The sequence below is a fragment of the Sinohyriopsis cumingii genome, chromosome 10, assembly GCF_028554795.1.
Source record: "Sinohyriopsis cumingii isolate HCF-2022 chromosome 10, ASM2855479v2, whole genome shotgun sequence".
NCBI lineage: Eukaryota > Metazoa > Mollusca > Bivalvia > Unionida > Unionidae > Sinohyriopsis > Sinohyriopsis cumingii.
The window spans coordinates 49,377,221-49,449,309 of NC_142970.1; the positions used below are offsets into that span (position 1 = coordinate 49,377,221).

General features: G+C 35.9%; 1 protein-coding gene across 2 annotated transcripts; it reads right to left on the minus strand.

Annotated features, from left to right (window-relative positions):
* Positions 1 to 11,957: 11,957 nt before the first annotated feature.
* On the minus strand, positions 11,958 to 22,342 carry LOC149790118 (uncharacterized). Of its 2 annotated transcripts, none has more exons than XM_089972110.1 (2): positions 22,276 to 22,342; positions 11,958 to 16,453 (listed from the first exon to the last, which is right to left on the minus strand). In XM_089972110.1, exon 2 carries the CDS (start codon positions 16,427 to 16,429, stop codon positions 14,411 to 14,413), a length of 2,019 nt encoding a protein of 672 aa, XP_089828236.1. In that variant the 5' UTR covers positions 16,430 to 16,453; positions 22,276 to 22,342; the 3' UTR covers positions 11,958 to 14,410. The 2 variants fall into 2 exon arrangements, with proteins under 2 accessions (XP_089828236.1, XP_089828237.1); XM_089972111.1 differs by lacking the exon at positions 22,276 to 22,342 and adding an exon at positions 18,920 to 19,076.
* Positions 22,343 to 72,089: the final 49,747 nt, after the last annotated feature.

Here is a 72,089-nt window from a genome sequence, read left to right on the forward strand (position 1 = left end):
TGAGTGCTCTGTTATTGAAATGAGGCGTATTCTCATGCATGTAGTCAGAAAGGTGAATGTCTAAGATGGGAAAGTTTTAAAAATGTATATGTGAGTATTTTGTACCAAATATACATGAAAAAGGACGGGACAAGACATCGGCCCATTCAATCACACTCCTACCTCTACTCCGTATGAGGATAAGCTCGTGACCAAGTGGTTTGTACTGCTGGTGAATATGAGTTTTGCGGTCAGTGACTTTGCTCGCTGCGTGTCTCGATTCGGTATTTTAATATTGGACCTTTCCAACAATGGGTAGGAGGAGATTACTTCCTTCGCAACAGTGAACCCATCACGGCTATTGTTCAATTATTTCCTGTATCGCAAGACATTTCGATATGTGATTCAGAGGCTTGCATGTTTACATTTGCTTCTCGAAACTGATTCATATTCAGTTCTGAAAATATTTTCAATGGAATGCTTAATCTATTTCATTACATAAATTATTTCAATTATTCCAACGCGATCTTGTTAGTTTTGGGGTTTTAAATTATGGGAAAACCTGATAAAACAAATAGGTGCTTCACAGTTTAGTTTTTTGTTTTGTAACTTCATCGTGATTAGACCGGATATTACTTTATATTCTTGGTAATATTGACATCGGTGGCAGTACAATCTTCCGGTATTCATGGAAACGAATAGCACTTGCATGGAAAATATATTATGGTATCCTTTTTACAACGTTTCTCTTTAGCAAAGCAGTATGTTTTGACCTGAACTAACACTATTAGGCTGTGTGCATGACATGTCTTTCTTTACCTACAATATGGTGTTTCATTTCTGGTTAACTTTGGCTGATTAGTGTGCATAATGATGTTGGTTTCCATAATCATGTTCTTGGATGAACTATACTATTATTTGATGTTGCGAAAGAGTTAGCTGAGTGGCAGACACTTAATTCAAGGGTCACGGGTTCGATATCCGAACACGTCAAACAGGTCGGCTGAAACGGTGTGTCACTGAGAAATGTACTTGTCTCCCATTGGCAAAATATTGCTAATAATGTATTAAAAGTGCCTTTGAAACGAACAAAACATATCAGTAACAACACATGTTTGAATACTGTCGAAACCGTCGTTGATCCTGCTATCGGAGATCTATAGAGATAACTTTCCCACAAACAACATTGCTGTGAAATTTAACCTAACTTGAAAGTTAAAAATTGTAACCATCACATGTCAATACTCTCTCTCTCTCCCTTTCTCTCCCTTTATATATATATATATATATATATATATATATATATATATATATATATATATATATATATAGAGAGAGAGAGAGAGAGAGAGAGAGAGAGAGAGAGAGAGATAGATAGATAGATAGATAGATCTATATATATATATATAGATGTAAAACTATCTATCTATCTATCTATCTATCTATCTGTCTATCTATCTATCTATCTATATATGTGCAAACTGATGTTGGTTTTCTTAATGATGTTCTTGGATTAACTTTAATATTTAATAATTCATTTATCTTTCATTCTTTGTTTGATTTTTTTTATATGGTTTGTGATCCAAATGACTTGGACGCTGTATTAAGGTCACATACAAAAGACAACTACGCCTTAAATTGGTTGAGGTGAGATTTTGCTTGGGGCATGGGGTTACACCGAGGGAAAACGAGTTTCGAATTGCTTCATCTTATTCACGTTTCCAGAACGTGCATAAAATATTTCAATGGTATCGTTTCAAAGTTGCAGGCAGAAATGTTGCAAGCAGCGTTTTACTTCACTACGCTTTTATTTACTAGAATATAGGTATTATCATAACATGTACAATGCATGTTCAATAGCACAGTCATTGGTTCACTTTCAAAACTTTAGATTTTAATTAAAAGCTACCTTTAATCTTTGCGTTCTTTAACAATTTTATAAAAATCGATTGTTATCTCTTTTCAATGAATGATGTGTGAATGATAGGTTCTACTGAGAATTAAAACTTAAAATAGTAAACTAATCAGTCGATATATGGATAGAAAACATTAATTTAAAAAACTGATGGACTAAGAGAGAGAGAAAGGAGGATTAATGAAACAAGAATTATGGCAAACTATGAGAGCTGATTTTTTAAGGAAATATTATTTGGATCATAAAACATCAGAAGGCACATTGTTTTATGATAAAGTATATTAGAATATTAGCGGCCTGTTTTTGCATAAATTTAGATCGCATAAACTGACATTTGTTTTCTTTTCGTGGCTAACAAGGATGTTTTACTGTCGATGTATTTTTTATCGACCACCTACATTTTGTTTGTGTATGTTTGTGACTCTGTTTTTAACGTGGTGGTAACAATGTGAGTCTTATCGAAAAAATGTCTGCAGTGTGGAAGTTTATGGAGATATCTAGAACTATGGCATCATGTTGCAGACATGCTGAATTATGCCCCACCCAGTCACATTACCGTGACACCAGGCCGACCAGTCCTAACATTAACATCTTAATGCTGTGTCCAAAGCGTGGCAGCTGCAAGTACCAGTACCATTATCACTCATAACGAAGTCGGAACAAATCCTGATAGACCGCCTGCTTTAATAATTGTTCTGGAAAATATCATTTTATGGCATCTGTTTCAAATAGACCACAGCTTCCGTAAATATTATATCCTGGTAAATGTCACTTTGGACGCTCTAACACTATGACCTCAAGTTAAAAATGCCCCCCCCCCCCCCCCCGTCTTTTCGAATTATTGCCAAGCGGGTCCTTTCTAAACCCCAAGTTATACCCGAAAAAGAACAGATTCTATCTCTCTCAGTCAACCCTTTATTGCAGGACTAGCCAATAAATCAGTCTTCAAGGGGACGCGTTACCCTGTCCTGATCCCAACAAAATGCATTACAAAAGTACGAACTGTGAAATTTATATTACAGACAAGTTACTCTGTAGTCAGAAATATTTCTTCAAAATTTTGCACAATCAAAGATGTAATTTACTCTAATATTGTCAATCTTTCATTCGTTTTGTATCATAATATTTTAAGGGTATCCTAATCACTTACAGATCATAATCAAGGATTGTGCAAGCTTTGTCGGCCTCAAACATCTTGCTGTTGTCATTTATGACCAAACGAGGATTGGCATAAAACAAATATAACCAACACATATGTAAAATTACATACTCGTAATACTTTTCTATAAAGGTTTAATTAGAAGGAGCAAGGTAAGTTTAAGAAGCTGAATTTTCAAGCGAAAGTAATATTTTAACGTTACACATAAAGTTTCCAGATTACCTTGCTAAACATGTCATGACATAAAATCTGTATGCAAATTTAATTCCACAACAGTCCAAATTGACGCTGAAAGGGATTACATGTGTACACTTTAGAAGGGATCATACATATGTACATGTTGAAAGGAATTTAATATATGTACAAGCTGGATGTGATTAGACATGTTTAGACGTTGGAATGAATTGGAGAAATTTCTTCGTTGGGAGGATATATCCTCACCCTCCTTGATTTGTCTACAGCTGTTGACACAATTATATTACCTCATCCTCTCCAGCATGAATGTTGCATTCATGATATAGCCTGACTGCGGTTCAAGTCTTACTTAGTCAATAAGACACATTCGCAACTATATAGCAGTTGCTGCCACGAAACACTTGTGTGATCATTAGTACTTTCAAGACTGGGCTATTGTAATTCCATTCTGTCTGGTTCACCAGAATATCCAGAAACCTCAAAAAGCTCAAAAGCACAGCTGCTTGGATCACCCTTAGTGTACCACGATCAGAGCACACCTCCCTGATGTTCGGTACCCTACACAGGCTAACAATTCGATCCAGAATCAAACACAACATTTGTTTATCTGTGCTACGTTACACTGACGGATTCCAGTCCAACATACCTATCCGACATCACTCATGTGTACACACCAGCAAGATACTTAAGCTCTTATTCTGACAATCGTATACTCATTATCCCCACTATGAAAACAAAGTCATATGGACATCGTTCCTTTGCAAACCAGTGCCCAGCAACATGGAATGAATTGCCCACTGAACTTGGACACAAGGACACTGTGATCCCATTCAAGATTTCTCTTAAACTCACATATTTCGACTGCGAGAGCAAACTTAAAGACATAATAATGTTTATTACCTTAAATATTTTCAGCATTATTTTTAATGTTTTCTAGTTTCAATGAATGGATTAGACCTACACAAGTTAGAAAGGATTATACATATATACACATGTGTGTATTACAAAAGATCATCTAAGATTTAAACTGATTTACAATACATTTTTGTAACTCTACGGTCTCCAGTCAGCCCTTTTTGGCGGTCAGTTATTTTTCTGTACAAGAGAACCTCACTGACAAGGCCATTAGTTATTCATAAGAAAAGCAATTGTATTTCTGGAATGGCCTTAATTTCAGACTTCCAGCTGGTAATGACATGTAAGTATGAATGGATATACAAATACATTAATTGATTAATGTATATCTTGTTATAATTCTAAGTCTTAAGCTAGTAAAGAAGTAAAATCAACAATTTAAATAATATTCAGCAAATATTTATATTTTGCTAAGTTACAAAGTAACAATATACAATTAACTTACAGTATTAAGAAATACATACCAACAATTTTGACTATACCACAGTGATGTATTCCAGTATGTCTTTGAACGAATTTCCAATCATTCGAACATAGTGGTTTAGTCCAAAATGGCAATGAGCACATTATAACTCCATGGAATAATTTAAATAAATAATTTCTCTCAAATTACATCTGAACGCAACCATAAATGGCTACAAAGACTGATATTAAAGCAGTAGTGAATAATTTGTTTTTAAAAAATCCCCTTTCATAAATAAAATGTAGCCTGTTCTGGAAAAATGCACTAACTCTTAAACAAGGTAGGTCTTGAAGTTAAATATTGATAACGATCTTGTTACGTATTAGAATCATGAAAGCTAAGATAGGCTCTGAACCATGATGCAATTCGGGTACACAAAAACAAATAAATATACATGGCAATACAGATATATAACATGTTTGAATGATGGCCAGGCATAAGGACACCAACAGAGATTGTTTACTATATCGAGAATGATAATGGCAACTGCTGTTTGGTTACGTTTGAAGTAGTATAACTGTTAAGGTGATTTACTCTGACCGTGTCTTGAGACACCACCAGTCTAAGTAATTTGTTATAGAAGCGTTGGGCTTTTTAATATTATCGTTCAGGCCTATTTCACTGGTCTTTCATGTGAAGGTATTTTGAATTTCCATTTGTGTTTCTGTTTTGTCTTTATTTGCAATGTCTTCTTCCACAAGTTATATTTCGTCTAGTAGACCAACTGTTGCCATAATATTAATGGTTAACATTTCCCTCCTATTTATTCTATAAATATTGAGTATCGTTAAGACAAGAGACATGGGTGTATATGGTAGTTTTAGTTTAAAGATTTTAGGCACTCAGATACGGTGAAGTTGGAAACACATACTACCTAGTTCACATCCGATACTGATACAGATTCTGACCGATATGAGTTGAAGTGTGTATTTTGTCATCACTGATGTTTCATAAACTATTTACCTGGTTTAAAACTATCAAATTGTTCTTTGTAAAGAGCAGTCGTTTTGAGCCCTAGCTTGTGTGAACATTAAAAATTGGCCTATTTAGTCGGGTTGGTATACTTAAGAGTATCCTTTGAGACCGAGTGACCAACTTCACAAGTACTCTTCTAAAAGAACTCTACAACATGTTGACCATCAAGGGATAACAACATATCCTTATGGGCCACAATCCAACAGAAAGATCGAAATATTGATTGGCACACTCAGTGCTCTGTTGAATAAACTGTGTTCCACGAACGGTGAAGAGTTGGTTGTGATGCTGCCTTACGCACTGTTTTGCTATAGGGAGGTACCACATGAAGCAACTGGGTTTTCGAAGTTTGAGCTGCTGTATAGTTGGCCAGTAGGAGGGCCGATGGAGATTCTTAAGGATATATTAACTGGTGAGGGTGAGACACAGAAGTTAATTGTAAAACATGTACCTTCGATTCGCCAACGATTGGCTGATGTGAGTTAGTGAAACAAAATCTGTCAGAGTGTCACAAAGTTAAATTATGGTAGGACAAAAATGTTACCAAAACGGAATTTAGACCTGGAGATGAGGTCCTAGTTTTGTTGCCATCCGATGCATTGACAATGAGGGCTCACTGAAAAGGGACCTTATCGTGTCACGTGTAAGGTCAATGACGTTAATTACAAGATTAACATAGGTGCTAGGCGAGGACAAGTAACATACCACAGTAACCTATTACGTTAGTACGAGAAAGCTGTACTGTTTTCAGCAGCTGTTTGTGATGATTTGCATGGAGGAAGATGGATTGACTTCCTACTGGCCGATATGGAGAGTTTACACAAAATCGGTCTTAATAGGAGACTGACGAAACAACAGTGATAACAGTTTGAAGACGTGCTAACGTTAAAACCAGACAAAAACTAGTTCACTATCAACATTCGAACAACAACAGACTTTGCGATCACACAGACACAGTATTCCACATGCAAAAAGGGCTGAAGTCAGAGCTATAGTGGACGAAATGTTACATCGAGAATTGAAAAGACCACATACGAGCACATATAGTTCACCGGTTGTACTTGTTCAAAAAAATGATGTAGGTCTGCGAATTTCTTTTGATTACAGATTATTGAACAACATCACACTATTTGATACCTATCCTACGCCAAGGCCAGAGAAACTTTCTGAAAAGCTGGGAAATGCAAAATATATTAGCAAACTCGACATGACCAAAGGTTATGGGCACATACCTCTGTCTAAAGAAACGCAGGAGAAATCTGCTTTTGTGACACCCTGTGGACTTTAAAACTTCACTTGGTACATTTTCGCGCACGGTGGACCTGTTGCTGTATAAATTTCGTAATGTTGCATCTTACGTTAATGACATCATTATTTATAGTGAGACCTGGGATGACCACCTTCAGGATCTACGAGCAGCCTTGGAGAGATTGCTAGTAAACAATCTAGCAGTTAAACCTTCCAAGTGTGACATTGCGAGTGAGGCGAGCATTGGTGCTGTTTTGAGTCAGTAAAGTGACAATAAGGAAGAACATTCTACAGCGTATTGTAACCGGAAAATATTGCCCAGGGAGCAACATTATTCTACAATTGAGAAATAATGTCTTGGATAGTACAGGCGATATATTCTCTTCACTACTAATTGTGTGGTGCTCCATTCAGTGTCGAACCTGACCATAACCCGCTAATCTGGATAAGCTAAAACAGAGGACAAAACTAACGGTCTCTGAGATGGTCCCTGTGTCTGCAACCATACAAGTTCACAATCAGACACTGTCAGGGAGCAGAAAATGCAAATCCTGATGGATTGTCACCTGCTGGAGTCTAAGACTACGTGTGTTAGTGTTCATTCTTGTTGGACTAATCTGAATTAAGACCCATGCGATGATGTGTATTATAGCTTGTGTACTAATTAAGTACTTTCGCAATGCAGATCAGTTCGATTTTAAGTGAATCCAAAATGTTTGCTTCAGGTGTTGTGCTAGCTGTTGTATTAATGTGGAAATATGTAAGGTAATTGCACTGAACAGTATACAGCCAAATAGTTTATCCATCCTTTATAATTTTGTTCGAAAACTGAATTTTTTTCTTAACGGGGAAGGTGTTGCCATCATATTAATGCTTAACATTTCCCTCCAATGTATTGCATACATATTGATTAACTTTACGAGAAGAGACGTGTGTATATGGTAGTTTTAGTTTAAAGGATTTTAAGCATTTAAGATAAGGCAATGTTAGAAACAAATGCTAGTTCACTTCTGACAATGATAAAGATTGTGACCCATAGGACCTGCAGTCTTATTATGTCATCACTGTTGTTTTGATAAAATATTGCTCTGGTGTAAAACTACCAAATTGTTCTCTGTAAAGTGACGTCGTCTTGAGCCCTAGCATCGGTGAACATAAACATTTGGCTGGGAATATACTTTGTGTTGGATTTTATTGTTTACAACTTTTGTACCACGTAATACCAACATTGTAATATTTATAAAGCAGCTCACAATGTGATGATTGGTCTTTTTGACGCGGTAAAGATTGCGTGGAATTTTTCTCGCGCTTGCACAAGGTGCATTTTCAAGTTTTGTTTGATACTGTGCTTAAAGTAAAGTGAAGAATAAATCATTTGAGTATTTATCCACCAGGTTTCTCATAGACTTTATCGTTTGACATTAATAACTATGATCTCACAGGTTGCTATAAAGGTGGAAGCCGCTTTCTTACTGGATGTGTATAGTTACGAATATTGTTCACTATTAGGAATGTGTTCATTCAAAATAGACGAAATAAATCAAATATCAAAATGAACACATATCATACTCTTCTGGACTGAATTTTTAACTCTGACAATTTAATTGTGGAGATGGCATGTGTTGTCCCCTGTGAAACTGGGGTAATTACGTGATACTCCCAATTGGCGAGTCTAAATTCATAAAGTTTACAATCTTTATATTAGGAAACAATAAGATAATCAGGTGTGCACCACAAGGAAAAAACGAAAACATAAATTTACATGGACATGTATCGGCTGTGTTTAGGGAAATCTGGCAGTTGTTAAATGGGAATGGCGTCATTTAATGAGTACAAATATTAATATCCTTGAAATAAGAGAGTACTTAATGCAATGTGCCCTAACGTTTTTGTTGAGGTTCCTTTCTTTGGAGCGAAGTTGTCTGCGGCTGTGACTTGGGCAACCCAATGTTTAGGCAGCAAAAGCGAACGAGTTAAACGAAAATGAAATGATTTTGTAGTTCCGCTATTTACATATTTATCCACCAGAGTAGTCTTACTTTTCAAATTGACTCTATTATTTGTCAGAGGCTATTCGTATCATAATTTCACTGACAGGTTGTCAGAAAGCAGGTAAATGTTGTTTTCTTGGATGTATGTAGAATTGCGAATATTACGTGCTATTAGGAAAGATGTTCATGCAGAGAAAAAAGTTTCCCAAATACACACACACGTAAGTACGTACGTACGTGCGTACGTACATGCATGCATGCATGCATGCATGCATACATACATACATACATACATACATACATACCCACATGCATACATACTGTGCTCAACATTAAAATGTATAAGCTATAACCTTTGGTCTTAAATAAAGAACAGAAAAAAGTAAAAATCAGAAAACTCAATAAACTTCAGCCAATAATATTTTTTCATTACAACACAATTTACCAATTTTAAAAGGATCTTACGCTATTGTGAATGGAATCCCAAGCAATCCCAAAAGTTATATCACCAGTCCAAAAATATAGATTTCTGGATGAATTCCACTATTCATCCAAGTAGCTAATGTTATAGTAACCTCGATATATCAAATTGATATAATTACGATTGTTACTAAAGAAAGTCACAATACTCCCAAAAATGGCTTAGTCTAAAATGTCAATAAGCAATTTGTGGTTGCAAATACTATTTTATAAATAAATGCATTATCTCAAACTATATATGAACTCACATAAAACTGATTCCACAATGGCTGATATGAAGATGGTAAAACTAATTATGTTGAGTAAAACCCTTCTATACAAACTTTAAACAATAAGAGGCACAGGATTTGGGTCATTGTCCAATGAAATTCGTAAACAAGTCAGGTCTGCATACTTAAATTTTAATAAACTGCTTACAGAGATCAGGCAGGCCATAGTTTATTCAAGGGAACACCCAATGTTCTGAAATCAGATTCAAATAAACACGTTGTTCACAAATGACCAATAACTTTAAGCATGGTCTCCAATCATGGACAAACGTTAACTATGTAAGATACTGCTTCAAACATTACCATTAAGATATACAATAACGGACAATCCATATACACAATATAGATAAAAGTAACCCCTCCTTTCATAAAGAAAAAAAAACAATTTTTGGGTGGAAATTTCTTTTACTCTTAGTCGAGTATAAAACGTATTAAAATTGCATAGAAACATGCCTCATGAATGATATAAAATTAGTTCTAAGTAAAACAATATATTACATCACTGAACGTGGGAGTGCCTCTGCAATCAGATTATTTCTAACCATTATGTTCCTAATATCAACGTTGTGTTGCCGCCACATCAATTTACACATTGGCAATCTCTGACTTTTATTATTTCACTTTGTTTTGAAATTATGAGGATTGTGATCAATAAATAAAATAATCGGTTAAAAAGCTGAACTAAATATACTCTTAAAATTGTTAAACTGCTTTGCTTAGAAAATAGCACATATGATGATCCAAACCAATGTTTTGTTCTCGAACCAATACTCCACCAGACCAAACATCACCAGCATCAACAGACATTTTAAATCATTGACTGAAATATGAATCTGAAAGAATTGCTGTGGCCATTTATTGATCCAAAGCCTTTTGATATTTTTGAGACAAATAATGCTTTGATTTATTAATCAACACATTTTCACTGTATATATATATATATATATATATATATATATATATATATATATATATATATATATATATATATATATATATTGTGTGTGTGTTGGTGAATCTGTTAGTTTGTAGTCATGGATACAGATACCTCTCTCTCACTCTCTCTTGGCTGATGACGACCAAGCTGAGAACTAAACCAATCTTACGGTAAATGATATCATTCTCTTTTAATTTAATTTATTTAACACGATATGCATATTAAATAGGAATCATTTTAACTTTCTCAATTTGATAGTAAATCGGTATATTCTCGATATTAGTTCCAAGGAAATATAAATTATACGTTTTAATCAAAAGCCACAATTGATTAGCAACAGTATCAGGCACACCTTCCACGCGGTGGTTTCACTTTCAGTCATATATCGGGATGCCAAGTGACCGAGTGGTCCAACGCGCTCACCGTTCAGTGTCATTGGCATCTCACCTCTGTCTGCGTGGGTTTGAGTCTCAGGCTTGGCTAACGTGAGTACGTGAAAAATCTAGTCAGTAGCTTTTCGTACGTCGGTGGTTCGTCCTCCACCATTTATACTGTCCGCTATTAATAACATATTTTGCGCTGAAAATGGCGTTAAATCATACAAGAAGAACAAAATTTATATATGACGGCCTTTGTAGATATGCACAATATGTGGCTCAATTGTATTGGAGAACCATACTATAATGGACCTAGTTTTAATTACTTCATATGGTATTGTAGCTATAGGTCTTAAATGAGAAAATACCTTTTCTGGATAAACTTAATTATTTTCATTTATGACAGAGGGTTAGATATGCATTTCCTACTACATTCAGCTGTTGTACTGCCCATTAAAAATATATTAACTAAGTTATTATACCCAGCAGGGGATGTTCCATTCATGCTATCCGGCATGAGACATAAAGAAACCCATTATTGACCGTAAGGTGTGTTTGTTGAGTTACAATACATCACAGATTGTACGTCTCCGTTCATAGCCAAATATTTATGATTTGTAGTCATTTTTTTTCAATATTTGTTGGACTTTTAAGCATGTGTAAAGTACATAAAATAGGAAGTGACTGTTTAATTTGGTAATAATTAGCTCATAACTAAATATTTTACAAGTAATTTCTCAATAAATAAAAGAATTTCCATTACATTAAATCTGTTTAAGGAACATGACAGGAGAGTGGATACATGGCTATAATTTGGCAATGGAATTTAGGTTTTGTGCATTTTGTTTTGTATGCCAGATTTAGATGGTTGTTCACAGTTAACACATCCATAACATACATTAGCTCAGCATTAGTCTTGACAAGTATTCAAGGAATACATTCTCTGATTCACTCTATGATCATTGATAAACTAGTGTACTGTTTTCACTATCCATGGTGGGGCTCATCTGAGAAAAAAGAAAAAAAACACACCTCTTGCGGGGAGGACACGATGGACTATGAAATGTAATTTTTATTTTAAAAAATATCTCCACAACATAGAATCTGCTGAATGCTACCTGGACATTGGTAATGATTCCAGAAAGTTGGAAACAACCAATTGTAATCCCTAACCAAAACCCCGAAAATATCCGGCTGATGGAAACTCGTAGAGACCAATATCCATTACTAAAAACATATATACCATCATGGAGACAATAATAAATAGCAGACCGAAGCACCGACCAAGAATGTAAATATTTGCTAGTATAAATCAAAAGGAGATTCTCCACAGAATATCACCTAAAAGTTAAATTGTACACTTGTACATAAACTGCCTATCAACGCAAAACGAAAATATGATATGACCAAAATCTAATCGCAGTTTTCTCAATTCTGAAAACCCTACGATCTAATTTGGACAAAAGGACTGTCACGGAATAAGGCAAGAAAATAGTTCGGTTTTGCATTAAACGATGACAATGTATACTTGACTTTGTCGACACGTACAGCATAAACTAGAATAGCTTGTTTTTGTCACCTTGAATTATAGTTGCTGAATGAGTACATCTTGCTGTAGGTCGCTCATAACGAGATGCCCATGTTTCCTGACATGCACGGGTATGTTACCCTTGGTTTTTGAACGTCTTCTGTTTATCATATAGTATAAATAATAAGGTTTTACTACAAGCGGTACATTATCGCTTTAATCTTGTCACGGGGTGTCAGTTTGGAACCAAAACACTATACCCATAAGGGTAAGTGACAGCTGTTAAACTAATTTTGATTCCCATGTACATTTATGCTTTTCATTGACTTGTTGTTGTTGTTGTAGGGTTTAACGCGAATTTTCAGCACACGATAAGCTATACATGGCGGCCAGTATTAAAGGTAGAGGAAGAACCAGGGAAAATCACGGAAAGAACCACCGACCCACGAGAAGCTACTGCAAGCTTTTTCACACACCCACATTGGCCGAATCGGACACTCGAACCCACGCAGTCAGAGGTGAGATCGCAGTGATCCGTACCGTACAGCGCTTTAGACCACTCGGCCAGTTGGGGCCCATTTTCGCTGAGTGGATATTGATTCATTTCGCATACATATATTTGGGTATTTTGAGTATTTTGTGTGATAGCGTCTTTCGTATTATGCGCTATCATTTTCATCTATTTGTAACTGAAACTGGTGGAGGGGTAGGTGAACCAGCCTGTAACTGTTAGGAGGCGTTGATGCATCAAACTGAATGTGGTGGGAGGTGATATTGCCCCAGACAGAAACTGGTGGAGGGTGAATTTGAGCCATTATCAATCTGGGAAATTGTGCCAAAGTGGAACTGATATTTTGTGGGCTTTTTTCCCTTCAAAGTGGGAAGTTGAACCTAAGTGAACCTGGCATGGTCCGGATCTTGATATTTTGTGAATATGTGTAGGGTGTGTGCGAGAGTCAGGTATTGTATATATTGTTTCATTTATTATCTTGTACCATCATCGTATCGTACATAACACAAGTCTCGTTATTCACACACATTGCGTTTGTGTCATTCATTTAGTCTAAATTCCACTTGGTTTCAATTATGTTACTAGGATTAATTGCAAAGTTAAACCACTACAGTTTTCAGCAGGTTGCATACATAAATGGATAACACATTTCCTAAATGGTCGTCAAATGAAAACAAAGTTGGCAACCAACTTTCCGAAGTTCACGAGCTATAAAATGGAACTCTACAGGGCAGTGTACGGTGCCCAACTGTTTAACATCATGACATGTTAAAGCAAGTGGACCAGTTCACCTACGACCACAGAATTTCGAATGCGCGAAACACATCTTAAGTGCTCAGATTGTTTAAACTGTAAATCTTGTTTATTTGAAAATACGTCATTCGTCCTTTAAGATCTGAGCAGGATTAATTGTATTAATGTCGTGTCCATTAGAAAATTTCGGCAGGAATTTGATTTATAAAAAATGATTTATTAGAGGAAATGAAAATTTCTCACCACACAAACGTTGTTGGAAACAGGGGCTTCAATTTATATTGAAATGTCAAGTAAGGATATTGTATTAGTGTGATCCAACAAAATACTTTTGGCACATCACCACTACATGGGCCACCAAAGGCACATCCAATCAATCAGCCTTGGGCTTAATTTGGACGTCCACTAGAAGTTGAATCAACACTTTAATAATTAGGACTTGTTTCTATAATTCAGTGGTTATTTGAGATTTGAATTCGCAATAGTAAAGTTTTATCATTTTGACTTTTGTATCCAAGGAAAATTTTATTTTAATTTTACAAAGCTTATTGCTTCTTACTCTTTTATATTACTTATTTTATGACCACATAGTCGTAATAGTTCTAAGATTGCAATTAGAAAGATACAAACATTATAAAATGTCATTAAGTACATTTAGCACGGAATTGTATCTTTGTTTAATGTTTTCTTTCTCCTGGAACGTCCCTTTCGTTCATTATCTCTGGCGCAGCAACCTAAAAGTATCATTAATTAGGAAAGCTATCTGCCACATTGCAGCATTGTGTTCATTATTTAACTTCATCGATATGCAGAGTACTTTGCATGCGTCCATATACATCCCCTCCTGCTTTAAGCAACATGCCAGCAGGTTTAGAGCAGAGACCCTGTACTCTAGATCATTGTAAAATACGACGCACAGCATGTTGTCCAAGGCGGCCATCTTGTGTGAAGTTTTGCCCTGTCGGAAGTAACACTGGTACTCAAGGTAGTGCAAGAAAAATTTTGGATCAACAGAAGCGCACTGGGAAGGACGGCTGTAAGGTATGCATGACCTAGATAGGAGCATCTCCAGAATTAATGGTTTAGGCATGCAATGAATCTCTGATTGAAAATATGATACTGGAAAGGCAACATATTGTCTCACCAACTCATCCGCTGAGAGATTGCCGTCCAATATTTTACAGACAGCATTTTCTGTGGGAACAGTAAAGGCATCCGTGACAAGGTATGTGTAATTCTCTTGAATGTGATGAAGAACATTCTCTGCCATGATGAAATTATCCTGCATCAAATAAAAAGCAGCCAGTTTTAGTCTTCCAGAGGCCACATCAGACGAGCAGCCCAACACGAGAAGCTCCTGAGCGATATCAAGACTTTCCTGGTCAATTACTTCCAGTGCTAAACACTGGGAGGCCAGATCTGATCCAAGACTAGAGGAACAAAACATCTTAAGTACTGCCCGTATTGTTGTATGTGTGCAACATATTTTCTTCACAAAAGCAATTTTGTTAACCAGATCTTGGCAAGCAAAGTACATCCTAGTATCTTGTATTCTAGTAATTAAAAAACAATTTGATACCACCATAGATCCCACGCCATCTTCCGCCTGATTCAATAACTCGATTAAAGATGTCTGACAAAGACGAATCAGTCTCTGACCTATATCATCACATGACAGCCTGATGAGATATTTTCCCTCCTGTCTCACGAGATCCTGTAGAACAGGCTGCAACTGAATTTGAATATGGCCATACACTTTACCATGGAACATGTTCTCTCCTGGTATAAAGTAATTTGGGCAGTAACCATTTTTAACCCATTGGCACAGTGTTCTCAAACATAGATCAACACACAATAACAGATTTTCGGGTTGCCACACGGAAGACGGTGTACATTCTAACATATAGAACACACACGTCTTGCAGTGATAACTGCTCATCGCTTTTTCTCCACAAATTGGTTGCACGAAATTTTTCTTGATCATTTTCAGCAAAACATAGCATTTGTATTGAGTTGAGTTGAATTGCCAGACAAGAATTTTTTCTCCATATGAAATGGATAATCTCCACTCCAGATGATTCTCTGGACTGAGTGGATGACCAACTGGAACCAGCAGAGCACCAGTCTGCTTGATAAGATCTATATTTGCTTGAGATGGGTAGTTGTTGATTCTGTTTTCCCACTGATAGACCTGACTAGGCCAAAATCTGACTCTCAATGCCACCACAGTATCCACTGAAAGTCTTCCACTCTGTGTCATATATGCTGGACCATGCAGCTCCACATCACTCATGTACAGAAAATTACGACTTTTTAAAACAGAACGACCGAATGAATCCAATAAGTGATATTTATTGTGCGCATTAAACACTGGTAATGATGAATCGCTGTCCAATCTCTGTAATTTCACATACCCTGGTGGAGTGCTCGCATCACTAACTATGAGGTATTTATGTTTAAAAGCTTCCAAGGACGGGAGACTCTGAAGCACGCCGATGTCGGAAACATACTTAAGGACATCAATGTCTGACTGTAGTCCTTGGGTGGTGGTAGCCTCAGCCTGACTCCCGAAGGTCTGATGAGCAACTTCAGAAACAATAGACTCAATCTCATCTGCCTGAAACATCGTGTTTATCCTCTTCCAACGTATATCCTCCCTCAGTCCCACTTTGTCCAGGACATTGAATAATCTAAGAGATACATCGCTATAATACACGGGAATGATTCCTTCCATTATTCTCTGCGTGCATTTGGATACCTGCAAAATAATAATAATAATAATAATAATAATAATAGCAATAATGTCAAAAAAATAATTCGTTTCACATATTCAATCCTCTATATTATTTCATCTTAAAAGTCTCCAAAACGCTTTCCATACTTATGGCTATAGATATTGCAACATCCCATTTATTAAACATTCAATCCAAATATCGGAAAATAATTTATCGTCGCTTGAAATAACGTACTGTTATATTTACTTCGACGTGTAGCACGGGGTGTAGTTACAATGTATGATTCTGCAACGTATCCAACGATTAATACTTAAAATGCTCTCCTTTTCGCACCAATGTGTTCAGACGGCACGTTTTAAATCTCTTTGCACCATACTGACATGAAAATAAATCATTTGTCCAACCCATTTTCAACACCTGCAATAGCACTACGTCTCACAAAATTTGCAGGGAATCTTGTGCAAGAAACGATGTGTGTTTCAACAGTAAAAGAAAGCCTTTAATTATTGAACAGTACGTCAATGAATCCTATTAATGGCCTTTCCACACACCTCTACACACTTTCTTCTTCTGGTTATACAATTTTTAAAGGCCAATTTCTATTAACTTCTCAATATGGTATTCATGCAGTGAACAAATTCACTTCTAACCGCATGGCGTCTTTCAACATCGTATGTCCCTCAGGATGGCTTCTTAGTGTCACATAACTTTTAGCAACACCTTGGATGAATAAACATGTCCAGTGACACAAGCCGAGTCATTTATGTTACTTGGACGGCAGCGTACTTTGCAGGTAAAACTCGTGAATACTAAACACTTTTGTCAGTATGACTACGTCTTGCGGTCTCTGTTCATTTTCTTCGATCCAGACTTTATTTTGAAAATATGATTCAAACGTTTTTCGTCACTTTTTATATTTGGCGAGTAGCTGTGGGGTAATTTAAACCCGGCTCTGTTTTGATCAGCCTTGAACGAATGCGAGATCCATCTTACTCAAACGTTTCTGAGCTGAAAATGTTTTTTCAGTTTATTGACACAAACTCACGAATTAATGTTCGAGATGATATAAATATCTTTCAATATGTATCGAGGATCCTCATGAACTGTTCCCTTCACACATCTCCCACTTAACACTCACCAGTCGTACACTGCAGTCTTCTAGAAGGTGGGTCATCATCAGAGATTCGCGAATATCCATAAAACGACGAAAACATATTTAAATTGTGGAATATGACAAAGTAGTATATCCGTAAACTTTATCTAAGTTAGTCGTAGTATCCCTCGGAAATTATCCCGACAGCAACCGGATTGAATAGTGTGCTATTTGCAGAGTAGCAGAATTGTTCTCCTTCTCCGGGTGCCCCGAGCGGCCGAGTGGTCTAAAGCACTCACCGTTACGGATCATTGCCATCTCACCTCCGTCTGAGTGGGTTCGAGTCTCGGATTCAGCCAATATGGGTATGTGAGAAAGCTTGCCAGTAGCCTCTCGCGGGTAAGTGGTATTTTCTGGGGTTTTCGTGGATTCTTCCTCCCTCATTTATACTAGCTGCCATGTATAGCCTATCATGTGCTGAAAAATGACGTTAAACAACAACAGCTGCTCCGACATTTATTGGTAATTTTCATTTACCTGTGTCAAGAAATACACTTATATATGCATGTGTCCTGCGTACCAAAACAGAAGATCATTAAATAGCCGGTTCTTTTGTCTATGTATCGGCATTCATTTTTCACAAGTTCAAGGAAACAAATGTTATAATTAAATAATCAAATATTTCAACTGCTCGTCCCATCGTAAATTGCCAGCTCAGATAACACCATATGTGTTTACGCTGACAAAGAGACAGTGTGTGTCTAATTGCACCCACCCACCCCCGGTATCATGATAAATTACCATGTTCAATTAAAATTCAGTAAACCAAACAACTGAATTCCATAGTAACAAAACGTTGGACAGCTTATCGAAGAAAAATTTAAATAACTTCGCGGATGGAAGTGGTCGCGATGGCACCCAGTGCCTAGGGAAGAAAACTGACAAACGCCTGATTAATCAGCAATGGATTACTAAAGTCAAGCCTTGGTGCGGAAGATTATTTCCACTGCTAATAAACCACACAGTAGCTCATGTATGTATGTATGTATGTATGTATGTTTGGAGGTATGCACATATACTGTCCATATATGACAAAATATGATTTCTCTCGTACATGATGTACCTATTATCTTGGATGGATGGATGTGGTTCATACATTAGATATTATAGAAGTTTGTCGGCCACTTTACAGTACTATCTCTTTTGTTTACCTGTCATCGTGCGACTTATTTAAACATATCGCTTGTTGGTCAAATGATCAAGTTCAGCGCACATGAATAATTGTTAACATAAATAATTGTTTCCACATATGCTAGATATACCAATATACCAATTATATTTACAGAATGTTTCTCGTTACTTAGTAAATTGCTTTACTATATCATCAACATCATACCTTATTCCCTCTTGGTTAGTATCCAAAGGCAGTCTATTATGTATTCGGTTGTCGGCTTGTAGGTACCATTGCTGAAGTGGTCACATGATAATGTATATGTCGCTTGCAAGGAGTATGAATCGGTAACGACCGCGTACTTTGCAGGTAAAACTCGTGAATACTAAACACTTTTGTCAGTATGACAGTCTGCTTGATAAGAGCTATATTTGCTTGAGATGGGTAGTTGTTGATTATGTATTTCCCACTGAGAGGCATGACATGGCCAAGTTCTGACTCTAAATGCCGTCACAATATCCACCGAAAGGCTTCTGTTTATGATTTCCTTAACGGCTTGAACATGCCGATCCATATCACCTATGTAAAGGTAATGACGACTGCATGCACAAGAACAACCGAATGAATTCAATAAGTGTAATTCATCTTGCGCATTGAACACTGGTAATGATGAATCTCTATCCAACGCTTGTAATTTCACATACCTTGGTGGAGTGCTCGCATCACTGACCATGATGTATGTACCTTTAGAAGTTTCCAAGCACGAGAGACTCTGCAGCACGCCGATGTCGGAATGACAATAAATGATATCAAGGTGTGACTGTAGTCCTTAGGTGGTGGCAGCCTTAGCCTGACTCCCGAAGATATGATGAGGACCTCTATAAACCATAGATGAAATCTAATCTGCCTGAAACATAATGTTTATCTTCTTCCAACGTATATCCTCCCTCAGTCCCACTTAGTCCAGGACATGGAATAATCTAAGAGATATATCGCTATAATACACGGGAATACTTCCTTCCATTATTCTCTACGTTCATTGCAATGCCTGAATAATAATAATAACAATAATAATAATGATAATAATAATAACAGCAATGAAAAGAATAGCATTTGTCTCCTATTGTCAATCCTCTATATTCTTTCATCTTAAAATGTTTCCAAAACGCTTTCTTTACTTATTTCGATAAATATTGCATCATCCCATATTTGAAAAAATCCAATCGAAATATTGGAAATTAATTTATCGTCGCCTGAAATAACGTACTGCTCTATTTACTCTGACGTGTAGCACGGGGTATAGTTAAAATGTATAATTCTGAAACGTATCCAACTATTAATATTTCAAATGTTCTCCTTTTCGCACCAGTGTGATTAGACAGCACTTTGTAAATCTCTTTGCACCATACCGGCATGAAAAAGAAATAATTTTTCCGACCCAATTCCAACATCTACATTAGCACTACATCTCACAACACTTGTAGGGAATCTTGTGCAAGATACGATTGGTGTTTCAACAGTAAAACAAAGTCTTTAATTAGTGGACAGTAAGTCAATGAATCATATCAATGCCCTTCCCATACACCTCTACACGCTTTCTTTTTTTTGATTATCCAATTTTTTAAGGCCAATTTGCATTAACTTCTCGGTATGGTGTTCATACAGTGAACAACTTCACTTCCAACGGCATGGCGGCTTTGGACATCGAATGAACCTCAGGGTGGTTCGGTAGTGTCACCTAACTTTTAGCAAGACCTTGGAGATATAAACATATCCAGTGACACAAGCCGACAATTTTATGTTACTAGGACGACCGCGTATTTTGCAGGTAAAACTCATGAAAATAAAACTCTTTTGTTTTTATGACTACGTCTTGCGATTTGCGGTCGCTGTTCTTTTTCTCCGATTCAGACTTTAATTTGAAAATCAGATTCAAACGTTTCTTTTCACTTCTTTAAAATTTAACGAGTAGATGTTTCGTAATTTCAACCCGGCTGTTTTTATCAGCCTTCAACGAATGCGAGATCCATCTAGCCCAAATGTTTCAGAGCATAAAGTATCTTTTCAGTTTATTGACACAAACTGACGAATTAATGTTCGAGTTGATAGGAATATCTTCCAATGTGTATCGAGCATCTTCATGAATTGTTCCCTTCACACATCTCCGACTTAACACTCGTCAGTCGTACACAGCGGTATGCTAGAAAGTGGGTCATCATCAGTGATTTGCGAATATCTATAAACGACGAAAACATATCTAAGTTGTGGAATATGACGAATTGGTATATCCGTAAACTTCATCCAAGTTAGTCTTGTTATCCGTCGGAAAATATCCCGAGAGTAACCGGTTTTTACATTGTGTTCTTGCACAGTAGCAGCTTTGTTCTCCTTTTCCGGGTTATCCGAGTGGCCGAGTGGTCTAAAGCGCTCACCGTTACGGATCACTGCCTTCTCATCTCTGTCTGCGTGGGTTCCAGTATCGGATTCAGCAAATGTGGGTATGTGAGAAAGCTTCCCAGTAACTTCTCGTTGGTCTGTGGTTCTTTCCCGGGTTTTAATGGGTTCTTTCTCTATCATTTATACTAGCCGCCATGTATAGCTTATCTTCTGCTGAAAAATGGCGTTAAGCAGCAACAAGAACTTCTCCGACATTTCTTGGTACTTTTCATTTACCTGTTTTACGACATACACTTATATCTGCAGGTGTCCAGCGTACCGAAACAGACGATCATTTAATAGCCGGTTCTTTTCTCTTTATCAATCAGCATCCATTTTTCACAGGTTCAAAGAAACAAAAATGTTATAATTAAATATTCAAATATTTCTACTACTCGTTCCCTCGAAGATTGCCAGCTAAAATAATACCATATTTGTTTACGCTGAAAATGAGAACAGTGTGTCGGTAATTGCACCTCCTGTCTCACGATAAATTACGATGTTCAATTAAAACGATGTAAACGAAACAACTGAATTCTATAGCAAAAAAAAATACGTTGGACAGCTTATGGAATAAAGATTTAAATAATTTCGCGGATGGAGGTGGTTGGGCTGATATTTCAATGTTTTAGTCTCTTTCTAAATCAAAACAATACTTGATAATGTAACTGAAATATTACTAATTGCTTGGTCATTTCCGGTGATGTACGGAATAATCCAACCGTTTTAAACCCTATATACACTATGTGCCTAGGGAAGAAAACTGCCAAACGACTAATTGATCAGCAATGCAAAACTAAATTCAAGCGTTTGTGGGGGAGATTATTTCCACTGCTAATAAACCACACAGTAGGTCACTCATATATATATTATTATTATATTATTATACGTGTGTGTGAGTGTGTGGTTCATTCATTTTGATATTACAGAAGGTTTTCCGCCATTTTACTGCACTATGTCTTTTGTTTACCTGTCAACGTGCGACTTATTTACACATCGCTTGTAGGTCAAATGATCATGTTCAGCGCAATGGAATAATTGTTAACATAAATAATTGTTTCCATATATGTTTGCTATACCAATCATATTTACTGAATGATGCTCATTATTTATTAAATAGCTTGAATATATCATCTACATCTTACCTTATTCCCTCTTGGTTAATATCCAAACACAGTGTATTATGTATTCGGTTGTCGGCTTGTAGGTAAAATTGCTGAATTAGTGGTCACGTGACAATGTTTATGTAGCTTGAAAGAAGCATGTAACTATAACAAGGACGTCAGCAGAGAATGTAATAAGAGAAACAGAAAGTAGTTTGATTTGGGGTTGTAAGAAGGATAATAAGAGAAAGATAATGTTTTTCATTGAATTTGTAAAGAACAAGATAGAAGACGAAATAGTAGAATTTTTGTTGGTATATATATATATATATATATATATATAGAGAGAGAGAGAGAGAGAGAGAGAGAGAGAGAGAGAGATGATGATGATGATGATGATATTCTTTTATTCCTCCATTTTCTGAAGATTTTAAGACAAAAAAAATGCATTTAAATACATAGAATCACAAAAATAGTAGATTCGTTACTTATTGAATTATTTCCAATAGCAAACGAATAAATAAATTAAAATCATTACTAATCTAGATAGAGATATATATACGATAGAACATTTAAAAATGTATCCTCACAACAAAAATAGTTTCCTACTCGCTTTGCAATCCAGTACAAGTATTTCTTTCCTTATATTTTAAGTGAGTTCTCTATTGAATCGAATATATAATATCCTTTATCTTAATGAAATACTTGGTAGATAGTCTGATCATATTTATCCATGCCTCAAATTCTAAACGTTCTGATATATCATTTAAACCACCAAGTAGTATAATCAGTATAACATCATCGATCTGATCACAGAAATCACGGTAAATCACTGGAGGCATATACGAAAATAGACTTTCCATCAAGTGGTTTCTGTCGTCTGAGGTTAAGGCACAATTCATCGAAATGTGCAAAATACGGTCATGACTCATTTTGCCACATAGGGGACACAGTCCAGGTCTTGCTTGCATTCCTCCAATACGAATTAATGTCCCATATTCCATTTTTCTGCTTGACTCAGTGTAAGCTATTTTCCATAGATGATGCATTTTTAATCCTGGATTAATTTTTAAAAATCTACCAAATCCCTCTGATGGATTTCTGATACTCATTTCATGTTTTCTCTCCTCTAATATCTGTATTCTTGTCCCAATTAATTTTTTCCATGTTATTTTGTCTGGAAATTTTCCAGTGAAAATAAAGTCGTTGAGATAGTCTTCTAAATCATACTTTTTAGTACAGTATTTACATCATATATAAAAGAGTTGTAGCTATGTTGGGGGTCAAAAATAAAATTTCCAACAGCCCAGAGGAAAACCTTTTTAGCCGTTAAATTTGCTGATGTTCTACACATGCGACCAAGGAATACGAGTTTTTGCTTATCTATGCGAGCTTCCATTGATATCATCCCCAAGCACGATGTCGTAGATCCAATAGGCGATCTTTGAGGGAAACCTTGTACTCTCCGGGCGAAATATCGTTGTATTTTCTCCATTGATTCAATGCCGTGATATGACATATTAAACCAGAGTTCTGAGCCATACAAAGCAGATGGCAATATAACTCTTTCCCAGACTTTCACAGAGACTATATGATTCATTCCATTTGCATTTAATCCAATTGAGTATAGTGAGTTTGTTACACGTTTAGATTTATCGTAGGAATAGATTATGCGATCATTAGTTTTCATTGATTGCGAAAAGGTAACTCCTGCATATTTCACTTTTTTTGCTCTAGGAATATTCTGTGATCCCAGAGTAATTCCATTTGATGAGTACACTTCCTTTCTTTTACTAAATATCATCCAATTACTCTTGTTAGAGTTATATTTGAATTTCCACTTCTGTGCATACTGATAAGCTGTATTCACGAGTATTTGCAATCCATTCAGCGTAGAGCTTAGTAGAGTAGTGTCGTCTGCCAAAAGCATGCCAGGTATGTTCATCTGGTTCACTGTTATCCCGCAATTAGTCATTACTAGTTCATTCAATAGGTCATTTATGTACACGAGAAATAAAAAGCCGACATTACACGCCCTTGACCAACGCCTCTCCGTAATGGAAATGTGTTAGATATACATCCTCTACACGCTACACAGGCACTTGACTGTGTGTAGGAATGGGCGATTATTCTCCATATTTTTGCATTAATTCCTAATATTTTTAGTTTTTTTAATAGTCCACAATGCCACAGTCTATCGAATGCCTTTTCGTTATCCAGAAAAAGAGTTATGATTATTAAAGTACATCAAACATTCTTGAAGAGCAAAAGCAGCGGAGATAGATCCAGCCTCCTTACGAAATCCAAATTGATAAGGATGTGGAAAGCTTATTTTGTCTAAATACTTTTGAATTCTAGTCATCATATTTTTTCAAACAATTTTCCCAGACAAGATGTCAATGTTATACCACGATAATTCACTGGATCCTTTTTATCTTTACCATTTTGTTTGTATATCGGTATAATCATCCCACATTTATATACATTAGGTAAATACTCATACTGGATCATGTAATTAAAAAGGGCAGTTAAATGTCTGATTAAATATTTTCCACCATACTTTAAGTGTTCATTTGATATGCAATCAATGCCTGGTGATTTTTTTGTTTTTAGAGACTTGATATGCTGCAACACTTCTTCCTCTGTAATATTATTACATTTTATGTTATCAGTCTCTAGTTGCTTTCTTCGTACATATTCTTCATTTTGACACAATCATTATGTTCCTCATCTGTTGTACCACTTAATTCAGAAAAATATAGTTTCCATAGATTGACACATTCATCCAAAGTATTAGATTCTACTCCTCGAAATGCAATATTACCAATGTCCGATTTATCTTTTCTATTTTCCCGTATGACTGCATAGCATTCGTCTATTCCCATTTCTGCACTCTTTTCTATCTCTTCAAATATGCACTCTTTATATACCTTTTTCTCTTGCCTATGTTTCTTTCTAAACTTTCTTTTCACGTCCTTGTATCTTATTTTGATGCTACACTCTGTGCTTCTATTTTTTTCTGCTTTGATCCATTCTCCGCGCGCTTTTCTCATATTCTGATGTAAATTTTCAAGCCCACTTTTCTTCCAATATGGTTTCAAGTGCGATTTGAATTCGGACTTTGGAATATATCGGTCTGATGCAGTTATTACACTCTTAGTTATCAATTCATTATGCTTCTCTATATCTTCTACCTTTTTACACTCATAGGTGAAATTCAAGAATGCACTAACATCAGATTTATACATGCTCATTTCTGATGGATTTGCCAAGTTCCATTTCATTCTTGGAGATACACATGTCTTTTTATTTTCCTTCAGTATATCTTTTGCAAGTGCCGCTGTAATAGGTAGGTGATCCGATATTGAGAAATCAATTTTGTCATTTACTATGTGTCTTTTTACAGCACCTCTAATTATTTCAGGTATTAATATATAATCAAGTGTGGACGTTCGTGACATGTCTTTTGATCTATACGTGATGTAATGTTCATGTGGTTTTATCACCAGCGTAGCAACTATGTTTCTCTGTTCTATTCTTTTTTTGAGAGCAAGATCTCTTCTTGATGGATTTTTACACACAAGATCTGCATTCATGTCGCCTATAATTATGCATATATTTTCAGCAGAATACCTATCATACACATCAAAAACATTTTCACAAAATTTGTCATATGCATCATCAGTTCTAGTTGTCGAGGGAAAGTAGGTTGCAATCAAAATTATAGGTTCCAAGTCTCTCACTAAGATTTTCACCGCCATAATATTTGGGAACTCATTTTGTAAGGTGCTTACTTTGCATAGTGATGATCTATAAAATACGGCAACCCCGCCACTACCTCTATAGCATTGTTGTATCTCTTCAGTAGGTAGCGCAACTACTTTGAAATCATCATGTAATTTATCTAAATACGTTAGATTCTTTGTACAAAGTCAATGTTCAGTGATAACAAATATATCTGTGTCTGGTAATAATTCAATTAGTTTCTGCGTGCTAGACATTATACAACGTACATTCCATGTTGAAATAATGATCATAATTATAATTAAGAAGCAATTACTAGTCATATGGCTATGCTCATTAGGAATATATTTTGTAATTCTCATGCGTTTCATCAAGTAAGTAGCCTTCTCTCCATTTTCTGTTTGTTATCCATTCCCTACATTTTATTCCAGAACTCCAAAATGATTCATTATTCATCATCAGTTCAAAATCTTTATCCAGTACATTTAGTCGAAATGTATATATATTTGATCCATCCCAATGGGGTCGTTCCTTTATGAGGCGGACAAATGTTACTGTCACACCTTCCTCCTTGCACTGAGTTGCGATAGCTGTCTTTACTACATCTATATTTTTTCTCGATTTGACATTTGATAGCAGAATGCGTCTTATTTTGTTTCTTACGACTGGTTCAAACACATCCGGTTCTATATTCCTTTGATTGGGTCTGGTAATAATTGTCTCAATATGTCTATACGATGTATCTTCCTTTTTTTGTCTCTCCTCGTCATTCGGAAGCATTCTTTGATCATTTGGTGATTTGTTGTGCCCTATTTGATCTTTATTTATGTTTTCATTTATATTTATGTTAGCTCTATCTTCATATCTTAATTTCTTTTGCTGATTGTAGGTTGATGTACTTGCATTGTGAGATGTTATTTATGTGCGCTGATTATGATTCACATTTTCCGTTATGTTAGTCCGATCATTCCGTGAAAGTGGCGGGAAATCTTTCAATGTAAACATAGCAGGACCATTGCTAGGCAAATTTGCTGGAAGAGCTCTAGCAGGCTCTTTATGTATTTCTTTTTGTCCATGTACTACATTTTCTTGATCAATAGATGGAGAGATAACATGTCTACTCTCCTTGTATGCTGATAGTTCATGATTTCCATGATTTTCTTTCATTTGCAAGTCTACGTTTCTATCACTTCCTTTGTTAGACTGATTGAATAAAAGTTTGTGTCTTGTACAAATTGTGTCTAACTTTCCCTCAATACAGTTAATCTTTTTCATGATCACATCTAGATGTTGATGTACATGAGAAGATAATTCTTTAATCTCATTTTCCCGGGTTGCCATTGATGACATCTGGAAATACATTCCTCTATTATCATTGATTAGTTTTTCTTCCTTTAATTTCAGTTGTTCTATATAAGAGTTCGCCTCTTTGAGTTTCTTCGTAGTTTCCACTAAGTCTGACTTTAAGTTTAGGATCTCATTTTCTGTCCGTGTGATAATATCACCCAACTGGTTTTCCAATCTGGAGAATTTTTCTTCAAACTTATCATTCATTATCGCTATCTGCGCAAATATTGTGCTCATTCTATCAGCATCTTCATCAGTTCTTTGTAAGGCGCTATCACTGACCGGAGCTTTCGGACTTTGTGATATACAATCACTGCGAATGGAGTTTATACGCTGGGATGATCTTGTTTCAGAATTATGTTTCAATGCCCATTTAGATATACATGCTTTCATGTCACTGTAATTACTTTCTCCTTCAATGAAATTGAATATAATATAAATATCTTCCGATAACGTATCCTCCACAGGAGCACTATTTGTTCGAGGTAAACGTTCTACTAATCGACCATCAGGACAATCATATCTCTTCCTTTCTGCTAGATCAAAGAGAGCTTGTCTAGAATCCCTGAGACCTTTGACATCAAGTGTTGATTTCAATCTTTTTTTGAAGGCACTTCTATTAAGAGTTCCAAATTTGGTTTTGATTTGCATGTATATGCCTTCATTAATTTCGTCTACATCTGAATCTTGTTCTGCTTGCGATGTCTGTGAAACAAATAGAGCATCATCATTAGTATCATCTTTGGTATCAGCATCAGTGACACTTTCAATGTTTCTCAGCTTTCCCTTCGGTTTCCCCATATCATCCATCTCTGATAAGTTTAAATCCGGCCTTGAATTGGTGTTGTCCTCATTTTCATTATCTAACATGTCTTGAGCAACATCAAAACTATTTTGAGACTTTCTCTCAATGTCCACATCATCTATAATATCCTGCTGAGAGAGCATTTTTGTTGTTTTCTAATGAAAATCTCCCAAAACATTCAAGTATTTATTTATTTATTTATTTTGTTTTTATTTATTGTAGGTAGTATATTTTCATTTCAGCCATATTGTCAACTTTTATCTAACTTTCTCATGCAATATAGATTCTGAAAGAGCTCACACTCTTTAGATGAACATGAGTTAGCAGTTATCAAGAGAGCCTATACCAAGTCATGTGCTTAGCCCAGATTAGCTCTTACTTGCACTCACTAAATCCATTAAGGCTTAAACAAACCAAATATAGAACTGAACTATACGTGAGCTATAAGTGAGTTATAATTGTCCGTACTCCTGGTACACGTGGTCCAAATGGGTTCAATGAATATATGACTAAGAAATATTAAAAACACAAAATTAATACTTGAAAGAAAACTTCCAAAAATAGTAATTACACCACACCACGACTGATCACTTCAAGAATATATCCACAACATGTATCAATGAATACAATCACATTTTACCATCCAATTTGATGAAAAACTGGGAGCTCCAAAACACATGACTTAAACCCATGACGGTCCACTATGAAGGTAAAATTGCTGAATTAGTGGTCACGTGATAATGTTTATGTAGCTTGAAAGAAGCATGTAACTATAACAAGGACGTCAGCAGAGAATGTAATAAGAGAAACAGAAAGTAGTTTGATTTGGGGTTGTAAGAAGGATAATAAGAGAAAGATAATGTTTTTCATTGAATTTCTAAAGAACAAGATAGAAGACGAAATAGTAGAATTTTTGTTGGTATATATATATATATAGAGAGAGAGAGAGAGAGAGAGAGAGAGAAGTAACACACACGTTTAACTTGTATTGGAACGAACATAAATATATATTATGGTTGATTTCTTGTACATCTATGACAAACTAAAGTATCTCTCGTACATGAAGTAACTATTATCTTGTTCTTTTACATTAATTTATTTAGCACGAGAACAATGTCAAACAGCAATCGTTCTATCTTAATATGATAGTACAACGATAAATTCTCAACAGTAGTTCTAGCAAAGATTATTTGATTTCATAATCATTGGCCACAGTTGCATGGCAACACAATAACGCGCTAAACGATTCCAGCCACGCGGTGGCCTCACCTGTAGCGTGAAATTGCGGTCATTCCAGAGGTGCACAAAATGAGGCTCAGTCATATCCTAATTTGTCAAACTCGAGTTCCTATTGCAAAGGTCTTGATATTTTATTTTCTCCAAAACAAATATGATACAGGAGGTTCGTATATTTTTAAAGCTGATTGACACACATGGCAAGCCCTAGCTATCAACATTGGTATTCTGTAGGGTTGTAGATTTTCTGTAAATTGGGATAAATCCGTTATTATAGGGTTTTAGCAGGACTGATGTGGACATTTCATTTTGATTCAATTTGACTCAGGATAAAATTAAATTAACATGTAGGAAATTTCCGTTAAATCCCGTTAAAACAGGATATAAATAAATTTACATATTTCCTGATGCTAAAAAAGGAAGTCACCCCATATTATTTACAAAACTGAAAATAACATTGTTGTTCTTTCCCCTGTTCATTGAGAGCTATAAACAGATAGGATAGGTCGCCTAAATTCCGTGTTTGACATGCAAGCATGTCGTTGAAAACGTTTCATGGAAATTAAATTTTTGCACAGAGTTGGTTGTGCCACGTAACTCAGTTGTAAGCTTCTTCAATGATGAAAAACCTTAGCAAATGGGTGTAAATAAATAAAGCTTCCTAAGCCCCGGAATGGTAAAAGTAATCACTATTTCGTCAAGATTTAGCCTCTTTGCAAACAGATTATCTGCAGATTTGAAGGAACACCTTTCATGTGTTACCTTTGTTGTTATTGTTGTTGTTATTGTGGGGTTTAACGCAATTTTTCAGCACAAGATAGGCTATACATGGCGCCCAGTATTAATGGTGGAGGAAGAACCCGGGAAATCCAAATGCATTTGGATATTTACACAACATCGCCAGGATTTGCTGACGTTGACCCTCATGTGTCTCTGAGCAGACGTTGACTTTGTGTACTCCCTTTCTTCCATACAATATTGGGCACTCAGGAGGAATTTCTGTACTGAGTTCTAATCAAGGTTCGCCGTAAATGACCATGGTTACGCAGAAGAATGTATCAAACTCTTGCTCTTGTTGGAGCAAAAATTAATCGCATGAGATAGTAGTAACGACTTTAGGAACCTTCAACTTACACAACCGATGTTTCCCCCTTCAATGTTCGAGCGCATGCATAATATGAAACCTAAAATTCGACACGGTTAGAAATCAAGAGCCTTCGACATTTCCAATCGCTAAATTGTGAAGGGGATTGTCCATGCACACGTTTCAACGGTTCCGGTCAGGAAAAACGTCTCGATTTGTATCCTCGTGACGGGAACGGGATCAATCATTTGATCCAACAACATGCACGGGGATTTCCAACCAAGTATTTGATCATCCGTACCTAGACGTCTCTTTATCACGACGCATGTGCAACGGATGATGCGTAAGACCGGGAATTCTTGCCCTTGACCGTTGGCGGTATCACTAGCTTTCTTACCATCGTCTCGGAGAAAGAGTCAAGTTCCGATCGTCTGAACAGCATTACGACTTACATCATGTATTATATGATACATTCATTAAATTGTGTTGGTACAGTAACAAGTTACAAAATGTCACCCGCTAGAGATAAACTTAACAATAGTCGATGTGGGCATACATACAGTGTTTTTCATGGGACTTGCTTGCGTTGTGATAATTAAGTGTTACACGTCTAACATACGTTTCATTTATAAAACATTTGACCAAGGAGTGGGGAATTAGCAATGTCAATATTCATGTGACTATTAAAACTACAATCATTTTCATTTCGCAAAGGATATATATATATATATATATATATATATATATATATATATATATATATATATATATATATATATATATATATATATATATATATATTTAAATATCTTTTCTGCGAAAATCTACAGCTGGAGATCATTTCAGACAGATAAATTCTACATGGAATCTAATCACTATGTCGTTGATAACATTACAATTTGTGCAGCTTTGTATGCTGGTAGATATTTAGTAATATTGTTCATCTCTCAAATTCTTACAGCAACAAACAAACTAATATAACGACTATTAATGTACTGCTGATTTGGCACATGCATATATTTAAGAATGTGCCATCAAAAATACAGCGAATAGTCCGGTTAGATTTCGAGTATTATCTGAGGAAAGAACAACTGGAAAAAAATTAAAGTTTGTTTAATATTACTACAGAGAACTCTGATTTTATATAAGAAACATAGAATACATTTTTACGTCCACACCTATAGATAAAAGAATCTGCTTGATGACACTTTTTGCAGACATTTATAGAGTGGAACATGCAGAGGTTAAAAGGATCCAACAGTTCTTAAAATTCTTCAGAGAGAAGGGCTAGAGTTGAAAAGTGTACATGCATGCTTAATTTGATTGTACAAGCGGTCGATACAAATGTCCGTGGTACAACCAAGACTTATATCAATTTTCATATTCTGAGATAGTAATAATGCGATCATTTTCAACACCTGGCATGATATAAACCTTTTCCTGAAAAAATAAATATGTTTCAAAGTATTTGTACGCACACAAAATGTTTAAATAAACATACTACCTTCTTCAAAACAAAATTAGATATACAGATTGAAAAATTTAGAAATACAACTTTAACTCATCTTTAAAGAAATGTAAACAAATAATGTTCTTCTCTTATCTGTGTAATTTATTTTATATTCTCGTAATTAATTCTGCTTAAAAGTAATAGTGTTGTTTTTATTTTGATTTTAAGTTCATTTATAGAGTTCATTTTCTACCTTACTCTGAACATGAATCAACATAACCTGTGCACTTTTGTCATCTTTAATATTTTTCAGTGGCGCACAGTTTACTTTCAGTCCTATGTAACAAATACATTTAGTTTCCTAGGTTGGTGTTATTGAATACATTGTTTGTTTCTTTGAAGTTATAAAACGTTAAAAGAGGTTTGGCTGAGCTATTTAGACTTTTTCGACCTGATAGCAAATAATGCCTTTATTTAGATACATCAACCCTGTATTTTATTCATCACCGCAAACCCTATAATAAAGAAAAACTAATAAAAGACATATTTTCAATTCACCTATCGTTCATCTTCACCACATCACCGTAAAAGAACTGGAATATTAAATAGCAAAAGCCGCATCACATTGTCATTAATTTTAATACGCAACGTTCGCACAGTGTATAAAAGGTTTATCAACAAACTGTCAAATAATGAATCACTTCTGATTAAAGTAAAAACATTTTTCTTAATGAATGGAATAATTATCTTTGCAAATTGAATTATCATTTCAAGTATTTAAGTAATTTCAAAAGAATATTCTCGAAAGAACAGACAGCCAATCCCCTGGCGAAGGAAAAGGCAGATTCTGCTGGATTGACACTTATGTATGAATTTTGTCTCTGTACGTGGATTAGCTGTTTTTTAGATGTCCATAATTTACACGTGGAGTTCTTCGCCGCAAAAACAAGGAATGTAGTCTCACTGTGAATACATAATTTGTATGGGAATATTGAGAACAGAAAACAAGGAATGTAGTCTTACTGCGAATATGGAATTTGCATGCGAATACTGAGGAAAAAAGCAAGGAATGTAGTCTCGCTGTCAAAGTCGTCTGGAAGTGAATGAGTTGTGTTCGTTCTTTGAGTTCAAAAAGGACCATAATATCACAAACTGGTTTTGTTTCTGTGAGTAGGTGATCAGGCCAGTTTGTGATCTGAACTCTCTGTTACGCACTGGACAGGATATACCGTTTTGGTTGTGCTTTATCAATAAAGAACCTGCTACACTTTCGAGATTTCCGCTGCTTGCGATTCTGCACAGATTATTCAACCCTCTTCGCTTGAAAGTCGGTAGCTCCAGTATGAATGTGACTCCACTTTTTTAGGCAATCCTGTTTGCGATATATGAATCATTTGTGCAACATTTTCATGCTTCTCGAGCACGTTCTGTCGACCTTTTGAACATATTTACTGCGGATGACTGCCAATTATATTTGATGACCCGAACGAGGATGGGTGAGAGGAAAAGAGGAGCGATATGATTACGCCGACTCTAACATGTTACCAACGTTGAATTTGGAATCACGGGCAAGCAATCAGTTATGCAAGCATGCGGTACAGTTGAGTTCGATCGCACATTCTATGTCATGATGACAATTTGTCTTCTCGGTTTAAAAAGAACGGTGAGAAATCGAGTCTTACGACAAAGATCTCAAGGGTTACATATCGTATGTTTGCAAAGTAAGAATACTGGTTTCGTTGTTAATAAGAAATAACGTTGTTACAAAGTAAGAAAACTGGCTGCGTTCTAACAAAAAGTAAGAGGACTGGTTACGTTGTGACAAAGTAAGAAGACTTGTTGAGTTGTTACAAAGTAAGAAGACTGGTTGAGTTGTTGCAAAGTAAGAAGACTTGTTGAGTGTTAACAAAGTAAAGAGACCGGTTTAATTGTAACAAAGTAAGAAAACTGAAGGAGTTTTAACAAAGTAAGAACACTGGCTGAGTTTTAACTAAGCAAAAAGAAAGCTTAAGTTTTAATAATGTATGAAGACTGATTGCGTTGTTAAAAAGTAAGAAGACTGATTGCGTTGTTAAAAAGTAAGAAGACTGGTTGAGTTTTAAAAAAGCAAGCAGACTGATCACGTTTTAACAAAGTAATATGACTTGTTGAGTTTTAACAAAAAAGTTAAAAATTGATTGAGTGTTGACAAAGTAAACAGACTGGTTGAGTGTTGACCAAGCAAGGAGACTGGTTGAGTGTTGACCAAGTAAGGAGACTGGTTGAGTGTTGACCAAGTAAGGAGACTGGTTGAGTGTTGACCAAGTAAGGATACTGGTTGAGTGTTGAATAAGTAAGGAGACTGGTTGATTGTTGAATAAGTAAGGAGACTGGTTGAGTGTTGAATACGTAATGAGACTGGTTGAGTGTTGACCAAGTAAGGAGACTGGTTGAGTCTTGATCAAGTAAGGAGACTGGTTGAGTGTTGACCAAGTAAGGAGACTGGTTTAGTGTTGACCAAGTAAGGAGACTAGTTGGATGTTGACCAAGTAAGGAGACTGGTTGGATGTTGACAAAGTAAGGAGACCGGTTGCATGTTGACAAAGTCGCAAGACTGGTTTTCGTGCTAGCAAAGTCGTAAGTCTGGTTTTCGTGCTGGCAAAATCGCAAGACTGGTTTGCGTGCTGGCAAAGAAGGGATACTAGTTTGCTTGCTGGCAAAGTCGGGAGACTGGTTTGCGTGCTGGCAAGGTCGGGGGACTGGTCTGCGCGCGAGCAAGGTAGGGGGCTGGTTTGCGTGCTGGCAAAGTCGAGGGACTAGGTTTGCGTGCTGGCAAGGTCGGGGGACTGGGTTGCGTGCTGGCAAAGTCTGGGGACTGGGTTGTTACACTAAGAAGACTGTGTTGTTACACTAAGAAGGCTGGGTTGTTTCACTAAGAAGACGGGTTTCGTAGAGAAAAACAAACCTTTCTTTGAAAATCATTGGACTACTGTTAGTATATTCTCTATTACAATTGTCTACTCATCAGTCTTAAGGACGCCACTGTTTTCTACTTTCATACCGTAATGTTTATCTTAAAAAGTTTTCTTTTTGTCAAGATTGGACCGCCATATAAACTACGTTCAAAGAGATAATTAAGCTAATTGCGCTTGTGGGTTTGTCAGAGTGAATCAAAGTCCATCACCAGCATATATACTTATTAACAAATGCTTCAGTTCAAACATTGTTTTATAAAACTGTAAAAAATATAAAAGAATAAATGTTATAATTGTCAGAACATCATACGATCGGTTAAGTCATACAAATGTTCATGCCATTTTTCATTTGTCTACATCCAGCAAGTTTGCTTTAAAGTAATAACAAGGCTTTTGTTTTTAAAAAATGTGATACATAAGGTTCAACACTTGTAAAGCACCCTCAAAATAAGGTGACTATCATCAGGACCTAATCAGGTTATTGGATTCGCTTACGGCATAAAAATACCAAATTTGGTTTGGATTGAATCTATAGTTTCTGAGCTATTTAACTTACAAAAAAATGCAACAGACAGACAGGCATGCGACAGATTGGTAGTCGGAGGATTGTTGGAAGCCATACGTTGCATACGACAAGTTACTTATGGAATCGGTTCACAATTAATACTTCCAGTTCAGTACCCACGAATGTAATTCTAGTCTATTTTTAGAACATTTTTTCCTCTCTCATTTTAGTGGTGATATAAGAGATTTATTTATGCATTTTTTGTAGGGATTTAAAGGCAACTGTTTATTCTTGATAATATGAGCTCAGGGTGTTGTTGTCTGTGTGTATTTCGGCGACAGTGCACAGAGAGTAGTAAGGCCTTGCTGATGATCCGAAAGTGAAATATGTGTTCTGTTTACATGCTGCTGTGTTGACAATCCAGCATCTAAAGAAAGAGCAGGTCAACCTTTGACGAGAACTTCACCGTGAAGTCATCTTTGAAGGTATTTTAGATTAACATGTGATTTGTATTGATTGTCACACAGTGGAAAGGTCGGTACTGAGAAACAAATATAGAGAACATATAGTAAAATTAGTTGTGTCCGATGTCCTTATATAACAGTCATGGTTTTTATTTTTCAGTCAGTTGTAATACGAAAATACGTGTAAGATTAGTAAGGGGAGGTAATTGTACACGTACAACATCCATTGGTTACTCTGTTCCAGTGATAAGCCTTAAGACAATTTATATAATAATAATATTGCAAGAACAAATTACATATGTAATTTTTTATTCATTAGCCTTAGCAAAAAAAATTAAAATATCTTGTTATTAATAAGTTTTTCTTTAATTAAGGATATGTGCTATACAAACTACAATGTTGGAATATTTTCGATTTCCTATGAAGAAATTTTTTTAGTCGTTCCATCATTCAGAAAAATATATTATCTGAGCGTTGATCAAATTAGGAATATTATTGATACATTTGAAACCTGACAGTTTATGTTCAGTGCACTTAAATAATTGGCATTTGGTCTAGTGATGGTCATTGCTTTGTACACAGATAAAAAATGACCCACTTGACAACAAATGAAATTTGGACTCAGAAAGTGAACATCCTTTGGTAAAATGTAATCTAGTTTAGTCATATGTCATGCTTTAACTTAAATCTATTGTGTCTTGTAAATTGGTATAAAATTGTACCGATCTTTCATTTGCAATGGAATGTCATAGAAACAACTACCCACCCCTATATCAAACTATTCATCTTCAGTGATAGCGACTGTTTAAGCACAAAAATACTTCCTTCACACACGAAGAGCGCGGGTATATCACCCAAGTCTTAACTGCATATGCCTTCGACACCTTGTCCTGATTGAATACTTTTTCCACAACTGACCTAAGAAAATCTCTTTCTCATTCTATGAAAGATAAAAGAATGAGAGATAACAGACGGAGAACATACAATTATGTTATAACACCCATGGGTTTCCTTTAACTCCGTGAGCGGCTTTTGATCTGTTTAATTATTTTGTCCCCATTTTTATTAATATATTGGAAAAGATTATATTTAGTCAATTTTTCAAATCATAGTTTGTATCTTGTACATGGAAAGATGTCTAAAAGAACTGCAACGTAGGTATCCATTCTTAATGAACACTTTTCATGACTCTTCGTTGTCAGAAGTGGCAACATCAACAATGCTAGAATAATGCATCAGAACCCTCAAACTTCGAAGTGTTTTCAACTGTTTTTCGTTATTTAAATTTTCCATTGTGCACATGTACAATGTCCCTGCCTGAAGAGTTTCACACCTTAAGCTAAGAAACGTCAACAAGTGATGGAGAGCTTGCGAGTGAGTGATGTTTAAGTTTTCTAGGTTTTACTGATTTTTTTTTCAAAACTATTAAAAGAATCACCTCACCTATTTGAAGCACCTGCAAACAGTGGCTAAATCTAGCATATATTTTTCAACTGAGACTCTTTTTAAAATCTTTTTTGTGTACTATCTACAAATGCCTGAATTAATATTTGTTCTTTATTGTTCAACTCAAGCCGCAGTTAGTAAGAAATGAGAAAAGTAAAATCATGCTTCAGTTGATTAAATTGTTTAAATGAAATGATTATCATGGAGAAAAGGGCACTAACTTCGACAATGAAGATGGATTAGGATAATCAAACTGGTTGGAGTGGAGGTAAATGATTAAAACGCACTAAGAAATAAAACAAAAAGATTTCCAGACAGAACAAACACTCGTTCGGTGGATACTCTCAAATCGCTCTGAATGGTTTAATAGAATTGTTGATTTTTGAATATGAGTGAGAGAAAAAGAGACGGACAGAATCGGAGAGAGAGAGAGAGAGATTCATGCACACCACACCAGTCACCGCTAGGTACTTAGTTGCCTTTCACGTGTCCCACTGCATGCTTAATGCTTGTTCTGCATCGTTTTGCGGCCATACTTATAAAACACTGAGTTTCCCCATACTTTCGGAACAATCTTAAAAGCGGTACTTCTACAAGCACTGTTCTTTAACAAAACTAAAGACGTCATATGTGAAATAATTCTCATTCGTAAACAACCCGTGCTGGTAAGTATGCATGCCGCCAACTTTATAATTTTATAATTTTCATTCACTTATTTGAAAAAAGAAAACGAAATCACGCATTCGATTAACAATCAGTGCTGTGGAGAACAATAGATGAGATGTTTCTAACACTGGAACCTCCTCGCACATCTCCAATTCTAGAAATCTGCTGAAAATGTAACACATATGCATATTCAAAATAAATAGTTATCGTCTTAAATTGCATCCTCTATAACAAATGTTTAAAAAACATAACTAATACTGATCAAAGTAACCAGCATTAAATCAAACCACACTTGTTTATTAGTCAGGTAGCTATCAAAAGTCTTCGATTTATCTGGAAAGAAAAGTCGTTAAATAATTACAAAGAATTAGCAATTGTGAGATACTGTTATTAGCCATAAAAAGTTGTCTCCCTTAACCTTTCATATAGGCGCGTCTAAGTGAGCAGAGTTAGGCAATCCGTCATATGGAACTGTACCGATAGTTACTCTTTTTGCCATCATATTGTTATTCAGATTAATGAGTTTCTCTAAACACCAGAAACATAAATTTTTGGTACAATTTTCGGGAAATGTTGTACATATTGTTTTAAGGATACCATGTGTATATTTTAGCATTTTCACCCGGATTTGTGCTGTCACAAATGAAGGCAACTGAGGTAAATGGCAAATATCAATCAGTTCATATCAGCAAAATAGTTGTCAGTCAACTAGAATTTGTGTCAACACTTTACTACCAGCTTTTTTCATTAACAAGAAGTTGCGTTAACACTCTGTAACCTTCTTTTCTCATTAATAAGAAGTTGTGTTAACAATCTACAACCTTCGTGTTCATTAACAAGAAGTTGTGTCAACACTCTGCAACCTTCTCTTTCTTCTCTTTCTTCATTAATAAGTGTTTGATTTGGGGTGTTTTAAGTTAAGAAACCGATTTATTAGTTAGTTCGATTGGTGCTGGCACTTAACCTGGGTAGATCCGGGTCCGAGGGGAACGGATCGACCATGAGGAACTAAGTGGCGTGTGTGTAAATCTAGCAATGATATTGGTCGCAGGAACAAGGGAGCAAACATATTGTAGTGAAGACAATAATGATACTTTATGTAATCTTTCCTTATCTGTACAATTACGATTGTATATAGGGTCTGTGAGAGAGAGAGAGAGACAGAGAGAGAGAGAGAGAGACAGAGAGAGAGAGAGAGAGAGAGAGTTACGTACGAGAAAAAGAACTCCAACAACTGAGAGTGCAGTTTTTGATAGTATTACATTTGCTCTCGTTCCTTATAAGTACAGTTTTTGTGATTTATTGTTTCGGTGACAGGGAGAGATAATCGAAGAAGAAAAGTTAGTGATAATACTGTAATTAATATATAGTGATAATATTGTATTTAATATATAGTGATAATATTGTATTTATTATATAGTAATAATATTGTAATTAATATATAGTGATAATATTGTATTTAAAATATGTGATGTAATTGGGGTTTTTAACGTAATTTTAACAGTTTTTCAGTCATATCGCTACAATGTCTGCAATTGGCAGTTTATAGTGATGTCTAGCACTGGGGCATCATACCGCAGACATGTAGCATGATGTGCCACCCAGTCACATTATCCTGACACCAGGCCGACCAGTTCTAACACTAACCTCTTAATGCTCTTAATGCGAGGTAGCTGTTAGTATCATTCTTGTAAGTCTTTGTTATGACTCGGCCGGGGATCGAACCCACGACCTCCCGCATCCGAGGCGGGTATTTAAAATAGAGTGATAATATTGTATTTGATACAGTTGTTATTATTTACTGTATGTATATAAACGAAAGAGGCAGACTGACCGGCAAACATATCAAGAGAGATAGAGAGAGTCTCAAATTGCCAATATATGTAGCTACAGTCATTACACTATATTTTAAGTTGAAGGCTAACTATATCTTATTGTAAACAATTTTGTAAATGTTAAAACATGACAAGGAAACAGTGTAAATAAATAAGTTTATATTTCTCTTAAACACTATTTTTTATCAAAAATTGTAGGGCACTTCCACATAACCATTTAGAGCAACATTCATCGTGGTAAGAAACTTTGTCTTTGTATTTGTTGCAAATTTTCATTGGACTGTCACAGAAGTGATAGATATGTGAATCCGTGATTTGTGTTCTGGATGCCCAATTACGGTTCCTAAATTCAGGCATATCCATGGTCCATGTGTGGTGCATTTATGGCTATAGTCTTGATAGTACGAGTCCAGCAACGTTATAAATGGGTACCAGCTTCAGATTAAAAGCAATCAAGACAGAAACTGATCTCCAAATGCACATACGCACACGAATTTACAGGTACAATGATAAATCAAAGATTTTCTTTCCCCACGGCTACAACCGCCATTGTTGTTGAACATACCATCATCTCGTGTTACTCGCCATTCCACCCGGGTATGCTATGATGAGCTCTCATTAATTGCATAAAATCACTACTCCTGAGCGCACCATACTACATTGTGCACTAAACTAAACAACCTAGGACTACATTCATCTTCACTTAAATTTAAACGACAGTGGAAAAAAAAAAAAAAAAAAGTTAACCCCGTTTCGCCCATTCCTTCACAACGATTTGAAACGTGGCCGCTAATTTTAACAATTTTATTCAAATTCATATTCAACCGTCAACCTATAAGTCTGAGCGACCACTGAGCATCGAGTTATTCAACCCCAATCAATTGGGCCACCGGAATAGCACACATAAATAGTCAGCATTATCAAGTGTGCGGATCTAACATCCACCACTTACTCTATCAAGTCGTCCCCATACAACTCCTGTGGAATTGGAATTGCTGTAATCGAAAAGAACTCCATACGTAACGTCTTCTCTACACTGCAATGTTCATTTCAGACCACACATCTTATGAACTGATCCAAAACACACTCACAATGGACTAAAAATCAGTCCATCTTTTTTCTTCCTCTACCGCCCTCCTATTAGTCGAAATATCAAGATGATTGTATCTTTTATTTAGCAGTTTTCTAACCTTTTCGGTCACATCATCCTGATTATTTTCAGAGATTTCCACGTTCAATTTGACTGTTCTGGACACCGATACACATTAAAAGTATTAGATTCCATTTACGTTTCAGCCTCAAACAGTCAGTTAGCCAAACCACCAATAAACATCGCCACATTTTGGACTGTATATATCGTAAACCAGATGGTCATATTCTACAGTCTTCAAAGGTGTCCCCGAACTTGCATCAAGTCACATCTGTGTCATATGTCACCTTGATGGATCAGTCCCTAGCCATTAATGTTTGTTTGTTACTAAGACAAACCTCCGTTTGATACTAATGTATGGCATTCAAGCAAACATAGCAACTTTACTACCCCCTACAGGAGAACAACTTGGTAAGTGCTTGCGTACATAGCTTGACAAACATGTCCATCAATCAAGTGCATAGTATCCATTCCGAAGTGCTATCCGTGGCATAGTAGTTGGGGACCAACTGATGTTATTAATAATCCTCGCTCATTCGGGGAAATCTCGTCAAAGAATAGAACAACACGAGCTCCTGTATGCAAAATAAGACAATTTTATCAATTATATAAACAAAATGAAATGGAATATGACATGCGAACGATACACTTTCTCTTACAAATAGAATTACAAAAATGTATCGTTGAGCATGGGCATGTCGTATGTCTTCAGATAGCCTACTTTTGAGTCATGAACGTTCTTTACCCCTCCATCAACCGTAAAATTTGGCAGTCTGCTGTCTCTCGTAGTAGGTGAGAGAGGTACGGAACTATTTTTCTTGTGTACCTTTTCCGAGACTCGTTCCCTTTTCTATGAAGCCGGGTCTCTCTCTTGTTCCAGGTCTCTCAATTACTTCCAGACAACATCTTTTTGGGCAAATTCACGAGACACTCTTGATATTTCTCGGAGCGAAATTCTGGTTTCCCACATAAAGATTGACTAAGTTCGCGAGGAAAATTACTTAAACCTTGGACTTCGTCTGGGAACACACACATCCTCGTTTAGCGTAGCCGATCAGGATTAATGTTCTCTAACCGCAAAAATATAATACTCCAATCGAAATTAGAGTAAGTCTCTCAAGTCCATCTTTATTAATAACTTTTCTGGAAAATATAATTGTATGACACCTATTTGAAAAAGCCCAAGAGTTCCCAAAATTTGTCTCTGGCTTGTCTCAAAATCGTCATTTCCTATTATTAAGCCTACATTGACAGCGGGTCCCAATTAAATTCAATTACGCTTAAAACAGAGAATATATCATACTCTGCAGGCAGACATTATTGGTAGCCTACCCAATAGGTCACTCTTAATGGTTACGTGTCACGCTGGTCATGACAAGATGTACTATTAAAATATCTGCAAACGTTTGCACCTTTCTACCATCCAATGCTTAGAGAGGTGCAGTTCCATTGAGAAGTCATGGATGACGTGGAACAGCCTGAAGATGAATGATGATAAAACGGAAGCGATTCTGATAACCACACAAAGAATTTATCATTCTTTTACCTCAAACAATAAGTTTCAGAAACACCAATATTAAACTTATACAATCAGATGTCACTTCCGACAACACCAACATGTCAAGGCCGCATATAAGGAGCTAAGACTCAGCTCTATTCGCAGTTTCCTTTCGGTTAAATACCACCAAAACACGGGGGTTCCTTAATACTTTCGAGATTGGACTATTGTAATTCTCTTCGATATGGATTATCTCAGTATCTGCCCTAAAAATTTCAAATGTTCAAAGCACAGCTGCTCGGATCATCCTTAGAATACCATGAACCGATCACCATCCCCCCCCCCCCCCCCAGCTCAGTGGCATCCACTGGCTGGCTACCCGTTCTCTCCTGAATAAAATACAAAGTATGTTCTCTATGTTATATATTGTTGACTGCGTCCAGTCAAAAATGCCGATTTGATCTCTGCTACGTGTACACCTCTTCTAGATACTTACGTTCCTCTTCGAACACTCGTATTCTCATTATTTCCACTATCAATTACACGTCCTACGGACAACGTATTGTTGTCGGGGGGTTCTTTTGCGTTCCAGGGCTTAGCTACAAATTTCCTCTTGAACTTAGACGCAATAACCTGTGATGTCATTCAAGAGTCCTCTAAAAAAATCACCTATTTCGACTGTAATAACAGAATTAAGACAACAATGTTTCCTTACTCTTAATCATTTTTAGCACGTGTTTGTTTGGAAGGTGTTTTTGCAATGATATTATTCTCGTTGCACTATCGACTTAAACTTATACCTCTATATCCTAAGCACAGGTTATAACTGATGGAAGTATAAGAATGAACAAAAGTAAATATTCACATTTCACATGATAGAAAAAGGTACATGTCAGGAACGGAAATTTATAATTTTATGCGAGGCTACGTTATATAAGATTATGTTATATGAGAGAAACTAAGGCAAACGTCGACTTTATTTCATAAAATTTCTAAAGGAGAATTTCAACAATCGTCTAAGTTATTCAATAAAACGTACTGAGTTAGTTACATTGGTATAAATGGCAAAGGAGAAAGTGTTGGATTCTATGTTGTATACCAGATATGTTGCGTAGGAAGAGGATGTAAATCATGCTTGGTTTGAGACAGCTGTCCTATTTGTTTTATGCCACATTGTTATATCATTTGTACTATGCCACACTGTTATCCCTTTCGTAGTATACCACACTGTACTATTATTAAAGCGTTTATCAAGCCATGTCTTCCACACACTGTGATGAGATGAAAGAAAATAAATATAATAAAATGGACGAAAGATAAACCTAAGCGAAATAGATATGATTCTCTTAAGAAATTACATTGTAACTTTTGTATGAACTCTTGTATTTCATGTGCGTTGAGTTTTCCGTAAGAAAATTGTGTAACATTTCTAAATTGGACACAACCAGGAAATTCTAACGTATGGCCATACCTGGTCCCCAGTTGTTATTCGGGGATAGGAGCGTGGGGGTCTTGTTTGATTTTTTTATGAAAATACGTGAATCTCGATTTTCAATTGGAGAATGCATTCTTCCAATAAACGTCGCGAAATATAGCACATGAAAAACATGATGTTTACGGGGGTAGCTGAGAACTCTGGCCTTTCATTATAGTCATTATCCATTTCTGAAATCCTGATAGCTACTTAAAATATAACTGATACTTAATAAATTCAATTTTCTGAGCCACGAAAAGCTGAATAAGCAATTTCGCTAGAAACTTACGTAAATGGCGGTGCTTCTTTGCCTCCACTAAGTTGCATATACATTTGAATGATTGACAGCTTTACATAGTCCATGTATTTCTATAATTACAAAAGTATATGACATATTTGCTGTGAAGATTCCACTGTTCAGGGAAAACTCATGACATGGGTTTTAACATAACATGTTTATTTCCATTTATTTAAAATTTTCATATCTTTAAAATGGTTTCGAGGCAGGAAAGCAAAGATATTTAAGATGGAATTTTATGTCAACATATACTCAGAAGTATCTAAAAGACAAAGTCGATCGTTAGGTTCTTCAATTCAACTGGTGCGTTTTCGAAATTCCATGTTATCAGTTATTACGTTATCTGAGTCGCCATGATGCTGTTACTCAGTCCTACATTCAATCCCACAATCCAAAGCGTACTGTCCTTGTTTCTAATGTCGACGTCAGAGGGATGTAAACCTATTGTTTCAACTATGTTCTTTACGTCATCTGTTAAAGCCATTAAATGTTATACTAAATATAAATGTCTTCGAACAATTATTGTATGAATGCTACTACATGTAACATCATTTAAACTAACAGTTTGATAAATAATTTAGATTAACGCCGTTAAAAAAGTTTAGAATTCATAGCCAGCACAGAACATGTGAAAGTTACATGATGCATTTAAAATCAGCTTGTTTTACAAATCCTTACATCTCATGTCGATATTGTGACCCGTATTACACATATTATTCAGACATGTACAATTCATTTAAAATTTCAGAGTCCATAAAAGTCAAAATAATTATGTAACATACTAGTACGAAATCAAATTATTCATGCCATGAATAATTTTAACGATAGCAAAGAATGACAATGGACACATGGGACGTAATATGAGGAGAAACAGAAATGGAGTTAACCCGGGCCTAGAAGATTTTCTTGTCTTTTTTTAAACTTTTGCTGAACATGAACATGTACAGGAATTCCAGGAATCTACTATATGAATTGTCTTTTTGTACCTTTTTAGATGCTGTGTGTCAGATGTGAAATTTTTGTTTTAAATCTGAATTGGATCGTTCTTCTCCAGACTTCATAAGTACGAAACTGAGCACAACATAGTATATTGTAAATCAGATTTGCTACTTCGACTGAATATATGACATTGAACAATAACGTACATGTGGAAAAACTAAATTAATCTAATTCATAGAATTTAGTGACTCTAAATTCACTGTGTTTGAAGTTATTAAAGATCTAAATATAGAAAAATCTGATCTTTTGGAGGGGGGAGGGAGATAATGGAGTCCAAAAGAATTTATCTAGAATCAAAAGCTAGGTCAAGTTGTGTTATCTGTATTTTATAACATCGTATAGGCCTTGCGGGCTGAAGATCACATGTTTCAGAACCCTTTAATACCCTAATATTAAATATGTATGACGTTTTAAAACAGTGAGTTCTAGTTACATAGAACTAATTCTCTACATATATCGTCGTGAAATAGCTATATTTAAATTTAAAATTTAGAAAGAAACGTCATAGAAAAAGTTTACATACATAACTCTTCATTTGATACGAAGTGATGTTTTTAAAATCATTTTATGATGGAGGCTTTCAACCCGGAAATAGTAGGCCTACGCGCCCCCTATAGGAATGAAGGGACAGTTTACACGTCTTCGCCGAAGCATGTAGGTTATGAAACTCAACACATGGTTACGAAAATCATTTACACCAGCTGGAAGTCATCTGTATTCGGCATCCATACATAATGTACATCTGGCTATCAAAACTAATGCATCGCCTGCGTTTTAGTTTTTATTTTCGTTTCTTTTTTGCGCATATCTGTGCTGCAATATGAAAGAGCAAAAGTTCTAGTTAATGCTTTATGACAGCAGTATTGTCATACAAGAAGGTTGGTTTCCTAAACCAAAGGCTGCATTGATCTCGTTTAAACTAAAGGTTTATATGAAATATTGGACTAGAGTATTGCCCATCCTTCCCAGGAAATCTGTCAAAAGGACACCTCTGTCTTGCATGACCTTGAATACAACTGAATCTGTCTCGCATGTTAAATAGTTTTCATTCACGGACAGCTCGTGGTGGTACGTGTGCATGCCTCCAACTGTGTAAATTCGGTTCACCTATTGAATATAAAAGAAATCACAAATCGTACATGTTCTGGGGTGCGCAAAAGATGAGATGGTTTTAAAGCTGAAATATCCTCGCACATCTCCAGTTCTATGAATCTATAAAAAATATCATGCATAGGCAAAGTAAATAATTCTCATCTGAAATTACTCTTATGTTACGTTGTTTAGGCTCGAATAAACAGCAACACAAGAAAGAGTGAAAACAACAAGCTTTTAAAAATATAATAATTTATTTTTCTGTAAAAATAATGTAAAAATGAGAAAATAACTTACGGTTTCAAGAATCAGATCAAATATAATCCAAAACTAATCCACAAATAAATTTTAGAAGTCCTAAAAATAAAATGTTCTAATGAATTCAAGATCTAGTTGCAACAAAGAATCCAAGATGGAAGGCGATCACGTACAATGTAACATGTACTGTGTTGAAGTCAACAGTTCCTTGTGGAAACAAAATAAATAATCCTCCGGTTTCTGGAAATCCAAATAATTTTTTTTTAAGAAAACGTCTTTGTTCAAGAATTTTGTATGAGCACAAAATATTTCCAGATAAACGAATTAATCTTTTAAAATCCGAAAAAATTAAAATAAAACTCAAAAATTAAAAATTTAAATACTAATCACAACAGAAGAAAAGAACTTGACATCAAGTGTTTAAAAGCCCCAAAACTCTAAGATCTTTCTCTAAACATCACTATTAATGCTAAGTATTTCGCACTTTTGGAAATGCCTAATTGAGAAATAGAGCATAACGTGATCATGTGTACATATACAAACCACGTAGCCCCTATCTGTCCTTGATAAGAACCAATCATTTTGTTCCTAGAATAAAAGTTAATTACTTGACCCTCAGACAAGTCCAGGAACTAAGTCAAAAATAGAAACAGTGCTTCTATGATTAGGTATTTATGGAAAGATTCAGGTCAAACTGAATTTTCGGAAAATATCAAATTCCTTACAATTTGATACTTTTGCATTACTTTGACAAGAAAAGAAAAGAAAAGATTCCAAAACCCACAAATTGACTAAGTGACAAACCCACAAACTATTACTGATCGAGTGTGTGTGTGTGTGTGTGTGTGTGTGTGTGTGTGTGATGTGGATTTTTAACGTAGCTTTAACAATTTTTCAGTCATATCGCTACGATGTCTGCAGTGTGACATTTCATAATGATGTCAAGCACTGGGGCATCATACCGCAGACATGTAGCATGATGTCCCACCATGTCACATTATCCTGACACCAGGCCGACCAGTCCTAACACTAACCTCTTAATGATGAGCGCCTAGCGAAGCAGCTGATAGTACCATTTTTTTAAATCTTTGGTATGACTCGGCCGATGATTGATCCCACGAACTCCCGCTTCCGAGACGGACGCTCTAACCACTAGGCACCGGAGCGGTCAACATAATACTGATTGAGCTAACTTGATTAAATCAAACCACTCCACATTATCAGCCAGAAAGCTGTCAAAGTCTTTCATGTATTTGCTCTTATGGGAAAGGAAATTGGAATATAATTACACAATGTTACAATTGTTTTACCTCTTCCCCTCTGATTTTCAACAGAGGAATGAGAAATAGCTTTCTTGCAACTCGAACCGAACGAAGCAAATCATTTCATCTTCATATACGTCCTGTAATAAATGGGGTTCTACGCTCATTTATTTTTTTTTAATCAGAAATTATTCGATCATGGCTTGAAAACAGAAAAATGACAATATGGAATTAAACCATACATTTTCTTTTCTTTCATTAAAAACAACTACACTAAAAGAAACCTATGAACTGTCTGTGAGTCATCTTCGCTAGCCAAGGTTGCGATGTGTTAACCCTACCTAAACCTTGACTGATCGATTAGATATGTGAGTATGTTTGGTCTGCGAATTTCATTGGATACGGCCGCAAGCCACCGCATCCAATAAAAACCAAGCTGTTCAAATTTGAACACTGTTCCGACATGATCGATACAAGGGACAACACAACTGGAATGGATTGACAAGTAAGCAATTTTCCACTGCCGGTCCGTAATTGTGCAAACACGTCCTTTCTTTCAAACACATCTGTAGTGGCTTCTCACAGGTACGTAGTGATACTTTCGATGTTAAGCTTTCAAAGTATCCTTATGTAAACAGTTGCCTCCAGCATTTTCGGCCGATGTGAAATACACCACTGTTACACGCTGTTGGTTGGTTGACTTTACATACTAGGGAAGATAACTCATCAAATCCAATAGATGTCGCTGCAACAAAGTACTCAAATATCTGATCATTCTGTAAAGGTGTAGATAGGGTTAACATATTCAAACCTTAGCTAGCGAAGATGTCATTAAGTTAGAGCTTCTCTTGTTGCAGACTAGTCGCACTTCTCTTGCAGACTAGGTGCAGTTCTCTTGTAGACTAGTCGCACTTCTCTTGTAGACTAGTCGCAATTCTCTTGTAGACTAGTCGCACTTCTCTTGTAGACTAGTCGCATTTCTCTTGTAGACTAGTCGCACTTCTCTTGTAGACTAGTCGCACTTCTCTTGCAGACTAGTCGCGCTCTCTTGTTATAGACTAATCGCACATATGAATACAAAATTTTACATTAAGATCTAGGAGCATTTGGAGTCATAAAAATGTCAGCAAGCGTTGAAAGGATAGTATGACATTAATCAGTCTCATACGTTATTTCCCCAAAACAATGCCCTAATAGTAACCTGATGTTTGTTTAACTTATATTTGTTTTTTGTTCTTCTGTCATCCTAGATAACTGATTATATATATATATATATATATATATAGAGAGAGAGAGAGAGAGAGAGAGAGAGAGAGAGAGAGAGAGAGATGAGAAATAGTGCTTGCTTTTATCCTATAGAATTTTCTTTATTATGTCCTAGGGTGCCTTGAGGTAGCCATTTCATTTAAGCAATCTTGGTGAAGAATCTTTTTATTTCGGGGATTTCATTACATATCAATCATCCACTCCCTTCCCGATCCCACCCTCTACTGGTATGTTCTTCTCCATCACTCAAGCGTAACATTTTGCTTTGAAACTAACAACTTTATATATTTTAAATTGTTCAATTTGAATTCTCCCATACACGGGGGCTAGTATTCTGGGTATCAGTTAGATTAAATCGTTTTGAATAAATATGTAACGTAAGGTTTGGCGTTTATCTGAAAAAGACTTATTCTCTTTGTTATGATCATTCTACATCGTCCTCTCTAGAGCAAGACACCTTTACAGAAGGATGTTGGCCAGGTGATGTACTGTGCTTTGTTTATTACATAAGATGAAAACCATTGCAGTAATGTGACCATTTCTTTTTGTTGGTACGTAGTCTTATATCTATTTTGATATATCATTTAATGATGTTGTAATTTCGTACAATATACGCTGAACGGTTATATTATTAATAAATATTAGCGGAGAAAATGACATCAAATTCTAGACTAAGGCAAACGCATATGTAGTCCAAAAGTTTGAAATTCGCCCTTAGAGGCCAAATAGAATTCAGAGAAGGGAGCATTTCATGAAAGTTTTAATATCAGTTGTATTTGGTTGTGAAATTAGTATCTTATTCCTTCATTTTTTATTGGCTTAAAATCAAATCAAATTTTTGTGCTTTCAGCAAAAGGTCGTGGTCGACCTTTGTGTCTTCCTCATACCAAAATAGGGTGTGGTCTACCGGCTAGTGGATAGTGAGGAACTGTATCAAGTGCACGCAGTTTTTTCACAACTCACCTGCTGCATTGTGACGATAAAAGCACCGCGTACTTTCACTATAGCTAACGAAGATCCTATTTGGCCTCGTGTTGGAAAAATATAAGGTTAATTGGTAAGGGTTTATTTAAACACTATTTAAGAGGTTTATTAGTTTATTAGTTTGTTCCTAACTGCTACTTTAAATCCCATTTAAATCCATTTCACTCAGCTAAAGGTATGTTTGTCGAATACCTGCGGAGTGGTCTTTTGACATATTTAACAATGAGAAAAAAATAAGGTTTTGTTTTGTTTTGATAGTTTGATAATACTGCGGAATGCTAAATCTTTCGATACAGAAATATTGCGATTTGTATGAATATGAATATAGAATGATATGTTTTCTTCAAAGAAAACTATTTGTTTAGACCATTAAAGTAATTCAATGTAATTAGAAGGTGACTCGACGAAAAGATTTAAAAACTAACAGTTCTGAACGTTTGAAACTTTAGTTGCTAAAATACTTTAAATTATTTTCGCCATTTTAATAATCACATTTGCACAATGAGTTCTTTTCCCTAACTTACTCGCCTTAAAACATTTCTTTTTCTATCAAAAGTTTCCTCATTCCTTGACCAAATTAAGGATACTATAAATGTGTGTTTAACCTGCATATTATTGCCTTTACGAATATTGAATATGGTCAAAAAGAGTTTGTGTAAGTTTAAAACGTCACAATAAATCGTTAAAATCGATAAAGAAACAAATTACATCTGTGTAATGATAGATAGATGAACGTGTTCTTTCAATTGAAATTTCTGTTGTAGGTTGTTATGTATGTAGGAAGCATGCTCTCTGTTCTATGTTGTCATGTCTGTTTTGAAGTTTGCTGTGTCTTCTAGATGATGTCTGTACGAAGAAGGCTATATATTCTAGGTTGTTATGTCTGTGCGATGTATACTGTCTGTTCTAGGTTATGTCTGTACGAAGGATGCTATCCATTCTATGTTGTTATGTCTGTGCGAAGAAGGCTGTCTGTTCTACGTTTTGATATCGGTACGAACTATGCTATATATTCCAGGTTGTTATGTCTATGCGATGTATGCTGTCTGTTCTTGGTTATATCTGTACGAAGGATGCTATCAGTTTTATGTTGTTATGTCTGTGCGAAGCATACAGTATATTCCACGCTTTTATGTCTGTGCAAAGTGCGCTGTCTGTTCTTCCTTTATATAGCTGTGGGAAGTATGCTCTCTGTTCTAAGTTATGTATTTGCTAAGAATGCTGTCTGTTCTAGGTTATGTCTGTACGAAGAAGGCTGTCGGTTCTAAGTTGTATGCCTGTACGAAGTATGCTGTCTGTTCTACGGATTTTATGTATGTGCTAAGCATGCTATCTGTTCTGGATTTTTATGTCTGTACGAAGATAGCAATATATTCTTCATTTTTATCTTTGTACAATGTACTAGGTCTGTTCTACGTTTATAAGTCTGTAGGAAGTATACTATCTGTTCTAGTCTATGTCTGTGCTAAGTATGCTGTCTGTTCTAGGTTATGTCTGTACGAGGATGACTGTCTGTTCTAAGTTTTTATGTCTGTGCAAAGTATTATGTCTGTTCTAGGTTTTTATATCAGTACGCGATAAGATGTGTCCTATGTTGCTTTTTCTGTACGAAGTATGTTATCTGTTCTATGTTTTTATGTCTGTACGAAGTATGTTATCTAGTCTATGTATTTATATCTGTTCGAGATATGCTACCTGTTCTAGGTTTTTTTTCTTTACGAAGAATGATATATGTTCTAAGTTTTTGTATCTGTACGAGGTTTGCTGTCTGCTTAGTTATTACTCTGTTCGGCTGACTACGTAATACAATTCTTGAAGGAACTAAGTCTTCCGTCAGTATCATACTCTTATCTGGTTCAAGGCGGTGCATATATTAATATGACTGATCCAATTAATCTTATTACTATTCCATCTAATCCCAAAATTCTACCACGCAACGGAGGCCTCAAACAGAAAATCTGCTAATCAAAATATTCTACTATGCAACGGAGGTCTCAGATAGAAAATAAATTAATCCCAATATTCTAACATACAAACTGAGGCCTCAGACATAAAATCAACTAATCCCAATATTATACCATGCAAACTGAGACCTCATACGGAAAATCAATTAATCCCAATATTCTACCAAGCAACTGAGACCTCAAACAGAAAATCAGTCCCAATACTCTCACATGCAAACAGAGGCCACAAACAGAAAATCATCTAATCCTAATGTTTTACCGTGCAAACGGAGGTCTCAAACAGAAAATAAATTAATCCTGATATTATAACATGCAAACGGAGCCTCAAACAGAAAATTAAGTAATCCAAATATTATACCATGCAAACTGAGGCCTCATACAGAAAATCAAACTAATCATAATGTAAAAGCAAGCATGAATGGGCTTAATATCCAATTACAAAATTCATTTTTAATAAAAAGACGTAGTTTTCTTAACAAAATAAATTAAAATAATAACGCACTGACATTCTTAACCCTAAATTATTTTCTGGAGTAGAATAACGGTAACAAAGTAGATTGTTTTTATTTAAATTACGTATAAAGATTATTTTCACGGATGTCATTTTTGACAAACTTTTTTGTAATAGGACTCTGACCCGAGAACAAAAGAAACATTCGCAGTTGACTGATGCAAAGAACTTTATAATATATAAAATATATGTTTAATACAATATATATTCATTACGAATATCTTATATTTCCAAACTTAACTAAAATCGTTTGTAAGGAAGCCTGGAGTTTTTAATAAATTACCCCACCAACTAAATATCCAAGTGGTATTCACAACAAATCTCTGAATGGTCAGTGAATTATATCAATCTATGGATATGCATCAGTAGACAAATAATTATTTAAAGAATCACATTGTTAATTGGGTGAAATGACGCATATTCCATTTTAATGCAGATATGCGAAAATGTGATTTTCCATTATCAACAACAATATTAATGATTATATCTACATTATTGATTACCTATCGATGCTGACCTGCTTTCGCCCAATAACGTAGCTCCTCGTTGTTTTAACTCCTCTGTCACCGCCCTTAACGGCCATGATCCGTACGACTGTGTCATTTTTTAAAAGCAAGATAAAGATTCTATCAATTCTATGGTTCTTTGTTCAGCATTTAGTAAACTTAAAACAATCTTGGACCGCTTTGTTCTATGCTGCCACCGATAGAATTAAAAGGGAAGATAACCGTCTGCGCTCCCTCAATTGAAAGGTGCAACAAGCAGTTAGTTCCCCTGCACGATGATTCTTTCATACAATGGAGAGGCGTGTCGGAAATAAATAAAGAAGGCAGCATAATGAGGCTAATGCGTAATAGTTATTTTCAAATAGAAATAGAAAATAAAAATAGATGGGGCCAATGTACCAATAACTAACGAGTAGCTGACAGAACAGCAGTGTTTTTAGTTTTGAAAATTTCATCCTGTCCATGGAAATTACGATAAAGATGCCTATAACCATTTTTAACGCAACTGTCCAAGTTGTCGCTTCCCATTCCTGATGTTTGTGTGGCTTGGATGCAAGCCTTGATCATTCAGTCTAATCCAATTATTGCATATCACGCAACATTTTACATATGTTATTAGATACGTTAGGGTTCAAACATTCAAAAGATAATAAATAAATAAAGCATCTGTCTATCAAAATTTATTTCGCTGATTTAAAAATTGAGACATTGTCCACATATATGTATATCACGGTGACCACACAAAACTGGAGAATTGCAGAATGCAGGATAGTCAGAGAAATAAAAATCATTTTTATGTCATTCACTGTATGGATGGATGGAGGGAGGGAGGGAGCTATGTGTAGTCAGGTTGGTTAGTAGGTAGACAGGCAGGCAGACAGACAGACTGACTGACAAGTAGGAAGGCAGGCAGACAGACGGACTGATAGATAGATAGATAGATAGATAGATAGATAGATAGATAGATAGATAGATAACACACAAAGGAGTCATATGCAAAAGAAAGAGCAACCGGTAAAATGTCCATGTCATCGTTGATCGATAAAGGACGAATGGCGCCAAACACCGCGGTGAGGTTAGTTACCAAAGGCCGATTTGACATCAACGAATAGAAACGCCAGTCCGAGTTAGTCCAACGATTACAATTACTCACCGCGTATCAACTCGCTGGAAACACCAGAGTAGAGATCGATAAAGAAATCATCGAAACCCTGGATCGTTGTCACGTGAGCATTATTGTGTTCTTCATCAGGATTTAGTCCATTAACACCTTCAACAACCTATGGCTGATATGGCAGACCTGACCAATCCAGCACATATTTTCACGCTCGACGCGATATCGGGTAAGATGGTCATGGTGAAAATAAAAATAATAACATAACGAGAATGACGTACTCAGCAGCGAACTTGATTTTACCATTCTCAACAGCGTGCGATAGCAAGACCCGCTCCACGTCTCACCAAAGTAACGTTAACGTTATGTCCATCACAGGCAGCCACTGAGGGTCATCACAAAATTATCTTAAACAGGAAACAGCATAAGGCCTTATACATGGTCATGGCGGCGCACAAGAGACTGACCATTAAAATGTCTCTGTATCAGGTAGAGGAAAATTGAGGGCTTCTTGGCGCGATAGAACATCTGCCAGCTCCTGACTCCGAAATATATTTTGAGCATTACGATAACATATAGATTTCATCTCTTCTTTTTGAACCATCATGTTTATCCTCTTCCAACGTATATCGTCCCTCAGTCCCAGTATGTTCCGGACATTGAATAATCTAGAAGATACATCCCTGTAATACGCGGGAACTTTTGTCTCCTTTCTTCACCGCGTCTATTTGGATGCCTGAAAATAATAATAATAATAATAATAATAATAATGGTAATAATAATGATAATGATAATAATAATAATGACAATAACAATCTAACATACTACTACTGCTACTACTACTACTACTACTACTACTAATAATAATAATAATAATAATAATAATAACATAAAAATAATTCGTGTCATGTCTGTAATCCTCCTTTGTCTTTGATCTTGAAATGGATCCAAAGTGCTACCCATACATATGACTATAAACTGAGTAGAAGGCACTGACCCGTACTTAAAAATAGCCAATGTTCTCTTAAAGCTGGTTATTCGTAAAGAATACTTAAACCTAACAGACTTAATAAATAATTTATAAAATAAAACATTAAAATTCCTAATAAAAGCGTATATAAACTGTTTCTATACCCATATGTTAATGTATGATACATTTTATTATCTTTAACACATAACATAAATTTGTTTCTTTTTATTCTTTATATATATATATATATATATATATATATATATATATATATATATATATATATATGGCAGTTTTCTCTTTCTCTGCAAAATGTGCATCCGTTTACAACTATGACCTGGAAAGTATGAAGGACATTAATTCAGAGAATGATGGACAGTGGTCATAGTACGTATCCCTATATATCTTTACAAGCCTAATTGCTATTCCTAGGACGAGATTCGTAAAATAAACTTTAAGCAAATAAAAGGGAAAAACAACCTGGGACGAGCGAGTTTAAAAGAAAGTTTGAATGAAAATGTTATAAATGAAGGGAAAAGAAAAGTAAAAAGATTTGGTGATGGCGCGAGTTTCGAATTTGAAATCTCTTATTTAGCAAGCATGACGGGACACACAGAAAGATTGACAAATATCAGTGTGGATGTTTATATACAAGATAATATGTTAATTTGTTTATCGTGTATTTCAATCTTAGGATTGTCGCTATGTACAAATTTCTTTGAAATTTTGGAGCAACACGACATCTTGCTTTCTTATCTCAATGTCCAGCATCCGTTTTGCATATCATTAAGTTTCCGTAGTTTGTATGATTGACAACATTGCATTCAACAGGAAACAAAACTGAAACCCTCAAGATTTGTTTCCATGTGATAAGCAGTTGATCCGTCCGTGTCATGTGCTAATAGGAGACACATTCGTGAGATAAAAGGCATCGTATGTGTTCAGTTAGATGCATTTGTCTTTACACGCATGAATACATTCAAAATGGCGAACAATAACAGTAACATTAAACATATCTAAACACAATATATAAGTAAAATCGTCATAAGTTTAACATCTATCAAACAATAAAATAAATTTAAACAGCATGATCATAATGAGCACCCTGCTGGTCGAATGGACAAATAGTCAAATGGCGGAACTGCAAAAAAAATAAATAAAAAATATTACTAATTTTCTTTTTAATTAATTCGCCTGCCAACGTTACCTAATTTTTAAAATTGTAGGTAGCGCCAAACCACAGTAGCATACAAGTGTCGCTCCAACTTCCCCCCCCCCATAACAGTTTTTTTTTAAATGTTCAGTGTATGTAGTTAACGACATATACTATTTATTTACACCTATTTACGCTCCAATTTCCTGATCTGCGATGAAACTTGTACAAGAGTTCCGCGTGACAGCATTCTCTGCCCACACAACTAAACACAAGAAAACATAATTTTCAAGGAAAGATTTCGATGCCATGCCTGTATTTCAAATGTATTGTCATATCGCTGTAACGCCAAAAGAACACACAATAATTATAATTTTGTTTTTAATAAGTTTGTTTTTACGTCCGTTTTTCTTTCAGTTATCAAGAAAAATGGAAACCCAATTTATATCATGTTTTAGCGAGTTTGAATGGAAATTTAACACCTATTTAATTCAATTTTATCCTGAATCAAAAGAAGAATAAAGGGAATAATATTTATCCCAGCTATCGTGCTAAAAGCGTATAATTAAGAATACATCTCCAATACAGAAAATGAACAAGATAATCATGCCGTCTATACCAATGATGATAGACACAACGTTTAAATGGTGTAAAACAGTCTTTTATACGTGTGATGTGATTTGGATTTTAACGTAGCTTTAACAATTTTTCAGTCTTATCGCTACAATGTCTGCAATGTGGCAGTTTATAGTGATGTCTAGCACTGGGGCATCATGCCGCAGACATGTAGCATGGTGTCCCACCCAGTCACATTATCCTGACACCGGGCCGAGCAGTCCTAACACTAACCTCTTAATGCTGAGCGCCAAGCGAGGCAGCTGTTAGTACCATTTTTGTAAGTCTTTGGTATGACTCGGCCGGGGATCGAACCCACGACCTCCTTCTTCCGAGGCGGACGCTCTAACCACTAGGCCACCGGAGCGGTCTTTTATACAAACAAAAAACGTTACGCCCTATCTTTATTTTAATATCTGATCTAAAACAAAACCATTCAAGATTCTTATAATATGAACTCTTGCTGGCAAAATGTGTCAAAATTGGATGAGCAATAGATACATTTTTTTTTACTGTATGTTCTAAAAATTATTATTTTTGCTCATGACCTGTGTATAAACAGTATGGTGGGTATTTATTATCGATTTTGTAGATATTTTGTAAAATGAACTTTGTACATATACTCTTCCAATACCGCCAAATACCAAATAGGGATATAATTAAATACCATTTGGAGCACTTCTACAACGAACACGAATGGAGATACAAGTGTGGCCACCGCGTGGCTGATATCGTTTAGCGAGTTTTCGTGTTGCCGTACGACTGTGACTAACGATTATGAAACCTTTTTAGCCCCTAATTTGTTTCCATTCTCGCTCATTTGGTTCGTTCCCATTTTACAACGATACCATCCCGATCACTTGCATTTATTCTGAACGTATCCAATCAATAAAAACTCTACTGGCCAAATACTCATAATATCACACGTGACCTAATAGCCTCGTACTATTTTCAATACATAAACATCACGGCGATTCCTAAAACTACGTTTGACAAATGTGACGTGGATGTGAACCGCAAACAATATATACTTTTGGAATTATATGAAAGGAGTTTCTATAAATTTAAAGACAATCTGTTTGCAAACGGACAGATTCTTGATGAAAGATTGACAAAATATACCATTACAGGGCTTGCTAATAATACTGAGATATCGTCTTTCTCTGCTCTTTATTCAAACCCATGTAACTTTCATACACTTGAGTTAAGTAAGACAACATTTGTCAACAAAACTATGCAAATGGAAGCTTCAATTTTCATGAAATGTTTCCGACGCCATAACTCTATTTCAGCTATATTGTTGCAAGCCAGGGTTATTTGCTTGACCGAGCGGTGTCAAACCATGGCGCGATTCCCGTTAGAAGGCATACGTTTACCCCAAATTTCCCAAGGTCTCCATACAACTTCATTTGTAAATTAGAAAGCCCAATGTGTCCGTTCAATACATAAATTTTACTCTAATCAATGCGAGACCATAAATCTAACAACTTGGTAAATATATATCAACCGCACATCTGCATGTTTTGTCTTCATCAACTTTCCGTACCGTGAGTAGTTCACGCCGTAGAAACTATACAACTATCCCCTAACACAGGGAACTATTTTAATTATGCCACCTTAGACCAGTCAATTCATGGTTTCAAGGCACATTTCGCCAGTACAGCTCCAAATTTAGTACAGTATTTTTATCTCTCTGCAACAGCAGGCGAACAAACTTGTTGTTGTAGTTTTGTTTGTAAAAATATTTGCTCATTTCCATGTTTCGTTCAATTATAAGAAAATATGGAAACCTATACCAGAAAATGTATGATAATGCTAACATAAGTTTTATAAGTACGGATAAATAATAAATAGCATTCTCTTACAGTTTCGAGAATTTCAACTCATACTATGTAACATCATCATTTGGTGATATCTGCATGGTCGAGATGGTATTGGGGTCTTTGTTTACAGGCTAGGCGATGAGCGTCGTTTCCCGAAGTGCCCGTGTTCGAATCTCCATAGATTATGTATTAAAATTTTCTACCCAGTACGATAATACTATATATCTAATTCATCAGTTTAGTTTTCAACATAATTATGACCAGGCTGTCCCTGACACTTTCAGATTAATGGCGTTTCAAACCAAGGCAAGCTTTCACTGGAAACAAGCAAACAGACTGCTGAATGATCTCTTCCGGTTTCCAGAACGGTCTTTTTCATTAAAAACCGCGTCGTCTTCATCCAATGTTTACAATGTCTAGATGTAATATTTCTACAACTACATGTACATTAATAAATCAAACAAGAAACTCTTGCATAATCTATTTAATAAAGATCTAACTCCTCAATCACGGAAGTATTGATATTTTGAAGGACGGCGAAGTACATCACATTGATTGCTTTAAAACATAGTCTCGCAAATACAAACAAGGCCACAGTTTTACTAAAATAAACCATTCTGTGTAGAAATGTTGACGACAATCTCTCAACCGGTAAGTTTGTGAGAAAATATGATGTCTTCTATGCGTTTTATCTTGTATTAGAGTTTCTTTGCATACATAAAGCGTTAATTATCGGGATGTTTATACTTAAAGGATCAAACGTGGCTGACGACTTTCCTGTCAATGACTTGTCGCTGCATTACTCTGTGGTTCATCCTAGAGTTTATCTTCAGTGTCTTGAGTACCAGTGTCACTTCACGCAGGGAAAGACTCCACACAAGATGGCCGCTATGGATAAAATGCCGCGGATAGTCAGGTACATACATCCGGCATTTAAGATCGCTGCCTTAAACCTGTTTGGGTACTGTTTGAAGCAGGAGAGGATGTATGTGGATGCATACAAAGTAGTCTGCATATATATGATTACAAAGAACGAACACAATGCTGCAAATTGGCGGATAGCTTTCCTAATTAATGCAGCGTTTAGGTTGCTGTGCAATGGAGAATGAAAGGAAAGGACAATAGTATGGAAAGAAAGTATAAACTTCTATGGTTTTGAACTTTTGAACTCTTAGCGAAAATTTTCTTAGGTTTTTCAGGAAAAATATCTTAATTTTCACAGGACAATTTTCATAATACTATGGTAATTGTTCGACACTTGTGTAATTTGCTCAATCGCTGAGTTTACATTCCATGACAGAAAAAATTACAAGCAACTATGTCGATATCTATAGTGTGAACTATTTACATAATTATAATTTTATATCTCTGTAAATTTATCCATGTGTTTCCTTATCTCACATACATCCACAAATGCATAAATAGATATACGCATAAACGACACTTATAAATTTTTCGTGATAATTCAGACTTAAATACATTCGTTATATGTTAGCACGCAAGTGTTTTTACTACCAACGTGAAATAAAACAAAGAACAACGACAACTAAGAAACAAAACGAGTAGTTGTTGCTTGATGCTAATGTGTTCTACCTTTCTGGTTGTGGCGAGAACAAATCAACCTGAACAGAAACTGACATCTATCCTATTGATTCGAATCTTATATGATATATAAAGACCGAATAAATGGTTACCATCCTCGCAGACAAGAGGACCGGATTTCTCCAATTCATTAATGTAATTACAACGAACTGGGTAACGCATAAACCTTCAAATTTACATGAAAATAGGTCGTTGGTATTCTATCATACATATTTACCATAAACTAATGAGCGCGCCTACATTTCCAACGTTGCGGTGGCCTAAGTGATTAGAAGATGCGCGAGGTCACGGGTTCGAACCCAGTCCGAGTCATAGCAAAGACTTATATAACTTTTACTAGTATCTACGACGCATGGTGCTCTGCATTAATAGGTTAGGGTTAGGGCTGATCGGCCTAGTGTCAAGATAATATGACTGGGTGGGGCATGATGTTACATGCCTGCGGCATGATGGCCCAGTGCTAAATTCCGACACAAAAGACATCTAAGTGATATTACTGAACAAGTTTTAAAACTACGTTGAAAATCCATACTACACACACACATACACACACACACACACAAACACAAGCGACTATGAAAAACACCAAATAGATGATAGGAGAATCATTCGGGTAATAATGCATACCATTCGACAGTAATCATTATCTGTTCATTCTTGTTTTTTGTGCCTCATATCATGAATTAAATCGCATAATGGTGAACTTAGCAAGCAAGTCAGATGTCAATTATTTATACATACAATCATACATACAACCACCTGCTGGAAGCCTGATATTAGGAGCAAGCCATATATGCATCCACTTGTCTTCAGTTAAACTAGTGACATTACACTGGTCAACAGTGAAATCATTACTGACTTGAAAAGGCCCTAATCTGTAGTATTTTGGTGTGCGGAACACGAATATAACCGTGAAAAATTTGTATTGGCTCTCGTTTTGAAGATATTCATATACCTCATTTTCTATGTTTCACTGTGTAAATTTCTCCAGTAGGACTGCAGCAACATCCGGAATAATGATGTAACATTGCATAATACCATCATGCTCACATCATCCACAGTTGATTGCATCATTTTCTGATGCAATGCAATACTAATGCCATGCGGCTGCTGAAGTAAGTTGACGTCAGCAGTGTACTATACATGTGTAGGCCTATTATACTAATGCCAGGCGGCTGCTGAAGCTGACGTAAGCAGTGTACTATATAAAGCCCAATCAGATAGGTTCAGCATTTAAAATATTTTAGACGTTGTGCGAGACAGTTCAAGGTACTGTTACATAAAACTTATTATTTTATCCATTTACGTACAATAAAGAACAGTAATGCCTCGAAAGTGTGTTAATACCGCGGACAATTTTTGCTATATTTGTGGGGAAGTGACATTTGCCAACCAGAAGAAAAGTATCAATTCTCAAGTGAAGAAGGCATATCATCTTTACTTCGGATGCAAGGTTGGTGACCAAGACAAGCCTTGGGCTCCGCATATATGCTGTGCTACATGTACAACACAGCTTTCACAGTGGTTGAATTGCAAAAGGTCATCAATGCCGTTTGCAGTCCCAATGGTGTGGAGAGAGCCAAGCAACCACCTAAATGACTGTTACTTCTGCTTGGTTCCTCCTCTTTCCGGCGGAATAACGAAGCGAAAGAAGTCGAGAATAGTCTACCCAAACATTCCGTCTGCATTGAGACCAGTTCCACATGGTGAGGGACTTCCTATTCCAGAACCTCCAGCAGAATATTCTCTTGATTCATCTGACGAAGACAAAGGTGAGTCGACCTGTTCTTCTCCTGGTCCATCAGCATGCAGTGATCCAGATTTTCACTGTGGTGCATCATCAACCCCACACAGAATAACACAGGAAGAACTAAATGACCTGATTCGTGATTTGGACTTATCAAAGAACAAGGCAGAATTGCTAGGATCAAGACTCCAACAATGGAATCTTCTAGAAGAAGATGTCACAATTACTGCATATCGAAAGCGCCACCAGCAATTGGAGCCTTTCTTCAGAAAGGAAAGTAATCTGATATTCTGTTCCGATATTGAGGGCCTCATGAATGCTTTAAAAATCACTCATGACCCACAAGAATGGAGACTATTTGTGGACTCTTCGAAACTGAGTCTCAAGGCTGTGCTTTTGCACAATGGAAACATTCTTCCATCTATTCCAGTAGCGTATGCTGTCCACATGAAAGAGACATACGATAACTTAAGGCAGCTACTGAATTCCATTGAGTATAACAAGTACAGCTGGCACCTCTGTGGTGATTTGAAGGTAGTTGCCCTTTTAATGGGACTGCAGCAAGGATATACAAAATACATGTGTTTCTTATGCGAGTGGGATAGCCGAGCAAGGGAAATGCACTACATGAGGAAGGAATGGACTCACAGGCAGAATGTAGCCATTGGAGAGAAGAATATCCAACACCCAGCTCTGGTTGAGGCTCAGAAAATCTTGCTACCACCCCTTCACATCAAACTAGGTTTGATGAAGAACTTCGTGAAAGCCATTGACCGGACTTTGCCAGCATTCCGATACCTGCATGAAAAATTCCATCGACTCAGCGAAGCAAAGATTAAAGAGGGAGTTTTTGTGGGTCCTCAGATTCGAGAGCTTTTCAAAGATGACCGGTTCAACAACTTGCTGCAAGGTGACGCGAAACAAGCATGGAATGCTTTTCGCCTAGTTTCTACAAACTTCCTCGGAAATGTTAGGGCAGAAAACTATAAGGAACTAGTAGAAGACATGTTGATGAAGTATAAGAAACTTGGCTGCAATATGTCTCTAAAGATTCACTTCCTTCATTCCCATTTGGATTTCTTCCCTAGCAACTGTGGTATTGTTAGTGATGAACACGGCGAACGTTTTCATCAAGATATCGCAACAATGGAACAAAGATACCAGGGAAAATGGTCCACTACAATGCTGGCTGACTACTGCTGGACACTCCTCAGAGATGCTCCCGAACAGCTGTACAAGAGACAGGCGAAGAAATCTAAGATGTAGTCAATGACTTGATTTTTTATAGGTAGGCTATTACAGTTGACCTTTTACTATTGGAATGCATTTCGTTATGTAAACATTAATTTCTTGCAGATTACAAAAAAACTAGAGCCAATTTTGCAATTTGACTGTCATATTCGTGTTCAGCACATAAAAATTGATAAGAATTGACTAATTTTATTTCAGTAACATGACTTTTGTAAAAATTTGTTGTCCAGTGTTATTAGCGGGGTTGTCTTCTAACTAACAATAACAGATCAAAAGAACAGGCTGATTCGTGATCATTGAGATGAAAAAATATTTACACATTAATTAAATCTATATCAATAATATATCTCGAATAATTTTAAGTGTATTTTAAAATCCGAACTTTAATTAAAATTAAATGTGAGATAAGCTTGCATAATGAATAGAAGTATACATAAGTCCATTTACTTCCAACGCATATATATGTATTATCCCTTCCAACACGTACACATGACTTATCCCTTCTAACATGTACACATGTATGTATGCCTTTCCAACGTCAAAATCGAAACGATTTGTAATTTCATTTACCAAACGTGGAAACATTTGAGCATGGTAAGCTGAATGGCCAACATTTAACATTGAAATATTAACATAACTTCGTATAACGCCCTATTCTTTAACTGATCTGCCTCCTTGTAGTTAAACCTTGCTGGAAACGATATACTATTTGTATCTTTGGCGTATCGTTTGTTCATATTTGTTCCATGTTCGTCTTATGTGGACGGGAAGGACAATGGCAAGGTGTATTAGGTCCACGAGGCGTGCGCACTCGCTTTGTGAGTATTATAATTTTAAACCTGTATGATAAAACAGGAATACATAATTGACAAGTTTTAGTGTAACTGACATGATAACGAACTTCCAATACATGAAATATAGGTATATATTCCTAAACTCAGACAGAGATAACAAGATACCTCTCAAAGCAAAGGCCTCATCCTTGCAACGACATTCATGGACCAGGCATTCAATTTTCCGGGTGAGGGGACAAACAGGAAGTTTCGTTCGAACTAGGATATTTCCTTTATTTCCTTTAACCTAAGGGCGATTCGTTATTTAAACTACTATGATGATTATAATGGCTATAATCCGATTGTTTTTCCTAAATATCATATTAAGTATATTTGTTTCATTCTGTTTGAGATCCTGATATTTATTTAAAACAACATTATAGCCGCTCGCTCCCCGTCGGTACATAATTGGAAGTCATGTAAAAGTCAATAGTCGCTGATAGATGGTGAAAAAAGTTTCTAGTCTGGACTTCATGCGATTTAAAAATAACTGTGTCAGGTATTTTGACAGAAGTAAATTGCCAGAACAGCCGTAGCCTTTAGATGTCGTGAAATGTTAAGCAACTTATTTTTATAAATCAGGCAAATAAATGGTATAATTGGCAATTTATATCAGTTTATCCTGTCTACCTTCGTACCTTCATATCCAGTTTTATGAAAAGGTCGATTTCAAAACTATACCATCAAACAAATTTATTCTCCAAGAGATAATAAAGATAATTGTGTGTGTCGGTTGGCCATAGTTAACAGAAGTAAATTACCGTAACAGCCGTAGCCTTTAGATGTTGTGAAATGTTAAACAACTCATTTTAATAAATCAGACAAATAAATGGTATAATTGGCGACTTATATCAGTTACCCTGTCTACCTTCGTACCTTCATTTTCAGTTTTTTAAAAATGTAGATTTCAAAACTGTACCATCATACAAATTTATTCTCCAAGAGATAATAAAGATAATTGTGTGTGTCGGTTGGCCATAGTTAACACAAGCCAATCCAGATGCCATTGATTTGTTAACAGGCAAGACTCTGCTAATTATTGTCCTTGTTAAACACTAGATTCGTTATTTGATCCTTCATAATTGTCTATATAGAAGTGTCGTTTAGGAGAACAGGAACATCCCAAGGGCACTCATACTATTGGACTATGAATTTGGTTGTATAAAAGTGGTCAGTTCTGTCCCATGAAGGATCTTATAAGTTGTATGTTTCAATTTAATAATTACAGTTGTAATTATTTATCATTGATATTGTGATATATGGAGTGCCGGATTTAGGACAAATGAGGCCCTTTGCTAGTTAAGTTATGAGGCCCGTTACCTTTGAAAAATTCATCGTAACATTTTTTTTTTTGCCAGGAAGATGGGGCCCCCTGGCCAACGGGGCCCTGTGCTTAAGCACACCTGAGCACAATGGTAAATCCGGTACTGGATATACGTGTTGAGCTCAGTCGCTTTTGATCAGCGCAAACAGCTTAGTAGCTGTAGTGAAAGCAGAAGAAAAATCAAACTGTGCCGAAAACATGAGAATCAGTTTGCTGCTACTCGTCTTTCGCCTTCAGGATTTTAATATTTGTTACTATTTTTAAGTTTAAACTAAAACTTTACAAACCCGACCTCGAATTGGACAGAATACGAGTGGCGTACAGAAGAAAAGAAGACTTAGCTACATAGAAGCCATCAGGATATGAAACGCAATGTGGCAATAAATTATCACGCGTGATATATTGCTACAAATTCAAAATTTTCATTTATTCTGCTACATTTAGGCACCGTAAGAATGGAACTGAAGTAATTGTTGGACTATTATGATCCGATAATACCATATTACAATTTCAATTGCACTTATTCTTTGAAATGTCATCATCTTCTTCAAATGGGCTTCTGTAAATTAACTGTTTTAGGACAGAATGTGTGTTCAAAGTCAATAAAATGCCTGATTTTAAGGAACATTTTAGATTTTTAATTCCAGAAGAAATTTCATGATCAAACGTCACACAATTAAAGAAGTCACGAACAACACGCTTCCCCAAAACTAAATGTCTAAACAAAGTACAACACAAACTATCATAGCGCTTAGTACAAGATTATGAAACTAAACATAAAGTTTAGTGTTATCACCTCAACTAAAACAGGGTGTAGTGTATTTTGCAGATATATATATATATATATATATATATATATATATATATATATATATATATATATATATATATACATGTGTGTGTGTGTGTGTGTATGTATATATATATATATATATATATATATATATATATATATATATATATATATATATATATATATAAGATGCAGGTATATAACCCTTTTGCTTGCTTTATTTATTTTCCAGTCGCCAATTTAGGTTGAGGTCATTTTTATAAATAAACATTGGATATGAACAAAAGCAACTGACATTTTTGTATAAATTTTGAAATTACAAAGTATACACGTCTTTTTAACCGCTTGATAACATTGACGTATAAAGGCAAAGTGAGTTCAAGTAGGTATATAATGAAACAAATGACTTATTCTGCTTAAGACCTTTTCAGAATTGAACATCAAACAGTTTCAAGCTGCAAACGTAAAGGAGGTCAGTGCATGTCATGCACGATCTGCATTGAAAAGAAGAACTGAAAACTAACTCGGATGGGTTCACTGTACATTTGTTGCTGAGGATGGAATCTCTCCTCGCCTCATCCTGCTCGGTTAGGGATAGATCCAATGTTAAAAGAAAGAATTGAACCCACGCCACGAGCAAAGGCAAACATTGTCATACCATCATACTAAGAACTTTAAACTACTCGGACCCGAGCTCATCCCCAAAAGAAATGCAGCATGATCGAAGGAAAGAGATTGGGACGCCGCCGTGGAACTAATTCGCTAGAACAGCAAAGACTCGCACTAACCTTGGAATATACGCCCACTACATTTCTAATCAGAAATTATATATATATATATATATATATATATATATATATATATATATATATATATATATATATATATAACAGAAAGAGATAAAACTAACCCTGGGTCCCATCCAGTGTCCATGGATACATGCTCATGTTTATAGACGGTCTCAAAATATAATCACGCAAATAAGAGTTATAGTAGATTCAGACTAGGAACCTATCGCTATCAAGGGCATGCTTTTGTTGTGCCTCGACTACCACAGCTCTCTTCCACTCTTCCACTCGGCTATCGTCATCACGATAGAAGAAACGGGCTGAAGCGTATATGAACCAACTCAATGGGCAAACGGACACGTCTGTATGTATGTATGTATGTTGTATGTATATATGTATGTATGACAAGTAAATCCACTTCAATAACTGGTTTCGATTCTTCTTTTGAAAGTTTTTCTATCAAGGATCGGCAGTAATACTATGTCAGATGCTCGGAATTTTAGTTTAGAATAAATGGACGGATATCTCATAGCAACCATTGGATTTATGTTTTAGATCATTTAAAAAATACTCACAGAAGTATTGTTAAGACATTTTTTTTTATTGTTATTTTTTTTTTAGCTGAGGCCAGATCTGAGTTCTGAGGTAAATATATTTTTTCCGTGACACATTGTCGCTCATTAGCTTTTGTTAATGATCTTGGAATGAAAAGTTTTCCCCACTAAAAGCATAATCTGATATCGTATCATGTCCCTATCATGTGTATCAATAACATGGTCGTATCAATAGCACGGTCCTATCAAAAACATGGTCCTAACTGCAAGATCAAAGTTAAGTATGAAATTTACTCACTTTTTGTATTAGGACTGTAACTCTAAAGTCATTGAAGGTAACTTACTGTAACTTATGGTGAAATCAAAACTTCTATGAATTATTTCCATGATATTTTCATCAACGTTTAGGTTATATATCAACTCTATTGTATTTAACCTATAGCTCACAAATTCTCAAAGATAGCGAGATAAAAAAAAATTGATTTATGCTTAATGACCTAAAGTCATGTCACATAATTGACCTGTATGATCAAATTTGAAAGATCGATGTCATTTGTCATGGTTGCGTTGCAGTTCACAAATCGTTCAAGTTATGAAAATATAATGTTTTGGATGGTGAGTATTGTGCCAGTATCAAGAACCTATCTGCAAAGTTAAGGTAATATTCATCTCTTGGTTACTTTCTCGTGATGCCCTATCTGTAATTTAAAGCCATTAAGAGTATAATTAAACAACGCTATATAATTTTATATATTTTACATTTTGCAACGTTCAAAACATCTCAGCCTGAAAGTTATGGTCACATGCCAATATGTATATATCTTCTGCCAAGTGCGGACCACTTGCCACTAGGTTAGGTTCACAGCAAGGCTAAACAAATCTAACTATATGATTGCATTTTCCGGAAGTTAACTTTCAATATATTGAAGATATTGTAACGAAACTTGAATCAGATATATATTAATATTAGCGGTACCATAGACATGACTTCAATGTCGAGGTTAAGGTTACAGCTAGGGAAAATATAAATCGGCATCTGACAATGTACATGTACAATATTTGATCAAATGAAGGTATTTGTATGCACATTTAGCTTACTTTATATCTAGACTTGATAGTGCCTCATGTATTCATTGGTCATGTCCTTTGTACCAAAAGTTGTCAAACACATGGGAAGTAAATTGTCTGGTTCCTTATCTTGGCTGTTACATTTTAACTACTTCATATATTGTGTTGATATTTTATCCAGTTTCACACTTTATGATGCATCTGGCAGGTTTATAGCTATAAGATGAATGTCAGTAGTAGAGAAACGGACACGATATCGCCGTATAATGTGGTGTATGGTACTCATTTTACTTTATACCTTGTGGTTGTGTCACATCTTAGTGTTTTTAAGCCATCTTCAATATCAAAGTTGTAGAGTTTGAGAGAGTTTTTCTACATGCTTTGGCCCCAACCCATGTCACAGTAATTTCAATTAGTGGGTGCTTTGAGTTTGTGCAATTTATTCACCTTTGTCATGGAATTTTCATTAAACGCCTGTGCATGCAGCTATACCAATATAAGTTTAATAATGCATAATCAGGAAGAGCATTCAAATTAATAAATCAAGGTATCTGCATGCATATTTAGCCTACTGTCTATCTAGACTTGATAGTACCTCATGAATTCATTAGTCATATCCTTTGTCCCAAAGGTTAAGGTCAAAAACAAGGAAAGTCAGGGGCCTCCTTCCTTATCTCGGCCACCAATTCTTAACTATTTGATATATTTTGTTCACATTTTATCCAGTTCCACACTTTATGATGCAGCTGGCCGATTTGTAGCTCTAGGGTCAACGTCATTGGTAGGGAAAAAGTTGCGAGATTGGCATATAATGTGATCTGTGGTACTCTTGCAACTTAAAACTATAAGGTTGTTTCACGTCTCATTGTGCTCGTGTCATCGCCAGAAACCAAATTTTTTATACTTTTCGAGGGTTTGTATACATGCTTTGCCATCAACCCAAGTATCGTTAATATTACCTGTTTAAGCAATAGATACATAAATAGATAGATAGAGAGATAGCGAGATAGAGATAGAGAGAGAGAGAGATAAGAGAGAGGGAGAGAGAGAGATAGAAAGAGAGAGATAGAGAGAGAGATAGAGAGAGAGATAGAGAGAGATAGAGAGAGAGAGAGATAAAGAGAGAGGGAGATAGAGAGAGAGAGATGGAGAGAGAAATAGAGAGAAAGATAGAGAGAGAGATGGAGAGAGATTGATAGAGATAGAGATTGATAGAGAGAGATAGAGAGAGATTGATAGAGAGAGATTGATAGAGAGAGACTGATAGAGAGATAGAGGGAGAGAGATTGATAGAGAGAGAGATTGATAGAGAGAGATAGAGACATTGATAGATTGGTAGCGAAAGATAGAGAGATAGACTGATAGAGAGAGATTGATAGAGAGATTGAGAGAGAGAGAAAGAGAGAGATTGTCGCTTTCAAGCTCGAAAGTATGCTTAAATTATGACAGGAGACCATCAAAATTATAATGTTCAATATTCTTTATAAATTGCTAGAGGTCAATCTGTTCGAGTGTTTGTCTCTGCCCTTATTCGTTATTTTATGATTCATTTACATGACGTAGGTAACGAGGTATTAACTTTGTAAGCAACACAATGGAAACAGGGAAATCTCATGTTTAGTTGGGCTAATAATTCATTTTTCTTTGATTCAATGTTGCTTTTTTACATGCTTTGTGATAAAAAATGACTTGGACGCTGTTTTAAGATCACACACAAAACGAAACTACGAATCAAATTGGTTGAGGTAAGATTTGGGGTGGGGTGTGTTGGTCACACCTAGGGAAAACTAGTTTCCAATTGCTTCAAGTGAATCAAATTACCAGAACATGCATGATATTTTTCAATTTATTAGTTTCAAGCATGCAGACTAAAATGTTACAAACAGGGTTTTACACCCACCCCCCACGCTATGATTTACTAGAATATAGGTATTATCATAATATGCACCGCACATTTTTAAGAGCACAATCATTGGTTCACTTTCACAACCATATATTTTAATTAAAAGCTATGTTTGATCTCTTCGTTCGTTTACAATGTTATCACAATAGACTTTCAACTCTTTTCTATCAGAGATTTGTAAATAATTGGTTCTTTTGAGATTAAAAACTTAAAATGGTAAACCAAGCAATCAGTCGATAGATGGAGAGAAAACATTAATCTAAAAACGATAGGCCTAAGAGGGAGAAAAATGGGGAACAAGAAAACAAGAAATACGGCAAAATATGAGAGCTGGCTCTTTAAGGAAATATCATTTGGATCATAAAACTTCAGAAGGCACTCTCTTTATGATAAAATTATATGATAGTATATTAACGGTGTGAGGGGCAAATTTATGTCGATCTATGAAGAACACATTAGTTTGAGACCAGATAACAATTAGTTAGATTTATGGAGACAGGCGCTTGTTCGATTGCTATACTGCTAGAATTTCTAAATTTCTGGTCAGAAACTGTAAGAGGCTAATTACACTTTTGTTTATATAGCAGCCAGGCCGATTACACTGGTCAACAGTGAAATCATTACTGACTTGAAAAGGCCCTAATCTGTAGTATTTTGGTGTGCCGAACACGAATATAACCGTGAAAAATTTGTATTGGCTCTCGTTTTGAAGATATTCATATACCTCATTTTCTATGTTTCACTGTGTAAATTTCTCCAGTAGGACTGCAGCAACATCCGGAATAATGATGTAACATTGCATAATACCATCATGCTCACATCATCCACAGTTGATTGCATCATTTTCTGATGCAATGCAATACTAATGCCATGCGGCTGCTGAAGTAAGTTGACGTCAGCAGTGTACTATACATGTGTAGGCCTATTATACTAATGCCAGGCGGCTGCTGAAGCTGACGTAAGCAGTGTACTATATAAAGCCCAATCAGATAGGTTCAGCATTTAAAATATTTTAGACGTTGTGCGAGACAGTTCAAGGTACTGTTACATAAAACTTATTATTTTATCCATTTACGTACAATAAAGAACAGTAATGCCTCGAAAGTGTGTTAATACCGCGGACAATTTTTGCTATATTTGTGGGGAAGTGACATTTGCCAACCAGAAGAAAAGTATCAATTCTCAAGTGAAGAAGGCATATCATCTTTACTTCGGATGCAAGGTTGGTGACCAAGACAAGCCTTGGGCTCCGCATATATGCTGTGCTACATGTACAACACAGCTTTCACAGTGGTTGAATTGCAAAAGGTCATCAATGCCGTTTGCAGTCCCAATGGTGTGGAGAGAGCCAAGCAACCACCTAAATGACTGTTACTTCTGCTTGGTTCCTCCTCTTTCCGGCGGAATAACGAAGCGAAAGAAGTCGAGAATAGTCTACCCAAACATTCCGTCTGCATTGAGACCAGTTCCACATGGTGAGGGACTTCCTATTCCAGAACCTCCAGCAGAATATTCTCTTG

What these genes read in the sequence shown, in the direction of transcription:
- LOC149790118 (XM_089972110.1), bottom strand. Translation starts at nt 16,429, where the DNA reads ATGGAAGGAATCATTCCCGTGTATTATAGCGATGTATCTCTTAGATTA.